General features: G+C 39.4%; 6 protein-coding genes and 1 long non-coding RNA gene across 14 annotated transcripts in view; 2 read left to right on the top strand and 5 right to left on the bottom strand.

The window, feature by feature from the left end:
* Positions 1 to 1,258, bottom strand: part of gadd45ga (growth arrest and DNA-damage-inducible, gamma a) — a 1,729-nt gene extending 471 nt beyond the window's left edge. The window contains exons 1-4 of the mRNA XM_063896919.1: positions 1,017 to 1,258; positions 801 to 902; positions 481 to 691; positions 1 to 329 (exon numbers count right to left, since the gene is read on the bottom strand). The exon at positions 1 to 329 is cut by the window's left edge and continues 471 nt beyond it. Coding sequence (XP_063752989.1) covers positions 216 to 329; positions 481 to 691; positions 801 to 902; positions 1,017 to 1,069 — 480 coding nt within the window. The 5' untranslated portion in view covers positions 1,070 to 1,258 and the 3' untranslated portion in view covers positions 1 to 215. The remainder of the gene's footprint in view (positions 330 to 480; positions 692 to 800; positions 903 to 1,016) is intronic.
* Positions 1,259 to 3,643: 2,385 nt separating this feature from the next.
* On the bottom strand, positions 3,644 to 10,149 carry creb3l3l (cAMP responsive element binding protein 3-like 3 like). Of its 2 annotated transcripts, none has more exons than XM_063896917.1 (10): positions 9,989 to 10,149; positions 8,805 to 8,948; positions 8,252 to 8,645; positions 7,915 to 8,042; positions 7,371 to 7,463; positions 6,947 to 7,053; positions 6,468 to 6,536; positions 6,273 to 6,357; positions 6,066 to 6,159; positions 3,644 to 5,517 (listed from the first exon to the last, which is right to left on the bottom strand). In XM_063896917.1, the coding sequence occupies exons 1-10, from the start codon at positions 10,133 to 10,135 to the stop codon at positions 5,153 to 5,155; spliced, it is 1,626 nt and encodes a 541-aa protein (XP_063752987.1). In that variant the 5' UTR covers positions 10,136 to 10,149; the 3' UTR covers positions 3,644 to 5,152. The 2 variants fall into 2 exon arrangements, with proteins under 2 accessions (XP_063752987.1, XP_063752988.1); XM_063896918.1 differs by having other exon boundaries at positions 10,014 to 10,117.
* Positions 10,150 to 10,580: 431 nt separating this feature from the next.
* Positions 10,581 to 21,830, bottom strand: nim1ka (NIM1 serine/threonine protein kinase a). The gene is made up of 6 exons (XM_063897604.1): positions 21,304 to 21,830; positions 15,243 to 16,424; positions 14,997 to 15,109; positions 12,999 to 13,120; positions 12,713 to 12,859; positions 10,581 to 12,494 (listed from the first exon to the last, which is right to left on the bottom strand). The coding sequence occupies exons 2-6, from the start codon at positions 15,551 to 15,553 to the stop codon at positions 11,736 to 11,738; spliced, it is 1,452 nt and encodes a 483-aa protein (XP_063753674.1). The 5' UTR covers positions 15,554 to 16,424; positions 21,304 to 21,830; the 3' UTR covers positions 10,581 to 11,735.
* Positions 21,831 to 22,387: 557 nt separating this feature from the next.
* znf131 (zinc finger protein 131) lies at positions 22,388 to 28,257 on the bottom strand. 4 transcript variants are annotated; one of them, XM_063897603.1, is made up of 9 exons: positions 28,111 to 28,257; positions 25,727 to 25,875; positions 25,535 to 25,636; positions 25,274 to 25,418; positions 24,980 to 25,088; positions 24,582 to 24,770; positions 24,099 to 24,474; positions 23,836 to 23,966; positions 22,388 to 23,404 (listed from the first exon to the last, which is right to left on the bottom strand). In XM_063897603.1, the coding sequence occupies exons 2-9, from the start codon at positions 25,851 to 25,853 to the stop codon at positions 22,880 to 22,882; spliced, it is 1,704 nt and encodes a 567-aa protein (XP_063753673.1). In that variant the 5' UTR covers positions 25,854 to 25,875; positions 28,111 to 28,257; the 3' UTR covers positions 22,388 to 22,879. The 4 variants fall into 4 exon arrangements, with proteins under 4 accessions (XP_063753673.1, XP_063753671.1, XP_063753672.1 ...); XM_063897601.1 differs by having other exon boundaries at positions 25,727 to 25,872; positions 28,111 to 28,243; XM_063897602.1 differs by lacking the exon at positions 28,111 to 28,257 and adding an exon at positions 27,842 to 28,073 and having other exon boundaries at positions 25,727 to 25,872.
* LOC134873767 (uncharacterized) lies at positions 27,412 to 30,345 on the top strand. The gene is made up of 3 exons (XR_010166982.1): positions 27,412 to 27,958; positions 28,204 to 28,290; positions 30,132 to 30,345. It is a non-coding gene; the product is annotated as an uncharacterized LOC134873767 (long non-coding RNA).
* An 818-nt stretch (positions 30,346 to 31,163) lies between these two features.
* Positions 31,164 to 34,765, top strand: selenop (selenoprotein P). Of its 3 annotated transcripts, none has more exons than XM_063896556.1 (5): positions 31,164 to 31,416; positions 31,933 to 32,166; positions 32,502 to 32,714; positions 32,822 to 32,939; positions 33,082 to 34,765. In XM_063896556.1, the coding sequence occupies exons 2-5, from the start codon at positions 31,964 to 31,966 to the stop codon at positions 33,721 to 33,723; spliced, it is 1,176 nt and encodes a 391-aa protein (XP_063752626.1). In that variant the 5' UTR covers positions 31,164 to 31,416; positions 31,933 to 31,963; the 3' UTR covers positions 33,724 to 34,765. The 3 variants fall into 3 exon arrangements, with proteins under 3 accessions (XP_063752626.1, XP_063752625.1, XP_063752627.1); XM_063896555.1 differs by having other exon boundaries at positions 31,166 to 31,416; positions 31,936 to 32,166; XM_063896557.1 differs by having other exon boundaries at positions 31,166 to 31,416; positions 31,936 to 32,166; positions 33,082 to 33,699.
* Positions 34,766 to 36,745: 1,980 nt separating this feature from the next.
* ghra (growth hormone receptor a) lies at positions 36,746 to 60,572 on the bottom strand. Of its 2 annotated transcripts, XM_063897472.1 has the most exons (10): positions 60,301 to 60,572; positions 54,564 to 54,685; positions 45,835 to 45,964; positions 45,501 to 45,676; positions 44,373 to 44,551; positions 43,624 to 43,777; positions 43,393 to 43,483; positions 43,140 to 43,209; positions 41,896 to 42,131; positions 36,746 to 41,797 (listed from the first exon to the last, which is right to left on the bottom strand). In XM_063897472.1, exons 2-10 carry the CDS (start codon positions 54,679 to 54,681, stop codon positions 41,029 to 41,031), a joined length of 1,923 nt encoding a protein of 640 aa, XP_063753542.1. In that variant the 5' UTR covers positions 54,682 to 54,685; positions 60,301 to 60,572; the 3' UTR covers positions 36,746 to 41,028. The 2 variants fall into 2 exon arrangements, with proteins under 2 accessions (XP_063753542.1, XP_063753543.1); XM_063897473.1 differs by lacking the exons at positions 54,564 to 54,685; positions 60,301 to 60,572 and adding an exon at positions 53,059 to 53,149.
* Between the last annotated feature and the right edge of the window lie 4,422 nt (positions 60,573 to 64,994).

The raw sequence follows: 64,994 nt of genomic DNA on the forward strand, positions 1-64,994 counted from the left end.
ACACTTGACCCCTGAACTTGACCCCCTTCCTCAGGGTAATCCAGAGTCATCATGCCGGCCCAGGATGCACTGGAAGGTTGTGCTCTTACAGCCACAGCCTCTTAATCCAGACATGTGAGGCAGAAAGGCTTGACACCCCCAACTGAGGCTCAACTCCTTCACTTTCTTTTCATCATCTTCATCATCATGTGAAGCATTGTTAGTGGAAAGTCACTTCAGCGCTCTGGGAGAGTGATGGTGGGCACCCAGTCGTACACACTGCGGCTCTCCTCACAGAACAGACTCAGCTTGTCCAGAGCAGGATCTTTCCATGGATTTGCACTGGGGCTCTGAAATATAAAAACATGATATTTAGAGTTAGACATGAGACAGACATGAGCATACATGCAGTAACTTGTTAGTATGTGCATAGTATTCAGACAGAGTGAATCATGCATGATTCACTGTCTGCAGGTTGAGTGGGTGCACCAGGGAACGTACCGTGACAAGAATGCAGTGTGCGTCCTTGGGCTCGCCGGTTTCGTCTGTGCTCACGAGGTCAGCCAGGCGCTCGATGTCATTGACGCGCACTACGTTGATGTCGTTGTCAAAGCAGAAAGCCTGAATGAGGGTGAAGTGGATCTGCAGAGCAATGTCACACTCGTACTCCTCATCGGTTGCAAGGACACAGAATGCCACGCTGTCTGGGTCACTGTGGAAAAGACAAGGGAGCTGGTTAGAAAACAGTCTTTCGTGAGTAAGCTTACATACATTTTAAAAAGACAATTGTAGTTAAACATTTCACGGATTGCAATACTTACACATTCATGACTTTAGCAGATTCATAAACTCCAACAGTCAGGTAGTCCTGCTTCTTCGCAGCGACCAGCAGCTCTTCCAGTGCTGCGCCTGCACTTTGCACCCTTGACAAAAAAAAACATACATCATCAGAACACCGGCCGAATTTTAGAAAACAGCTATTAAAAGCATTAACCCAGCAGCTTGAATAATGTCGTATCCATGTGTAAAATATTTACCTATCTGCGCTTTCCATTGTGTTCTCTTGTCCGCGGATCTCTTCCAGAGTCATAGTTATAATCCAAGTGCGTAAATGCTTTTGCAGTGAAAAGGTAGGTCGTGTGTTTCTCTGTGTATTCTCTTGCGTTATTCTGAGCTCGACACAGGCTGTGGGTGGCTTTATAGCAGAGCAGCGTTGTTTCTCGGCAAGGGGCGGTCTCTTCCGCTCATGCCTCCTACCATTGGCTCAGATCAGCAAGGGAGGAAAGCAAAAGTCCCCGGGTAGTTACGCTGAGTTTGTTGACAACCCCACGTGGGGCAAGATTACAACCTTTCTAGAAATGCCCCCCACCCACCACCGATTCCTGCTTGCCTTGTCAACATCCAACATCACCACAGTGAACAAAACTTAAAGTCCTGTTTACGATGGACTTTAAGAGACAGATAGTACTGACACAATAAAGCTTGAACCCACTGTGTCTTAAATTAGTCATCAAATCACATCACACATTATTTAATTATTCTGGCATGTCTATGATCAACATGTATAGGCCTACTGCATTCATATAAATCACGTATTTGAAGAATAAACTGATTTTTTTCTTGCATCCAATTATTTTTCCCTTTTATAAGTGGATTGTCCGTATTATGTTTATGGAGATCATAAGCGGATGAGTTTATTCCACGTGTTGTTTGCCACTTCATAACTCAAAAGCAGGAAGCTGTTTTGGGTTATATAATTGTTGTACCAAATGGTTGCAGTTAAAAAAAATCAGTGGGCAAATAAGACTAATATCAGACTACAGGTCACAGTGTAACTGAATAGAAAGTGGCATCGGATGTGAAATAATTCCATCCTATGATAAACTCAGGAACAATCTTTTAAGGACTGGACTTTCCCAGCGTGGGGAACCACTGCTGTGTTATAAATAGCCAGTCCAAACTTTCCCTGAAGCCTTTCCCTTAATAAAAGCGTGTTGATGCTGCTGCACCTGCACTCTATCAACCCGGGAATTACAGAACTGTCCTGACACAAATGGGGCATGATGTCTTAACGGGGTGTTTTTGTAGGAGTGACCAAACAGCTTGTGGCCGGCACACGCCACTTTGTTCGCCCATTGAAAAGATAGCTTTAATTGCCAGTCTGACTCGACGCGTGTCGTTTCTCCACGGAGAGAAAATGAGACTTTGTTTAACAACAATGCGCACTTCCTCCACCTGCCCCCGATCCTTTATGAGGTAGGGGGGATGTCATGTGTTATGTGCGTGCGTATTGCGTGCGACCCACACTCTTTATTACCCCACTCCATTCAGTGTCCTGAGGCAGATGCCCGACAGATGCACGTGGGCCCCTCCCGAAAAGCGCCACGTACCGTAGCCAGTAGTGTTTTCAGGCTAGTTTATCTTATCAGGGGCTGCATGTGTTGACATTCAACATCACTCGTTTTTTAGACAGATGCCATGCATGTTGACACACCGCGTGGCTGTCTTAACGTGAAAAGTATGCCTCCTATAGTGTGAACCTGATTTAAGTGTAGGCTACAGTAATTGAGTTAATAGACATCAATACCACAGGGATCAGGACTAGGTAAAATAAGCCCCTGTATCAGCATGTTGTACTCTGTTGAAAGTTGTTTACCTTACAAGTTTCTTCGTAAATCAATCAGCTTATTAAGCACATTGACATTTCTAAGAATGAAAATGAAGGCTAGATGATAACAGGGTGACCTTTAACCTAATCAACACCATCTAAGTTGCTGCTGACCTGCATGAAGCAGAGCCTCAGTGTCACACATCTGGACTTACATCGCCACCTGCTGGGCTTTCAGAAAGTGACCTTTCCCTTACATTGCAATACTTCACCACTAGTCTCAACATGTTTAATGAGCTCATGACTCATGATTGCAACCTCACACTTGTGAGTCACCAACCAGTCCCCTATTTGTTGTCATTCCCCGACAGCTGAGGTTGCTTCTAAAGTCAGACAAAAGCTGTTTCCCAGACATGGTGCATGTGAAAAGGAGAACACAAAAATAAATACAAATGTTTGAGTGAAATAAGAAACACAGCAACAGTGATATGATTTAATGAAAAGGTTAAGACTTGAAAATGCCCTTTGTTAAAAAAAAAAAAAAAAACATTTCAAGAATCCAGATGGAATTTTGTGGCTTTAAATGTTTTCAAAGCAGTTTGACTACGAAAATGGGGGAAATCCCAGGCTGTCTGTGAAAATCCCAATACAGAATATATTAGAAACAGCCTCCAAACAACACTTATTCCCAAACACTATAATGGTTAAAAACTATGGCAACAGTTCAAGACTGTAGTTACGCTAGTAGCCCCTGAACACAATTTTGTCTGTAAAAAGCTCATTTAAATGAGAATCTATGGCTGTTAAAAAACACTTTGAGATAAGAGTAAGATTATGGAAATTGAGATTCATTTTAATCAAATCTACATACCAAATCTACAGGTCAATACTGGAATAGTCAGTGTATTTACACGGTCTAGCCAAATGTCTCTTTTAATGTTTAATTTAATTACAAAGTAGATATTGTATGATCAGTTGCCTCCTGAAGTCGAAAGATGAATGTAGACAGGTATTCATCTTTTTGTTGGTCAATAACAAGTATTTAGACAAAATCAGTGTAATTCTGATATATAAAAAGTTTATTAATATTATAGATATCCAGACATGTCTTATACATAAAGAGTTCAAATGTACAGAAGAGCTACAATTATTCAAGCATATTTACATTTCATTCTTGGACTATGGCAAATGTCAGTGCATTTGTTCAACACGATCAACATTTAAAATCTCATTGACTGTCGATTATAACAAAAAGCAGTTCCAACACCAATTACATTTCCTGTATCACTCACAGAAACATAAGTACACAATTAAATGACAAAAATGCCTCACTGACAAAACAGGTCATTACATTTTCGAGTAAATTTTACTGCAACACGGTTTACCGAGCTATATCAAACCCCTTACTGTGTGTACACAGGGGATAAGGTGTTTCAGACATGTTAAGAAAAGTAAGAACTGTCCCATCAAGTTGAACAAGAGAAGGTTGGAGGAGTAGAGTGGGGTTGGCTAACAATGACCAACTAAAGGGTTCATTGTCTTGTTCTATATTTTGCAAACATTTTTTTTCTTAACTGTACAACATATAAACGAAGCATTCCAAACTTAAAATCAGCATGGATACCCTTGTTACAAGGGAAATACTAAAACTTTACAAGTCTACTAAATGGCCAAACGTTTTTTTTTTTAAATGGGATGTGCGCCCCCGGGTTCTGTTCTTTGTTTTGTCATAGTTGGAGTAATTTAAGTCCATAAAAGAAAACTCCAGAAGGGCAATATGAACAAAATCACTCATAATTTCTACATCCATCCTTTCCTATGTTCTTGACATACTAAAGTTGTAATTGATGTACGTGATGGAAATGTGCCTTTCTGAATAAAAAGTGGATTTCAAAAAATAAATGGCCAAACGTCCTGCAATGGCTTTAAGCGTTACGGTGGTCAAACAACCACTTTGATCAAGCTTTATGAGAATCAAGCAGCTTAAATTCTAATATGCAATGGATGTTTCTGCACAGTTTGTAGTACAAACTGCTTATTTTCACAATAATTTATTATGAGAGCGTAATTCATGTGCAGCAATATTCAGATTTTCTGTTGTCAAACAAAGCTCTCACTTAAAGTTGGTGATAAACAATAATGCCTTCAAGTACTTCTCTAGAAGTAATATACTGCAAGGTCATTCAAACATTTTCTACGGAGGTGCCAAGCCATTTTTAGCACCATTTTGTGCAATAAAACGAGCCCTCAGTGCTTCTAAAGTTGCATGTGGCCTTGATGCAGTGTAAGCATGTTGACTGCTGCAAGGTCCTTCTTTTTAGGTAGTTTACACTCCTGAAATATGGCGATCTCTACCCAGTTCTTTTTGCCCACTAGAACAAGAAAATCCCAACAAAGTGCTAAAAGTTAACAGTAGTACATGAGAAGGCTGTTAGAGGGGAAAAGTATGGACAGACAACCTGATCCTAAATCTTGATAATTACTTGTATGTTCCTTTTTTCATTTAGTAAATGTAAACTTCCCTCTGGTACATTAGGAATATGGCTCCCTCTGCTGGTTATATTTCTACATCTCATCTGAGCGGTGTTGCTGTAGTATGACAGACGGGGGGTTCCGCTCTATCCAGTTATCCTTGGAACCTGTGACTTCATATGCAACATTGGCGTCAATAGATCCTTCTTGTAAGGCCCCCACTCCGCCAGCCGGCCCCGGCTTCATCTCTGCAGCCTGAGCAGGGCTGGGGAAGTCTGCCGAGGAGTTGCTGTTAAATCCTGTTTCCGAGTCAGACTGCTCCACCCTTTGGTAATCGGGGGTGTGATTCTTTTGACCTCCGGCAAAGATGGCTTTAACGTTCTCCACCTCTGCTTGGGGCACTAAGAGGAGCTCCTCGTCTCTTTCTGCTGGCAGAGAGCGCAAGGTCCGGGAGATGACTGCAATAACAAAGAAATCATGGTTAGCAAAGCTGAGCCAACAAGGAAACTCAGGAAGTCACAGTCACACCACAGAAAAACAGACATAAAACAGCTGGCAAGTGATCATGGAAGACATTCACTTAAAATGCTATCTCTGTGATGCAGAGACACCTTACAGACTGTGGTTTCAACAAACCCACTCCCACATCCCGGGACGACTCTTATCTTTCTCTGCACCTGTCCATTCATTTTAATTCTTTGAGTATAGGTCTATTTTTTGTATTTTTACATAATTCATCGTGTATTTATTTAAATATAATGTGTATTTTGCATATAGTGTGCACAAAACTGCCTGTTCCCCCCCCCCTTTTTTACTAAGCTAAATGATAGATGCCGTTGATTTCAAATGTAAATCAGTATTCTGCTCTTCTGCAGTCTGCTAGTACACACTGAATAGACGTTACATCTTAATGAAAAATCCAATACATTCAGTGCCTCAAAAAACATAACAAGGAAAAGGTTGAAATATGATGAAAGACATAGTGTTTCATATTGATATTACTTACTGAGGGAAGGTGTGTAGAGTTCCTTCTGTTCTGTTTTTCCACCAAATGGATTGACTGATGGGAAGATGATGAGACAAAAGGACAGCAGGAACACCTGGAGGACAGACACAAGGAGAGTGAGAAAATAAAAACAGCAGCATGAAAAACAACTGGACACCTTATACAGGACAAGCAATCCGAAGAGGAACAAGTAATCAACTCATTTACCATAACACAAGTGCTGGTTGTGCTGGCTTTCATAGTGGACATCTTCACCATTGACTGCAGCTTCTTCAGTTGCTCTATCAAGGAGCTGTAAGAACCAAGAGGACACATTTACCAAGCACCTGACAGCAGATTTGAAATAACTTTATAGACACAGTATTACATATTAATGCAGAAGCAGCATCTTCCAGTTCTTACATGTTCTGTTTATGAAGCATTTGGACTTTCTTCTGTAGTTCCAGGTTGTGTGCAGTACAGATGGCAACCCTGTAGTAGAAATTGATTGAGTAGTTATTATATGTATCCAAGCACACAGGATTTGATGAACAATTAGTAAAGCACTTTAATAAATCACTGCCAGCATAACTATTATTCACAGGGAACAGTCCTTATTTAAGGTCTCCCTGCAGTGAAAAGTCTTTACCTATACTCTACATTTATGTTTACCTGTGTTATTAGAAAACAGTCTGTTAACTGCAGGAATGCCAAAATGAGTCCATTCATCAATTAGTAGATTGACATAAAATTAATAATCAACTATTTAGAATGAAAATTATATTTTTTGCTAAGCAGAAGTGCTGAACATGTCCTAGTATCAATATTCCTGTTTTTTATAATGAAGCAATTAATATAGATAATTCCTTTCCATTGAGAGTCCTTCAGGCCTGGCATCTCACCTGTTTTCCAGTCCGTCCACATACACCTTCTTCTTCTTTCGGCTCTCCTGAGCAGACTGCTTGTTGCGGATCTTTCTCCTGACCCTCTTTAAGGTCCTCTCCTCTGCCTGTTGCACGCAAAGAATGCTTTCACCACAATGTTGACATGACAGATTACGGGGTATAATTAAAACAGCCTTGAGCAGCTGTGTTGCAGCCAGACCAAACAGACGTTTACATATCCGATAAAAGTATCAAAACGTTTTTTTTTTTACTATAATTGCCAAAAAGATTAACAACAATAGTAAGTGTATCAGCAGACTGCTGTTTGATTAAGCTCCTAATTATAAAAACATTTACAACATGTTACAGATGTTCTTATCCAGAGCAGTTTATAATGCTTCCAATTAGCTCAAGTAGAAAAACATTTTTCTGAGTGAAATACCTTAGTGAGAGGCATGTGCGTGGGAATTGTTACTCCCTCTTTTCCCAGAAGCCTCTTCTCTTCCTCAGTAAGCACAATCTCTTTAAACTGGAACTAAAGGAAGAAAATAGAAACATTCAATCACTTGTATAAAACCACAGATAAGGAGGACTTTGATCCCAATACTTGACTCAAATCAGACTCAATTTGTTAATATAAAGACTTTAGACCTGCTTAACTAACATTGATAAAGGACTCGACTTTGTATTCATAATTTTTGTTTGCACATATTCAATATTTGAATATAGATTTATCTACATATTGAGAATAGCTTTGTTTTTTAAACACAACACTGGGTGATAAAATGTGTGCAAAGCTGGCAACCTACTAGAAAAAAGAATTTCATCAGAATGTCATTTGAGTTGACGCCTTATTCTCATCCCACTAACACAGTATGGACTTAAATGAGGCTTAAATGGTTATACATATTTCAGTTGCTGGTGACAGCAATCATTTCACAGATATAAATCATGCATTCCAAAATGAGGCAGTGGGGGAAACTGACCTTGTCCATTTCATTGTCTTGACTGGAATCCTGTGTGTAGTCCTCTATGGACAAAGTGCAGGGCAGCTCATCTGTGATGTCCTCCTCTTCCTCCTCTTCCTCCTCCATTGCCTCACTCACTAAGTCGTCTGACAAGAGAGATACATTTGAAATAAATATAATGTGCAAGTAAGTGCTACTTTGTATGCAGCTTCCATCACACTGAATGTGCACTAAATCCATGTTTTGTAGGAATTTATCAAGGGGTAAGGTGTATAAGTTACAAAGATTAATAATACTTAAGCTTATACAAATTATAAACAGGGCCAGAATCAGAGTGTGTCTGGACTTCACATACCCAGATCAATGAAGACATCTGTATCTGGCTGCTCTGCCCTCACACTCTGCAGGGCGTCCATGTCCCTGCCATCGCTCTGCAGCAAAGAGTAGCTGTGATCAGCCTGGAATGATAACACCTCTGGGTTCTCTGCCTGCAGCTCTTCAGGGGCCAGGGCAGGGTCTGAGTGCTCAGGGCTAGGCTGGGAATAGCTGGGACTGGGCACAACATCACTATCACTGCCCTGGGGACTGGAGCATCCGAGTGGGTTGTTGTTTCCAACCACAGTGCTGCTGTCATCGGAAATACCGCTATCGCTGCCCAAGGGAGAGTGAGAGGGACCTATAACACTCATGTTGTCTTCTCCCTCTAACAAGCTGGACAGAAAGTCTTCAGTATCAATTCCTGTCAGTATCTGGGGGAGAAAAACAACAAACAAGTGTTTAAAAGTACACAGTAGTAAGATTGTGAGTCATACAAAGAAGAACGATATGGTTCAATATTGTGTTGGATGGTAATCTAACCATTGAATCATTTCAACATTAATATATGTTTAATGTGAATGAAGTCTTACATTCTGCTCTGACAGCCAGGATTCAATGATGTCATTCCCATCCGGAAAGAGGGGCTCGGTAAATCCATTCACCTCATTGTGGAACAGCAGCCCAAACAGGTCTGCTCCATCCATGTCTGGAAGCTCCTCAGTGACCACTGACATCTGTAGCAACACAGTAGCATATGGACCACAGCATTAGTAAATGTAATATTTATTAAAAACAGCATCTATGTTCAGATACAATTATTATGATAATACACTGGACATTATCTGGGATAGAACAAAATTGTATACTGAAAAATCACAACATTTCAAAGCTTAATGCAAAGTGTTAAATCAAATCTTGTTATACTGGAAAATCCTCTAAATAATATCACTGTGCTATATTATGTGTGATATTATTACAATGATAATTGTTTGGCAGAACAACATAAAAAGTATAGTTATTGAAGTAACGGTCCACCAAGCTTTCACTCTAGTCAGTGTGTCTGGCTCCTTTGGTTTCTGTGTTTCTGCCCCCAGCTGATCTGCATGTGGATACTGTTTTCACTTTAAGGAGCTCATCAGCCTTAACAATTTTTAAGGGTGTGTCTAAAGTGTGACAGATTATGCGTCCACGTCCCTGAGTTAATAACACGTATACCAAAGTGCCATGTAAACAGTCTCATATTGCAGCATTGCCACGCTCCCATCATGATCTCGTCGTATTTTGAGCCCCGCCCCGCCCCACATGCCTTTGTCACGAGATCTCAGAATACAATATCAAATGTCAAAACAAATAACATGTAATAGCATTCATTTTGATTTCCCAGGAAAATATTTTTCAATGATGCGATGCTTGCCGAGATAAAGTTAAATTAAAAGGAAGGGGAATGCAGTCCGGATGTATGGTGTCTTTGTTGTCTTGCAAAATAAGAGCAACGTCCTGCAGCATAGCCATTTATACATACAATATGAGCTGGTTAACGTCACAGTTAACTCATCAGAGCAATACAATTCATAAACATTAAAAAAAGACTGCATTATTTAATCCAACTGCAGAAAAGGAGGAAATGTCTTTAGGCCAACATCCACGAGCTAGTGTTAGCTCAATAATCATGTCAATATCTTACAAAGAAGGCGTGGTCCTTCGTGACATTAAACACTCTGAAAAACATTAGACATTAGACACAGTAAATATACACATGTAATAATGTTCGTACCGTTCGATGACAGGAGACCAAATACCTTTCGAGTGATTGCGTCCGGGTGTTTTTAGGTTTCTCCACCCAGTGTTTCTTCACTGCCACGGTATTACAGTCGAGCGATTCCTCTAAAACTACCTTCCAACGAGGCAAAAATTGCGTCATCACGTAAAGGCGGATGTGAGTACGTGGGCTTCTTGGGTGATTCTGGGAAGTGTAGTACTGTAGTACATGTACTGTACTCACGCTAGTCTTGCTTTCTGCATTCACGACTACGGCATAGACTGCAGTATGGTATACACATACATGGCAGCAGGCAAAAATAAAACACAAGGTGAAGGTTGTCCTTGAATATTATATACATGTTTTATAATTATTATGGTGCAGCTTTCCCAACACTATCCAAAAAGGGTCTGTATTTTGCTGTAAACACGGAAAAAAAATCTAGATTGCTTGCACAATAACAGTGAAGGCACCTTTTGTGTTAAATTATAAAGGGTACACACAGAAGTAAAAAAAAAAATCATTAGCTTTGAAGAAATAATCATAAAAAAGACAAATGCATTTAAATGTTTTTTTTATGTATTCATTTTATTTGAAACATGGACATGAAATTGACATCAGATAACTTAAAAAATGAATAACTGGAACTATGACTCATTCAAATCTGAATATTGTTTTTTCTACATGAGCAAACAATAACTTTGGTGATGGTGTTATTAGTTTAGTGGTATCCCTTGTCCCTCTCAGGCCCAATGGAAATAGTCTGAAGTCATTCAGGTCAATCCGTTAAACAACATATCATACAGAAGTAGGTGAAATCTCTCTTCATATCTTCACAAACATTAAAGAGTATTATGAAGTCAGTCTGGCTGATTTCATAGCATGATAGAAAAAGTAAGGCATTGCAGAAAAAAGTGCAAATAAACATTAAAGACAATATATTTCATGTACTAGCTGCATGTTTCACCATTTCATCACCTCCGCATTATGTTGTGGATTTCTAACTTTTTTCCTTAAGATTTATGCTACATTAATGTCTCATAGGGTTTATTGGTGTTCCAGCACTAATTATTAAATGCATGTGGGCTATACAGTACATATCTGGCCTCCGTGTCTCAATGCAAAGTTCTGGTAATGCTTTATTTTAAAGGTCCTTGTAATAAGCATTAGTAGGTAAAAAGGTCTCTGTTGGGCCTTATAAAATGCCTATTGACATTATGATGTGTTAAATACCACTGTAAGTGTTAATAAAACACATTAGGTATACTTGATCTGCCCCCATTAGCAATTAGCAATCCACTTAATAACAAAAATACTTTCTGCAGCTACAGTACCAGAACTTGAATAAGAACAATGTCATTAAATGTGTTATTAATACTACAAACATTTATATATCCTTATTAGCAACTGTTAATATGCATTATATAAAGGACTTTTTATCTAATAATTAATACTTATTTCAAAGACCTCAATAAAAATCATTACCAAAGAAGTATGTGCTCTCTAATCATCATTATATGAACTTGTACATTTATTTTATAACATTTCCAGCTCTCATGAGTAGGTCCTTGTCAAAAAGGATACAATCATGATTCACCAACAGCAACATTCTCACAGAGACTAATATTACTTACTAGAAGAAAGAAACTTTAGGAAGAAATGCGGTTTTTTTTAGGAGCCAAGTAAGGGTGTAAGTTAAACTGCTGAACTGAAAAGCACCTTTTCTTGCAAAATCAAAATATTTCCAGAGCAGAACATTTTGTCACAGAATCACACAGAGCTTAGATGTGTGCCTTAGACTACGATACACTTTTAGCCGTTCCTTTTTACTCTGTGTTTTTGGTTTGACTACCTGTGTGACCACAGGCACGCTCACAACAGCCCGTTTCTTGTGAGCACGGTGTAGCAGGATCCTATAGATCCCTGTGATGGAGCTCCTGCAGTCTTTTCCTTGGTTGTTGAGGATATGCTCTGTGCTGATTCCCAGTGTTTCCAGTGCTGCTTTCACCTCTATCTCTTCCTCTTCTAGTTCGGATGGATCACTTTCTGCTAGGTAAGATGGGTCTAGTTTGAAGGGCTCCATGGCACGTGGGAAGTCAACTGGGAGCAGCCACTCACAGCCCATCATCTGCTCCACTGTACAGCGGTCAGACGGTATGGGCTGGAGAATTCCCCTGATCAGCCGCTGGCATGCCTCTGGCACCCATGAAGGCAGGATGTAGGCCCCCTCTAGGATGCACCGCTTCAGTTTGGGCACAGTGTCTGCCCTGAACGGCATGGTGCATGTCACCATAAAGAACAACATCACCCCCAAGGCCCAGATGTCTACAAAGATGCCGACATAGTGCTCATCCCGGAAGAGCTCAGGCGCAGCGTAAGGAGGAGAGCCGCAGAATGTGTTGAGTGTCTCACTGCGGTGGCTCAGCGTGCTAAAGCCAAAATCCCCAACCTTGACACAGGAGCTGCTGGTGTAGAAGACATTTTCTGCTTTCAGGTCCCTGTGGATGATGTTGTTTTCATGCTGAGAGAGAGCAGGGAGAAACTGCATTATGCGCCATGTACTGTCGCTTCAAGTGCGATGTCAAATTTGAAGTTACCAATGAACAAGCACCAAAAATGTAGAAGTAAAGGTGTCTACTCTCTTAATGGTCAACATCACATTTATTTTATTTAAAGATTGAGATTACATTTTTTATTATTTGACTTAAACCTGCTCAATATAAACCTATATGTACTGACCATGTGTTTGACAGCAGAGAGGATCTGAGAGAATACAATCTTGCTATCGGTGTCAGAGAGTTTCCCCTCTGTCGTAATCTTTGTGTAGAGCTCCCCTCCCCCTGCATACTCCATCACCAGGTGTAACCGTGACAACGTCTCCACCACCTACAGAAGAAAAAGGATGACAGGAAAGTCAGAGTGCATTAATTAAGTATATCAGATGTCTGGCTGGATGTAGTAATCATTGTGTAATCCCCTTTGGGACCAGTTTAAATTTGTATGTAAATCAATATGAGAGTCAAACCTCATAGAGGCGTATGATGTTGGGATGGTGTAGTTTCTCCATGCTAGAGATCTCTCTGGACAGAAGTCGCTGAGTCTTCTGATCCAGCTTGGTTTTATCTAGGATCTTTATGGCCACTTTGTCTAGTGATGCCATGTGAGAATAATGTTTAGAAAATAACTTCAACTATACAGCACTTTTCAAAAATGCAGTTTTGAATGTCATCAATTTTCACAGCATGTTTTATACAGTATATTGAACAGCAACGGATACCCAACAATAAAAGCAATAGAAACAAACAAAACAGCATAAAAAGACAGAAAAACATTAGTACAGACAAATAAGTGAAAGCCTAACAAAGTGTGTTTTTAAACATTTGGCGCATTTTGCTCTTTTTGTGTATTGAATGTCACAATCCTGGATATGAGGCTCAGAACCAATTAAATTTGGATCAATTGCAGACTCCCTAAAAAAGAAAATAAGAAGATTGTAATCGGACTGGAAGAGATCAAAGGAAAGATCATCCCATTTAAGTTATACATACAACCGGGTGTCATCTGCAAACAATTGTTTTGTTTTGTAATAATAAGACCAAGAGTGAGCATATAAAGATAGGACAAAGGATTTTACCACACAACATATGATAGGCAGCCTAAAAGATATCTCTGTAATCTTTAAGGAAAAAGTATCTGAAGAAAGTACCATTTATGCTAGACCAGTGCTTACAGATCATGTAAAAGCATGCAGAGAAATATAAGTGCTCCCAAGTGTCTATCATTGCTCAAATTATCCCTGTTTTCTGTGAAATCATACATTACACATGTGAGTAAAGAGACAGAGGATAGAAAATGTGAGCCTGGGTCAAGCAAACACAGAATTATCCGTCAAGAGACCAAGCCCTGATGCTCTCTAGATAATTTGATGGAGGATTAGCTGTACTCAGAAACCAATTTCAAAATGACGTTCTCCTAGTAATTTCACATTTTTAGTTTAGTTAAAAGTAAATTAGATTTTGCAATTAAAGCATACAGCTGGTCTGACTTCAGGAAGAGTGAAGATTAAATATGACGGCAACACTAAAGGCTGTTTTCAGCTACATTGTGCTCACACACAACTCGACTTATCACCTTTAAAATGTGAGGGGAGGAATATATAGTGCACATTTTATACACTTTTACAGCCAATAAAGATCAAATACGTAACATATATCAAATTCAAACCACTGATGTCTTCACTGTATTGTTAAATAATTCATAAAGAGAAGTTAAATAGACCTCAGGTAACTAAATACAGAAAAGGTTTTATGTGGTGTTGAGATATCTAATTGTGCATCAGTATGCATTATTCAGACTGTTATTAGGCTCCCTTTCAGCTGTGACATAGCTTTCAAAAGGAGCACTGAAATGCATCGCAGCTCATATTGTTTTTGAAAGACTAAATGATACCACTTATATCCACTTGCACACATAGCATGGCACAGACTGGACCACCGTGAATTACATACAGTATAACCCTAATAAAAAGATAGAAATCAAAAACAGACAGATCTACACACACATTTTCCTCCCTCTCTTTCGCCTTTGATGAGGCATGCAGCAATTTTAGCCGTCGCTAAGGAAACAGGAGATCTCTAATCAATCCATCTGTTCAAGGGCAGCAGGCAGCCTGTCTCTTTGTGGCTGAATCAGCCCCCTGGCCAGGCACACATCACCTTGTTAGTAAATTGCTACAAAAGGACACACTTGTTAGTGTTGCAGCCTACTAATGGAAATCGCTCATCAGCCAAATTATCACTTAAATGTAATAAAAATCCAGAGCAAATGGGAGCTTACGTAAGGTTTCCTTAATTATGGATGTGTTCCAAGCTTTAGCAATGGCTATTAAGTCAAACTGTATACCTTCCATCACTGAGCCTATCATTATACTCAGTATGATTGCTGCTCTTTAATAGATTCTTTCCTGTACACAAGCACAGCTCTTTTAGCAGTGACATTAGACTGATGTCTTGTACTTTCTCACCTTTAGTGAGGGCATGGATTCCTAACTTGACATGGGAGAAATTTCCACAGCCGATCTCTCCTCGAATTTTGTAGAAGCCGATTCTTCTTCCCACTGTTAGCTCACGGACCACCCTGTGACCAGATTAAATGACAGAAGATATTCTTTATAATATACTACAGTTGAGCCACCATAGGAAATATTTTCCACACCGGATAAAGTAAGGGATAAGCAATAGATAATATAGCATCATCCCTTGAACCCTACCTGTCATCCTGGCACATGTCCAGATTCAGCTTTTCCAGAGGAGTGAGGCGGCGGACAGTAGCTCCTTCGTCATCTGTGTTGATGTCGGAGCTGTCCTGGCGGCTCCAGCGGCTGTACTTTTGGCCACCAGTGACCACAGCTGTGCCTCCAACTGAACCTCCGACAGAGTCTCCATTAGACTCTGTAGTCTCTACCCTAGAAACTGAGATGCTCCCAGCAGTGCCTGCTGGCCCGCGTCCCCTAGAGCCTGCTGTCCCAGCCCCCGTTTCAGCCCCTTCTGGGCTGCTCTCCGAGGGGCAGACAGCAGTCATCCTGCAAGGGACACCCAGGGTGGCGTTGGCTTAGCTCATGGCTGGGGGTGGTGGGAGACTGGATGATCAATAAGAAAAAAGTAAAAAACATATCATATGCATGCACTGTGAACGATTGATTTTCCTAAATTATGCAATTGTCTTTTAAAAATCAACCCTTCTAAACTAACTACACTCTTGAACTTCCAAGATCAAACATTTTTATAAAGCAACTACAAAATGTTCTCACTTTCTTTTCTAATCATATTAGATTATTATTATTATTATTATTATTATAGATCTAATTTAAACATTGATAAAGAGCCAATTCTAATGGGACAAAAACTCTGACTTACCTTCAGATGTGAAAATAGAAAAACCTTTCAGTGTCCTTGTCCAAAGCTCATAACTTTTCATACAACTGAGTCAAATAACAAATGTTATGAATGCTGGTTTCCTGTATCTCAACAAAATAGTGCAGAACCTCCAGTCTGTGTACGCGAGTACATGCTGCCTCCAGGATTACCCAAATCTGATGCAGCTGCAAAACTGTCCTCTTCACAACCTAATGCCAGTCAGTCATCTGAAGCTTGATGGAGCGGCAGTTTTGTTGCATTTTAAGGAATTCCAACATTGCTAACTATTGTTCCTGATGTGTAGCTGTTGAAAAAACAATGCTGAGCCTGAACATCAGACGGAGATCGGATTCATGCTCTCAGTTTTGTCTTCCTGAAGAGGTCCACAGAGCTGTAATGGGCTCTTTCAGTCTCCAGGATATAAATAGGCCACAGGTTGAGGAGGAGGGAAGAGGAGCTTGATGGGGGGGATGGTGGAAAGAGGTTGAACAGATGATAGTGTCAGGGTGCAGCCATGGAGCATTAAGTGAGACAACCTGGAAGAAGCACAAGGGAGATGCTAAAATAAATGTAATTTATATTAGGTTTCCATGAAAGTCTATTCAAACAAATCCAAGATCTAATTGTAATGGAGAGCATGAGTGATCACAGTTACTCTCATGAGTGTGTGTGTGTGTGTGTGTGTGTGTGTGTGTGTGTGTGTGTGTGTGTGTGTGTGTGTGTGTGTGTGTGTGTGTGTGTGTGTGTGTGTGTGTGTGTGTGATAAAGTATGAGGTGTACTTGATTGTAACTAGGTGATAATTGCATCCTGCTCAAAACACAAAAGTCCCAAGAGAGGAAAAAGAAAAGGGAATCTGAGGTTAAGGTGAACCCTAATAGTGGATATATCTCTCCAATGACAACTCAAATCACGGAAATAGAATAAACAAATTGTCAGAATTTCGTAGTGTTTAACAGAATAATAGGCACAGTCAACGGATTAAATACCCACTGAATGGCATGTATACAAACAGCAACAGTAAGTACAATCTACAGTCTTCCTAGTATTTAATAAACCCAATGTTGCCACAGTCTCAGTTAAAACATGACAGATGAGCTTTGCATTATTGCATTAAATGGTAACACTGCCTGGGAAATTTCATTTATAACTATGAATTACCAAAAAAAGGCAAAAGTAGAAATGCTAGAAAACCTAGAGTAACATGGTTCTTTGGAGTTGTTTTGTCGTCTGTCTTTATATTAAGATGAATGAATCTATTTTAAAGCCTCACAAGGAAATCAAAGCAATTCTCTTTTGTGAGATGCAACAATCTCCCGGCCTTCAAACACCTTCCTACCATCGTACCATGAATATCGAAGCATTGATCTCAGGCCGACTAAAAGGACTTGCTAAGAGAAGAGAGGCATCCACTTTACAGCACAAAGCAACAAGCTCTGAATACCAGCCTTTTATATACATAAACAAAAAGACTAAAGGGGTAACCTTGCATGAGATAAACACATCAATTATGAGAGGAGAGCGAGAAGAGTCTATGGACAAAATCTCCATCAGAAAATGGTATTTTTATTTTTATTGTAGATGATTATTTACTTGAAAGTCTATTGAAAGAATAAGGATTGATAAATATTTCTAAGAATATCGCAAGCACAATTTCAAACGGCTGCAGACTCCTGTTTGCTTTCACATCCTGCAATTATTGTAATTTTTTCATTCTAATATACTTTATATAGAGTAATATTACAAGAAATATTCTTGAAATATTAATATAAATACAAATCGGTTTAGTCATTTTTTTATTGCCGAGCGAGGTAACACAGAAGTGATTCAGCCTATGTTTCATTATTTTGACAGCATATCAGTTTAAAATATAACAGTCATGGAACATGACTCAGCAGCCTCAGTGAGTTGGTCAGAGCTGCAGGGACCTGGTCGCACACATTCAACTCAGCAAGTTAACCGATGAAAGTCTGTGTTCACAGACTAGTGCCATGTGCAGCATCAATCAAACGAGAGTAGAATGGAAATTCTCATTCAAATCAACACAGCAGGGTAGTTAGAGCGACTGCCATCTTTATGTGTACCTGGAACCGTTGCAGTTGTAAATAACTGTGAGCGCTGTGGGGCACCTAAATTCTGAACTGAGTTTTAGCAAATTGCAGATTCGCAAGGTGAGGTTTAACGACCAAATATATCTTCTGTGTGCTATATCTGTTAGCATGATGGAAAAGAGGTATTGACGATCGCTAGATTTTATCGCTTCATATTTCTATCTGTAAATCCCCATAATTTATTGACAGGAAAAAGTAAAATAACAGCCTTAATTGGATGGCAGGCTAAGATAGTGAGTTAACAACTAACAACAATTGCAATTTTCTAAGTCAATTTAACACATATTCTATAGCTCTCGTTCTATTCTATGATTAAATCACATTTTCTCTTACCGCAAGTAAATGAAGTGTCTCTGGAACAACCAGAGGGGATTCTTAAGGACTGCCACAAAAACTGGATTTACTGATAATTACTTTTAGTGAGAGTATCTCCACAGAGGGTCTACAGACGAGAAATAGTTACCCAGATTGCTTTGTGCTTTGTTTCCACTGGATAACAGAACTACCTCGTTGCTTGGTGACACTGAGTGTTTGTTTGTCTTTTTTTCATGCTGAGCATTAGACATTACCTGGCACTGAGTGTCAAGAAAGAGAGCACATGTTCACAGTTATACAATGCTGCATTGAGCCCCAAAGTACCACTGTTAATTATGTATGCATGCAGAGTGATGTATTTATACATACACCCAGACACACACAAAGAAAAAGCACAAGAGAGCAACAATGACCTTATAATTATACACTTACTAACCTGTTGGGTTGATCTAGAGCTGAGATAGACAGGTAGTTCTGGTCATTTTCATCATACTGTATGTAAAGAAAATATTTCAAAGAGGAACTGGTTCATGACTCTTAGAGATAGGCCTATTTTTGAGGATTTCCAGGCAAGTCTAAGGAGACACAGGGATATTCCCATATCATGCTGCAGAAATGTCATATGTTATCTGGTTTGTTAGTGCCTCGGATCCCAAGAGGGGCTGGGAAACGTTGCTGTGGAGAGACCTTGCTTAGACTGCTGCTGGCTAGCCCTGGAGTTCGAAACCAAAAATTGATGGAAGGTGTCCTCCACACTTTGACAGACAGATGTACTATTCAAAAACTAACTCCATCAGTAGTGCTTATCAAAAACATATTTACGAGTCTGCAAACAGCTAGCCCTTTATCATCGATCGCTATCAGCTTTGTCAAGCATTGTTGCCTACTCACCAGAAAGTCAGTCATTTGTCTTGGGATTCCTCAAGAGAAGGAGGAGGATTTACTTGGTGCACTCGGCTGCTAAACACACATCTAGCATCAGCAGCCTCCTCACACTTAAACAATGGAAAACATAAGAGCCCATCCACAGCAGCTTTTGGAACAAGAACCTGACAACAGAAGAGCTGTTCATATCATCACAAGTGACCAAACATCCATCATTTAAAAGAGTTCCTCCTCTCCTTGTTGGCTGAAAAAAAAAAAAACGGCTGGAATCCATGGGGCAAACATTTCACATTTCCTATTAAACAGACTGACCCCTTAATCCCTTCGTCCTGACACACACAGACACAGACACACACACACACACACACGGAGACACCTCAATGGATGCACTAAAACTAAAGAGAGTGGCTTACTTGAATTGATTTCCCATCCATGAGCAGTGGTCAACTGAAATCATTCAAGTTGTACACGAACTTTCACTACCGTTTTCAGATATATTTTGATTGACATCTGTCTTTTTATTTTGCATGACTTTTGCTGAAGTTGGGGGAAAAACGTACGGTGCTATTTTTATCCTTACATTACAGAATCTGTACTAGACCATACCGTACAGCTCCTTGCCCATCTATGCTAAGAGAGAGAGAGAGAGAGAGAGAGAGAGAGAGAGAGAGAGAGAGAGAGAGAGAGAGAGAGAGAGAGAGAGGTCTCTGAGGCCTGAACAAAGTTTCCATGACACTGTATTTCAATAACATAACACATAATGTGGAACACAAAGTAAATCATGCATCTGGCGCTTCAATTCCAATATATTTGTTCAGTTGTTTCTTCCTTCTTTCAGAGACATCTGATTTTGCATTGTGTTCACCGCCAGCGCTTCAAAGAGTTTTGCTTCAAAGAAAAACACCTGAAGGACAATGTTTCATGTGCTCTGACTGATTGACCAACAAAATAAAAATCAAGAACAAGTTTTGTTAAGGTAGAAGTAAACATACCCCAAAAAAGGGGATATTTTTGTTTAAGAAATATAACAATATTATATTGGGTTTCTAATCCAGGTCTTCAATGAGTGGAAAACAGTACTTCTGTTATGCAACAATATATTAAGTAAGTCATAGTAGAGAGATTAATGTGTAGTCATCATTGTAATATATTGTGTAGTTAAGACACAATTTGGAGCTTTCTGATGTCTCTGTTTGATAAGACATGTTATGCAATTGTGACATCCAAATATGGAAGCTGAGTCATTCTAATGTCTACTCTCTTTCTAGTCCTTTGCAAACAGCATAGCATGAAAACAAATATGTCAGTGTGTGTGAATACTAGTAACAGTCTACCTATAGGCTGTTTAATTTAATTAAAGCCACAGGCAAGTATTGAAATAATTTAAAAAGTATTATTTTAATTTAATAAATCTTTTCATGTTTAAAAAAAAAAAAAATCAAAGTATTGTATTCCTCAAAGACAAGCATTCAATTCCAATCAGTCAAAATATCATTAGAGACCCAAACTAGAGTCATGATGAATAGTGGGTTATTATGCATCTGTCTTAATGCATACAGTATAGTGCAACAGGTGCACGAGACAACCTCCTCTATTTTTTGACTCGCTACATCAAATCTTGTGTTTGTCTTTCAGTTAGTCATAGAGGTTTCCCAAAGTTTGAAATCTCACAATGCACCTGGGATTGTGTCACGTGCTAGCGTAACTGCCAGGTGATGCATTTTGATTCGAAAGTGATATATGGAAATAAACGAAAACAATCATTGCACAATATTATTTCAATATATTTGAAAGTAAGACACACGATGGTGAATTATATTAAGGATACGAGCTCTACAACCTCCATCTGTTAAGCTACTGCTGACTCACCACATTTTGTGTTTGTGATGTGTTAGTTTAATTACATTTTGGTCATAACACTTCAAAACCTACACCTGTCGACTAAATAACACTTGCAGTGCATTAATAAAGTTATTTCTCTCGGTGTACAATGACAGTCAACAGTTAACACCTCCTCGCAGCAGGCCATCCCTGAGCCGGCGAATTGCTCTCTAATCCTATCAGCACAAATACACCAACGAGGTCAAATGTGTGAACCAGTCTTACTTTGGTGGATATCTTTACCGGGCCCGTGGCGACAAGCTGTATGGACCTCGCTGTAAAACCATCTTCCTCCGGTGCCCGGTGACACAGTGCACTGGTTCTGCAGCAGCTGCTCCCTGGTTCAGTCTGTTGTGGAGGAAATCCATTTGTGTGGCAGCTGAAACGTCCAATAAGCGGCGACTGTGCATCTCTTATCCAATCAGAGGCAAGACTTCCAGCTCGAGACTCAGGATCACTTCAGTTCAGTACCAGAGGAGCTGTCCAGAGCAGCACGCGACGGCAGGATTCAGGTAACCTAACCTGTGCGTCACCTGGCAGCATATTAGTACAGCAAAGGTTCAAGGTGCGGTCACGGGACCAGCAGGAGGTCTTAATAAGAGGTGTCCATGTCTCAACCTAACCATCACCGTACGTGTGTGTGACCTTGTTTTAGTTATAAAGGTGAGGATCCCTATACCGCGTCAAATCATCTTCTTTCCCCCCAGGTCTTTATCTGCATTTTTGCAAAGTTTGCTCGTGTTTTTTTCTTTTTTAAAGGTTAAACCATCTAGCCAGCTGTCAGGCCTGTTATCTTTAAGATACTTGTAGTTTGATAGAGTTCCTACGATTCTGTTTTGGCAGATTCATATTTTAAAAATTCAAGATTCCTCATTAATCGTTCAAGTTGGATAAGCCTTTAATAAAACTTCTTATTAAAATGTATGTTGTTACAGTACGGTTTATGGACTGGTCTGCATTACACCAACTTTCCCAAAACCACATTAACACCTCTCTCCACTTGGGGGCAGTGGAAACAAGCTCTGGACACAACATCGGCATTTAATCAGTCACCCTGTGAAATAAGGATAAAAGAAGGGGCTAAACAAAGCAGTTGTCCATCCACACATCCAGCACATACAGAGCTGCCTTAAGAGTTGGAAAAATACAATCTGAAGGTATAATAATAATAATAATAATAATAATAATAATATTTAATAAAGGGTATTTCTTTAGTACTTTTCCTGGGGTTAAAATACACTTAAATGTATCTTTTTCCTCTCTGAGCTGATTTAAGATGAACAAAATCACAGTCAATAGAGAACATGTATAGATGATGTGTAGCCCATTCTGGAAACAAATTTTATTCCATATGAATTTTCCTACAAAAACACAAAGTCAGTAAAAAATAAGCTTAAACAAACTTGTATCGTAGCACTGAGAAATATCAGTACCATATATGCAACAAAAACCTTTCATCCCGTGACAAATTGTCTTGGGAAGTGACCCAAATTAGATGAACATTATGGCAATTTCAGGTTAAAAAAACGACATGGAGGAAAAAGTCATCAGAATTCATTAATGAAGCACTGAAGAGTCAATAATATGTGAAATGATGGCACTCCGCTTTTAAATAAATAGAAGATCTTTAGCAACGAAAGGATACATCTTAATCACTCGTTTCATAAGTCTGTGTTAAAAGAGTGAGAGATGTTGTGGGGGTGACATGCTGTATCCCCAGCGTTCTTTATGGAGAACAAGTTAAGTTCAGCACTCAATGTGTGTCCTGCAGGTCTTTTAAAACACTGTCCTGTCCACATTCTCATGCCTCCCCTGCTTGTTCTGCTTTAATGCTAACCATTTCACCCTCTAGCTCTACTTCCACCTGAGAGTTCACAACCTGCTGCCCATCCACTTCAGTTGTGGTCACATGCACCACCTGGATTTGCACCCCAGCCTGCTTTAATCTTTCCACGTCCTCCTCGCACATCTCTGTCACCCCTCCGTCCTCCACTAACATTGTTGTAGTCTCCTCCATCTCCATCACATCCACAGGCTCCACTGTGACGTGTTCCACCTGGATCCCATCATCCAGGAGGACAGTTTCCGTTCCTTCTATGCTCTGGGTTGCAATGGCGAGTGCGGCAGATGCGACGGAGTCGGTAAAGACTACTTCTTCTATTGATTTGTCGTCCTCAATGGAGTGCACAAGTTTGAGGTGGGTCTTTAGTTCTTTGGGGTGGGTAAACCACATGTCACACATGGTACAGTGGTTTGGCTTGTCACCTGTGTGGCTCACAAGATGGTCCTTGAACTGGTCCCATCTGTTGAATACACTGCTACAGACCTGATGCAGGAGAAAAAAAGGTAAGTCACAGAGAAAATATGGGTTTTATAAAACTTGAGAAAACAGTAATGTTATCCATACAATATTATCGCCATCATGGTATTTGGTAAAATAAGGCTAATATTTGATTGTCTCCATATTGCGCAGCCCTACGCAGATATTGATTATTAAACACATTAGTTTTGTTAATTTTGTAAAAGAAACTAAGATGAAATATGTTTGTCAATGCCCTTTTTTCCAGTCCATGACAAACATCATTAAACACCATTTATGACTTTATCATAGCACAGCAAGTCTGGCTGTTATGTCTATGTGAAATAAATACATACAAATACTGAGTGATGTGAAAGAAGTGGGACATTGTTTTTCCTACAGTAGACAATGCACTGGCAGGTGAGCACTCGATGGCCTTGATACTGAACAAGCTGTACCTGGCATTCGTAGAGTTTCTTGCGTCCTTTCTTGGCTCCAGCCCCATCCTGACAGGCTGCCATATGGCACTTCAGTGTGCTGTTCCTTGCAAATCGCTCATGGCAAGCTGGACACTCGTAAGGTTTTTCACCTAAATATAGGATAAATAAAGTCAAACATGTATGTCAATGCTAGATGTGTAACAAGTTAACAATACATAAGTATAGATTGTACTCTTTAAATCATTTGAACTTAACATAACCAATTTATTTCACATTCTCACCAGTGTGTTTCCGCAAGTGCTCCTTGAAGTGGCCGAAGTGGTCAAAGTGCTTTTTACAGTATTCACAAACATGTACTTTCTTCTGGTGTTTCTGGTTTTGAGAAAGCTCTTCTGCATCAAAATGAAACGTGTTGATGTGCTGCTTCAAGGCGCCCTCCCGTGTGTAGGCTTTCCCGCAGTGGTCGCACACGTGGGGTTTTTCCAGCGAACCCAGGTGTGTTTTCAAGTGCTGTTTCAGGTGGTAGTATAACTTGAAGCTACGATCGCACTTGTTGCAGCGGAACATGTTGTCGACTTGGGAAATCTGGACTTCTACGACCTCAACATTCTCCAACACCTTGGAGGCAGTTACTGTTTCCTCCTGATACACAACCTCCTGCCAAGCATAAACATAGAGAGGCAGGGTTAAGCCTTTCAAATCTAATACCATCTTACTGTCTATACATAGTTTACCAGTTAATGTACCATGAAAAATCAACATACCTCCTCTATTCCTTCCTTCTTAATGACATGTAGCGCAGGTTCCCCTTGTTGATACTTGCTGGTTATGTCAGCCAGAAGAGCCAAAGCAGAGTCATCTGATGCCTGAGCATTCCTCGCTGCATCCACCACCTCCTCCAGTCCAGTCTCCTCCACTTCAATGGCCCCTTCCCCTATCACCTCAATCTCCACCTATAGAACACAGAAAGCATTCAGTCCTGACAATCAAATGCACGAACACAGCGAGGGCCACTTGTGTTAACTTCATACATTAAGTAGATGTAGCAGAAAGAACAAATCTTAGTGGTAGAAATATGCACTGATATTTTAGCTGATCCTATTGTCCACTGCTTTGCAAGGATTACCATCTCCATGAGTATGACCACCTCAAAGTTACTGACCTGTTCCCCTTCCACTGATGGTAGGGTTTCTGTAATCACATTGGATGTCTCAGCAATTTTTCTCTTTTTGCCTTTGCTCTTTGCCGTAAGCGATGGATTTTCATGTATCCTAAAAAAGCAGAGAAGCTCTTGTTGAGAGGTAACAATGTTTATACAAGGCCAGAGACCAATTATTTTCTAGACCCTAAAATCTTTCACTACTGAATTTGGGAATAAAATGTTTTGAATTCAAATAGTGACATAATTGAAGCCTTATCTGTAGTGATAGGTAACAGGTTAACATGTGGGACTCACTTATTGTTGAGCGCTTTGATGGCCTCCTGCATCTGGAGGTATTCTGCAGCCTTCCAGACGTCATAGGCATCCTCTTCTCCAACTACAACTAATGTTGCTGTGTAAGTGAACTCCATCAGTTGGCGAAAGGCTGTGTTACTCACTCCTGTCAGAGCAAGACAGAGCAGCACTGGTGAGTTAAAGCTGTTATTCATAACATACTAACAAACACAGGAACACCTTGCACTGCTTTTACTTGTTTTTTATTAAAACACATAATACCTTCTATCTCCACCAGTGGCTCCTGGGTAAAATCCTGAAAGAACTTGTGGAAAAACTGACTGCATGCTGCCAACACTGCTTTATGGGCTCTGAACTGATGTCCTGCAAGAGACAAGAGACATGCATATATAATACATTGCTCAGGATTTAATCATAAAGATTACCTATTATATACACTGTATGCCTACTTACCATCCACAATCAAGGAAATGTCTGTGAACTGGTCTAGCTGTCGTTGTTCATTAAGTTTGTCCATCATGACTTTGTAATGTGCTGGGTACTCATCGCCCTCCAGCTCCACCTCCATCTCAGCTGCCATTATTGACCTTATCCTTTTTCTACTTAGCATGGAGGAAGATGGACATACAATTATTAATGTAGTTTTAGAAAATGAACAGTTATTAGCCTACCTAAACTGATCTCACACACACACACACACACACATACAACTTTGATTGAGCCTGGCTTCCTAGACAGATCTTTATTTTTTTTAGGACAGCAGACAAGAGACTTAAACATGGTATACATACAAAATAAATAACACATTTTTTTTTTTTTTTTACACCTGCAGTCATTAAAATGATGATAAACAAACCCTAAAACAAATTGTATATAATATTTAGAGCTGTCTTTTTTGACTGCATAACTTAGTTTCCATGTGAGACCACCCTGACATGAGTTGCACTTCAATCAATTGAACCTCACACTGTTCAAATATAACAGTGAGAAAAGTGCAGCCACTTCATTCATATAACCACAATGCACTTGCACAACCCTACATCTCTTATCTTACTCAGTTTGGTTCTACCTTACTTTGCAGATAACAAGGAATCAACCTGACACGTCTCCTCAGATGTAATGTTGGAATAATAACACAAGTGTTGTACATCTGAATACTAGTAAACATACAAAAACACATTTGGATTTGAGAAGAAGTTTGTGAATATTGTGAGCAGTCAGTGACGCACATAGGTTAAGATGTCTGCAAGTCTGCCAACATTTTGAAAAAGTGTGTAAAAAACAGATAGTATAACATGCCAAATGAACGCATTTAATATTTAGATCACCAGTGATGGGCAAGTTACTTCCAAAAACGTAATACAGTACATATTACTTATTACTGTCTTTTTTTAAAGTAATAAGTAACATTACATTATAACTCTCTGAAATTTTGCGTTACTTCGAGTTACTTTGACCAAAAATAACCACAAAAGTAGGGCTTTAAATGCTAAAATGTAGATTATTGCAGCTCATTAATTAACGCTATCTATGGCAGTATGCTGGAATTAAACGTATGCTCCGTTTAAGTGGGCTGAATAATATTTGATACCGGTAACATTACGTCGCTGTGTGTTATTAATAACATGTTAGTGGAGCCTCTGCACGGCCCTGTAACCTGCTGTATATGATCGAGTCTCTATGGCAATGTTAGCTCCCCTTGTCATTGGTGTGTTAACGGGGATTTGGCTGACAAGCTTTCTAAAAGCCGGCGATTCCACAGAGGACGGAGGCTGCAGATCTTCAACACTCCGCTACGAGTCTCTGAAGTTCTCGGGGTTCAACCAGCACAGCAGACCGAGAGAGAAAGCGCACCCTGCAGCTCTCCATTGTGAGCCTGCAGCTCTCCATTGTGAGCAAGCAGCTCTCAATCGCGAATCTGTTTCTGCAGCCGTCTTAATCAATACTAAACAGGCTCACTGAGTTACTATTCTACCTGCACAAGTATTTCTCTGGTGTCGGAATGTCTCGCGATGTTTGTGATTTCTTAGAAAAAAAACACCACATCATTTCGGGTTAAAATGTGTTGTAACTGCGTTACTGAAAATTGTAACGGGTAATATATTACCCACATTTCAGAAGTAATGCGTTATATTACTACGTTACAGCAAAAAGTACTACATTACTGTAACTCCATTACTTTTGTAACGCGTTACACCCAACTCTGTAGATTACTGTAGAGGGAAAATCATCGGAAGTACAACGCTTAATAAGGCTCTACATGGCAACTACATGGTAACAACATTGCACAGAGGAAGTCAAAGTATGGGCCCATTAGAACCAAAATCTGGTATAACGTTACGCCAGCCGATAACTCTGATTATTAACTTGTACAAATAAAGTAACCCCTGCTACATTTTAAGAACTAAGCCTAACCCTTTCCTGTCACAGGAGACAAGCACATATTTCAACCACTGATCCCACACATGGGTGTTCATTTGGCTAACAACTTTGCTAGTTCAGCTCGACATTAGCTTAACTTGCTAACATATAATCCTGTCCCACTGAAGAACCAAACAAAGAATTTACCAAACTTGAGGCATAGACCACCAAAGTCCAACACTCCAGGCCTGGATAGACCCGTGTACTCGTTTAGATACCGGAACCTGAAGGATATAAACATGGTACAAGCCCAGAGTGTCGCAGGTAACGGGCCTCTTAGCATGCTCGCCATTTCGCGTTTGACAATCAACATTACGTCATCAACCCGCGCATTAAAATACACTTTTCCCGGGCAGCTTTCTTAATTATAACCACCGTGGATCAAAATGCACGCTACAAACCATCGCTATGCATACCTCCAGTTTGGTTACACTGCTTCAGAAAGTTGTATTGCGATAATATTTCCTTCGACTCATGTAGCGCTGTTCTTCTCTCGTTGCTCCAAAAAGGGCGGTCGTTCTTCAACCGTAGAGCCTCGGATTCCCAGAAGCCATTGCGAAGTCAAGGACGCGGAGAAGCGTTGCTTAGTGACGGCGGTGAGTGACGATTTTTCCCAGCTTTGTTATCAACTTATATGATTCAAGCAAACTACCAGACTGAATAAAAGGGTATTCAGATTTAATAAATTGCACATGTATCATCTAATGATTCAATAGTCCAAAGAATGACAATGATTCAAATTAAACACTCAATTGCCTTAAATGTCAGATCCTGTTATTACAGAAAGTTATATTATGCTGATGTTGTACTAGTATGTAGAATGCTGCAGTCAGACAAAAGCCAAGTTCTGATGCATTATTTCTGAAGCTTGTGCAAACATTTACTTGTCAACATTGAATATATGTGACAGCATGCCACAGATGGAAAGGGAGATGAATGTATTTGTTTAAAGTTAATTTGATTATACCATTCATCAGTCCTTGGGAAAAACACAGGTTTTAATTCAACAATATGACACAGGTTCCAATACTAAGGGAACAAGAGACATGTTTTCAATTATTAAAAATATAATAGTTTATTATGCACAATAATTCCAATGGTTGAAATGCAGTTTAAAACAGACGCACAGGGCTATATACAAAGGGAAAAACTAATTAGGGGCTGAGGCTTATCAGTAGGGTCGATCAGTGAGTGGAGGGATCCCACAAAAACAAACGTAAGGCATCCCCGTCACACGTGTTTCACACTCACACTGAGGAAATCAAAACCCGGGAGGAGCACAGCACATAAAAAGGGGCAAACAACCACCCACGACAACAGTATATACAGACAAGTTTGTGCCCCAGACAAGGGGGAAGAACACAAACACAAAAACACAGAATAAATCAATTAACAAACAAACACAAAATCCAAGAAACCAAAATTAGCTGCAGCCATTGGGGCACTCCTGCAGCTTAAAGAAAGTTATACAATAATCAAAGAATGAAATGACATAAACCAAAAACAGTTTTTATTAAACAAAATGAAATAATCAAACGTAATAACCAAGACTCAATGATGTCCCCACAGGGGCCTCACACTAGATAACACGTGTTATCTTAAGTTTGTGTGGATTATTACTATCCATTCAGATCCATTCAGGTTTTGTGACCATATTGATATGCATTCCGATATGCAGGTCATTTTGACCTGATAAAGAACACTGTAACACAGTATGCCAGACACTGTAAAGGAGGTTGGCTGATGCTAGACCTCCCTCCTGGCATCAGACGCTGATACCTTAATTTACTCTCGACACGGATGCATGTTTTCTGCTGCACCAAATTAAGCCTTCATGTTGAGGTATATCTTGTAGCGATGTTTGTGAAGATGATGAAGAAGTCTCCGGAGACACCAGCTTGTATATAAGGTTTATTACAACAGCATAGTATCCTACACCAACACGGGCAATACAAGAGCCAATTGCTGAAGTCTCCCCGAACTGTCTTTGTGCATACAATTTATAGAAGAAAATGTGTGTGCGTGTCCAAAGTGTGTGGGCTCACAGGAGGTAATCAATGACAATGTATGCCTTACTAAATTACATGTGTCCGTTCATAGGGGCCCCCTAACGTATTTCGGACGTTGTTTTGCGACATCCGATTGCCCAGCATATGGCCCCTGAACGACATCTTCCCTGCACTCTCTATGACCTCAGAGAGTAACTAACTGAACAGATTTAATACACCGCAATGTGTTTTCGTTCAAATCTGTTTTGTGACCTGTTTTGGGGATTTTTGTTGTGCGTTCCCCATGTTGTAATGCTTTTTGTGTATTCCAGCTGCAAGGCGCATTCCCAAATTTTAAAGGCATACTACCGGGTTGTGACGACCCTGCGTCCCTGTTGTCCCTGTAATGGTGTCTGTCCCTTTAATGATTGTTCCCTTTCTTTCATTAGCGCTGATTGAAGGCACCTGGCTGAGCAGTTAAAGGCCGGAGCCAGAGTCTTGTCCGGTCTCTCTTTTGGCTGAAGGACTCTGGGGAGAGCAGCCTCGTTTATGCTTAGGTTCCCTTTTGTTTTGGTTCGGCATGCAACACCCTGCATCATACCATGTTCACACATCCACATCTACGCTACTGATCTTACTGACCAACACACCTCATGATGGTAGGTCTTTGATTTGTTTGCTATAATAAATATATTTTCTTATAACTTTGTCCTTGCCACCGTTTGTTGTTGTGGCCAAGAGCCGGGCCATGACAGGGTCCACTAAGATTGCTTGAGACAGTGTTTGACTCACATAATTCTGGCAGAACTTCTGAAATCAGCACAAGTAACAGCAAATTAATTATTCCATTCATCTTTACTGCCGTCTCTTATATTTAAATGGTAGGAATTTGAGAATATTGTAGAGGGTGATGGAACTATGACCCATAACCCCAACAACAATTGCAAGATAAATCCCAAAAATCACCCTGAAGAAAAAAACGAAACTGTTCTACACCGTAACAACAAGCTGCAAATGTAGGATGTTTTGCATGGTTATTTTATTCACCTTACATTACATTTGCTGGCCTTGTTTAAAAACTGACCTTTGACCTCAGCAATCTTATAACAGCATGACCTTTATCTGCAAATAGACCATTTAACCTGCCAGATTGGACTTTAAGGCTGTTGACAGCTTTTTTATATGCAGAAACTGACACTGTCACATAAAAGCAGTGTTATTATGCAATGACTGCTTCCTAACCTATTACTTTTTAATACGTTTTAACAGGAATTGTCTCCAGAATATATTGTTAAAGCTCTACATTAGCAGTTGTGCATATTGTCTAGCTGTGTTTATTGTGGACCCTTCGTGCAACTGACTAGAGTCCCACCCACTGTCCTTTTTCACTTCCCCCTCTCTGTGTTGTATGTGAAAAACAGAATTGCACAATGTTCTTCTATGTTAATGAAGACTCATAACCTCTATAATATAATTAACACAATGTAAAGTATTCTACACTGCATGCATCTTTGTACACTGTCAACAAGGATTTGTATGCACTGGGACTTTCTTAACTCGAGAAAAGTGTTCGCATCAGCATACAGCTGGGGCTGAACTTTGTCCTACCTCCAGACAGAAAAACAACAGGCAGGGTATAAAAGGGGGGAGAAGTGGAGGAAGAGACTTGTTTTTGTTCGGAGACTTGCAGCAACGCAGGACTGAGCAGAGAGAAGGAAACTTTTTAAACAAAGGGTAAGTGACCAAATTCATTACATTTCATTTATAGCTGTGATAATTAAATGGATATATGAGACAGGACCTATTATTATTGCAAACATTTTGCAATATAATATATATCTTGTTATAAATTTTCTAATTTTGAATGCAGTGTATCGATGTATCCCACTTAAACCAGCCACGGAACCATACTCTATGTAATCTTCCATGTTTTGCATGTTGTATACATTGCAGAAATGTTAAGCTTTATACTTTCAACACTCAAACATGATTCCTGCTTATGTGCTGTTTCGTCCTATTTTACCATACACACTCTAATATTATTATTTAATCATGTACAGTCATTTTAGTAGGATCCCTTGGAGGATTTGGAGAACGTAAAATTGATGACCTTTTACTGAACTTTTGTACAATCCTATCACAAACAAAGTTTGACCAATCTCTGATGTTCCCCCCTCCCTTTTCCCTTACTGCCCTTACCCTAACTCCTCCCCCCACCCCCTCACCACTATCCCCTTTCTCTGTGCTCAGCAGATTTGGGCAGTGAGGAGGCACCATAGGGATGTGGGTGTGCCTCAGCCTGATCATCACTCTCTGCCTGCTCCATGGGGGCGGAGCAGAGAGTGATGGGGGTGGGCCTCGCTGTCAGCTGCCTCCAGCCTGGAAGATAGGGGAGGTGGAGCCAATGAAGGGGGCGATGGGCCATGTGACAGTGGTGGCTCTTTTACAAGCCAGCTGATTATTCTGCTTGGTGCAGGCTTCCAGGTATGCACCCATTGTGTGTTGGCCAATGTGCACCTTGACCTTTTGTTATGCACTTCTGTCTTTTGGCTGACATTCATACACTATGTGGTAAATCATTTAGTTTCTTCAATGTTATAACATATTTAACAGCCAAAGGTAAATGTTATGGCTCAATTTCAAAGGCATGCCAAGTTGGCCGCAAGGTATAGCAGGCCCAGACTAATCTTTCTTATGCAACTATTAAAAGTTAACTGTCAAAGAAGCGTATCATGTTCATGATTGTTTGTTAAGAAAACTATACAGGTGAGCTGGATTAACAAACTAATTTTTAACTATGATTTCTTTCATCTGAGCAGAATGGACGGCCTGCGCCAGAAGCTGGAGAGTCAGGGTCTGAAAGACGTTGTGTACATGGTGGTTAACCAACAGGGGGCGCAAGCACGGCGCTTGCACACCATGCTGGGGCAGAGACTGTCAGAGAACATCACACTCTACAAACAGGACGAGCAACAGCCTGACGTCTGGCAGGCACTGGGCGGGGAGAAGGATGACTTTCTCATTTATGACAGGTTTGTTACCTGTAGTGGATAGTTAATTCACATTTCACAAAGGAAATCAATAGCACTATTTTTTCCTGTACCTTACCATGTTCTTTTTTCTATCCCTTATCTATTAGGTGTGGCCGTCTCACCCACCACATTTCTCTTCCATATTCCATCATCGGACAAGGACATGTTGATAGTGCCATCAAAGATACCTACTGCACACGCATGTGTGGCGACTGCATATATGAGGTATTAACCAAACATAAGTGCAAGAATACAATAAATTAAATAAGTCCTTAATTAGCATGTTGGATTATAATGAATCAAAGATAAGAAAGTGAAACTGAAATCTCTTTTGAATCTATTTCCTTTTCTCTTTACTTCTCCACAGAGCACTGAGACAGCAGAGGAGTGCAGTGGGAAAGCAAACACACAGCCTGACACTGCCCCAGCCGTAGAGGGAGACACTGGGCATGCTCCCCATCATGGACATCACCATGGTCACCACCACCACGGGGATAATCAAGGTGTTCATCACCATGGCCATGGTCACAGCCATGGTCAACACCATGGAAATCATGATGAAGCTGATCAGCAAGGTGTTATACAACAGGGGCATGAGCACCATGGTGGGGTTTCACAAAGGCAAGATCGTTTAGATTTAGACCAGCAAGCAGTGAACGGGCATCAGATAGCACAGGAGGCCCTTGGGGCCTTAGTGAGGCCCTGAGTAGCAGAGAAAGCTAGGTGAAAGTCAAAGTACAGCTGACAGTGGACAGCAGGCTCTGACACTGAAGCCTCTCCTAAGGCCAGCTGATGCTGACACTGACGCAGGCTGTTTGGGGAAGCAGGAAGTGAGCAGCCAGTCAGTCTGTGACACTGTGACGAGGCGCTGCCAGCCTCCTGACAGTGACACGGACTGACAGGTGAGGCAGTCAATAATGTTAGGGAGACCTGACAGTGACGCCCGCCTCCTGCTGACTGACAGCAGCCTCAGCCAGCCCAATGAGCCTGACCCCCAGGTGTGAGCTGAGGATGAGAGCAGCTGTAAGCTGCCTGGAAATCAGCCTAATTTTAAAACCAGCCACAAACACCAGGGCCAAGCGCTCTCTTTACCAACAAGTATTACCCTGGGAGAGGCACGAGCAATCCCTCATAGCATGCATTTGGTATAGATAAACATGATTCCAACATCATTCGGATAAAGATAATATAAATTACAATAACAATTGGCAATAGATAATGCCTAAGAATATATGCCATGTTTCACCTGTCACTGCATGTCTGTAATGGGTTGCTCTCGTCCTTTTCCAGGAGGGTGTGTAGTTTTCATGTTTATAAATGGCTTTTTCCATTTTGCTCTCTCCTTCCGTTATGAAACCAGGCGCAGAAACTATGCTCTAGTGGTGTCTGTATGAAGTCAGGCAGGAGAGGGAGGAGAAGGTAGTTCAGGAACATGATGAACCCTTTAAACATTTTAAAGAATCAGAATCAGAAGATGTTTGACAGCCCAGAAAAGATTTATACAATCTGCAAATTCTGAAAAAAAAAACATTGACATCACATTCTATGAATCACCATCAGTAAGAAAGGTTGTAGTTTACGCCACATTTGTTGTTAAAAAACAAACAATCAAGTCTAAAAGGTAATTGTGTATGCATCACAAGCTATCTATCATTATTCCTGAGCACATACAACAGCCGCAATTAACATGAATGCTTTTCTTTTTGTTTTGAACCTAAAATATGCAAGCCTAACAATATGTCAGCTGTGGCTTTTACCACAAAAAGTAACATTTGTATATGTTTCTTTGCATTTTCTAGACTTGCTAAGTAGGTTGCAAAATAGCATACATTTAAAAAGAAAAAAAAAAAACCAAGACTCTTATTGTTTGGAAAAAGGGTGGAGGGAAAATGAAAGTGAAGCAATGACTGTTGGAATACACTCTGTACTTAATGATGGTTTTTGTGGGAAGATTACTGTAACCCTGAAAACTTGATGCTTGCACGGAGAACTGTATTGTGTTAAGGCATTCAAGCATGGAAACTGAGAGTTGAATAAAGATTGCTGAGTTACTTTTTGAGAGTGTATCTGTTTTTGTCAAAGTTAAACATAGTAACTAATTGGAGGTATACATTTAAACAGACTCATTTTAAAATTAGCCATGCAAGAAATTAGGTCTGGGGGGAGTGACTCTCGGTGGTATTTGACAACTATCCTGCACATGCCTGAGAAGCTGGATGCATGTGACTTCAACAAAGCAGAGGGATCACATTACCTGCAATACTTGTACAATCATGGTCTACATAAAAGCATGCCATTTATGACCAATAAACAGATCTTACTGTAAGTCTCTGTCCCCCTTACAGGTTTGAAGTAGATTGAATTATCTTCATAAATGCATACATTTGAAGATTTACATAAAAGGTTGCTATTAAACTCTCTTTTATAGTATTCATCAGCAGGTGGCGATGAAGGTCTATACAATAAACCAGCTGAGAGTTTACTGATGGATAGAGCAAAGGGGATCATATACTGTAGGTTTACCAACTTCTTGGAAAACTCCACCAAAAAGGGCTTTTACCACAAGTATATTTTGAGTTTAAAGCATTTACTAAAGTCATTGATATTAATTGACTCTCCTAGAATTGTAATATGAGCTGTATTTCTTTATTTTCCTCTGTAAACACATGCTATTTAATTTCTGGTGGTTCAAAGTATCCTGATTTTACACGTGCATGAACAATGCTTATGTCACATGTCCGGGGCAGTACAAGTAGTCCACAGGGGAAACGAGTGGGCTCTCATCATTTCAGAAAATGCTTTCAGTTAAGTGGAAGTCATTTCAAATGGAAAATGAAAAACAAATTCCAGTTTGCCAGATGTGGTTTTACATCTTTTGGTTCCTTACCTATTTAGCTACTATGTGACACATACGGTTATTGTAGATTGCCCTTACATTTTTGGGTTTGAGAATACCATCCAAAGTATGTTAATATGGAAAACACAATATGTTGTTCCTTTTCAAATTAAAGGGTCCTATTGGTTCGTTGTGGGGGTATTATTTGTTTGTGTTTTTTCCACCAACCAGAGAAGCATCTTAACCTCATTTTGCAACACTTATGTTGTAAACATACATCTTGCAGCCTGTGAAAATGTCTTCAGGACTTAAGGTGCAACACCATCTCCTCTGTGTAATGTATCTGAATTGCCTGTCTGACTGTGTGTCTGAAAAGGTCAACAAGCATCCGGAGGTAATAAATGAAGCCAAGGTGGACTGCTTGTGTGGGCGTAATTGGGCTGGAGATCCAATACAAGGGAACAGTGAGTTATGGGTAATTACCTGCAATGTCCTGAGACGAAGAGCTGTGAGTGTCTGTCTCTCTGATTCAATCAGCCCCACACAGAGCAGGGCAATACTCAGCCTCTGTCTTAATTGTCCAATATGCTTTCCTCCGATGCACAACGGTTTCTACAGCCATTTCCTCCCCACTTACTCCAGCAGCGAGACAGAGAGAGAGAGTGAGAGAGAGAGAATCACACACGTATGGACTCATTCACACACACACAAGTGGCCCTGTGTTGCTCACAAACAACAACACATTCTCCACCCTACCACCACCGCACATACTGCATAAAAGGTTTATTCTTCTCTCTCAGACACACAAATATAATTTGCTGTCCACATTGGTCTGTACATTTTCTTCATTAACAACCTCTTCCTTCACTCAGTGCTTATCTGATCTGACCTTTGCTGTGCAGTATGCTACTTGTGTACTTCTAATGACACAGTTGGCATTGAGTTAAGGAGGTCTTTTAAATAGAGTTTTGAGCGTAACATTTTAAATTGAATCCTTAATAGAATTATGTTGTAAATTAGAACCAGTAGCATGATTTTGATAAGCTGAATCTAAGAGACTATCTAATTTGTTTCATTTACTTTTGCTTTACCAACAATGATATTGAATGATTGGCCAATTCTGGTTCATTTTAAGGGGTGTTTTAAACAAAACATTTTCACATTTTTTAGAAAGCATAATTAGAAATGTAAAACATAACTTTGAAATGTTTTATTTTTATTTTTGTGGACAACTTATTACAAACAAAAAAAAATGCACAAGATGATTTAGAGGCTGTCTATACATTTATTGTGTAACTTTTTGAAGGCTCATGGATCACAGATACAACACTAAAAAGGCTCATCTTGTAAGAGAAGAGAACAATATCAAATCATCTAAGATCAACACATTTTGGCCTCGAGTAAAGCAGTAGCTTACAGTTAAAGACAGTGGCTCCAAAGTCGGGGGTTGGATGGACGGGGGGCAAAGTCATATCAACTATGAAGCTAAAGTAAAGTGATTAATTATGTTGTTCAGTTTTCCACATACGCAATGAAATGCATCTGCAATGCAGCTGTTTCTGATTCTGACAAGTAGAATAGTTGGAATATCTTCAGTTTGACAAACCGTGACACATGTCAGAGAATAACAGTGCTTGTGCTGCCCCTCTACCGTGGTCAATTTAGGTGGTGGGAGGATCTAAGGGCTCTAAGCAGACAGATAAATAACACATAGAAATATAGAGTGGAGCCACTTAAGAAAGTCTTCTAAAAGCCTGATGATTTACTTAGGTCAAGAATTAAACTATTTTCCCAACTATCTGAAAAATGTCTGGCTAGACGCTCTGTGATAATAATAAAAAAAAGATACAACCAGCACAAATTCCAGCTCAAGATTACTTACAGAGTGACAAAAGCCAACCTTGATCCTGCGCCAAGCAAAAAAGATGGATATCCAAACACATCATTATAAAACACTTTAGCCCCTTCAAATGGACTTTTTAATGATGAAATGCTCAAATCACATTGCCTATATTTTCATATGACTTCCTAAAAGACTACATCTATCTGCTTTATGTATCCATAATAGGAAACATTAAATACTCCATTACAGTACATCATTCTATGAATCTGGTAGTGTAAAATATGTCCCATAAACATCAAATTTGTAGGACAAAACTGAAGCTTATCAATACTAAAAGTCCCTCAGTGTCTGATTATTGTGCCAAATAAAAAGAATAATGCTATTTTAAAATAAAAGGCTATTTATATATTTGATTTAGTCTAAAATACAAAATCTGAATACTATTTTAAACATGATATATATATATATATTTTTTTTAAAACATGATATACATGATATATATGTATATATCTTTGTATATCTTTATATATGTGTGTGTAAAAAGTGCTTGCTGTAAAGTGTCTTTAACATTTATGAGCTTGAAATGAGAGTTGCAAATCTTTACATTAGAATAAGCTTATTGGTGAATTGGCAACAAAAAAAAAAAAATTGTAGACACAATGTAGTAAACACCAGTACAGTAAGCCTGAACAGAAAAAGCACCTGCAGATTAATCTTCCTCACTGTAACCTTTAAAAAACAGTCAGTGATCAAACCTTGCATTTTTACACATTGTCCTCGATATCGTAATTGCATTGCATATTCCAATTTGCACACATTCACAATCACCACGGTAAAACTGAAGCAGTGCTTTTCCCTTTAACTGTTCTTCCTTCATATACTGTACACAGAGGGGATTAAGGGGATCTTTGGATGGCTGTGAACACTGTGAAAGTGTGATGAGCATCATCAGATGACTGTATAACATATTTACTTTGGGGGAAAATACATGTACCGAGCAGCAATATATTATGATTAGTAACATAAATGACATAAAAAATATATACTTGTAATTTTACAGAACTAGTAAATATATTAAGACATTTTTGCAACAGCAATGACCTGCTGGTATCATCAGCACCAAAGGCAGCAACAGCAGAACACCGAGCTCTGAGTCCGACAATGGGAAAGAAAGAGAAATTGCGCATATTGATAATATTCACAGTTGAGACAAAAAATGTCATTGTATGGCTCTTGCTTTTTTCTCTCTTTGTTATGGGATTGTCTGATACAAAAGACCTATTCAAACTGCTTTGCCTGCTTATCTCAAGGATGATTCCAAAAATATGTCATTCAAAAGACAGGATGTGTTTCCTTTGCACGGTGAAGTATGTTTTGTTGTGATGTGCTCATTTGTAGGCTGCCCTGATGTTATACAATAAAACAGACTCGCTGTAATGAAAATTCATTGTGTTGCATTACAGAACCTCTATTAGAAAGCTTGTTGTAAACATTATGCTATGCTGCTGTGTTCGTCATAGGCATATTGTCAAAATCTTTTTGAAAGAAGTTATAGGATGAAAATATATCAGGAGCATACAACTTTGACCAGAGTTTTCCTCTACTAGGCTCTCACACACAAACACCATTGTCAAAGTTCACATTTTCAATAAACTAAAGGCCAGTTTGCTCTACAAGCTAATGTTACTAAATAAATGATTTAGCAATAGATGCCCCTGATTATGATCTACAATTCTTTTTTCTAACAAAGAAGTTGTGGGGCAACGTAAGTAGGAATCACATAGACATATATGTATGATTCAGGTTCATCCCAAAATATTTACATCTATAATTCTCACTTTTTCCAACCAGAAATTGGAACTCTTTCAGAAATATAGCCCTGATCAACATTTTTGGTTTGGATATTGAGCATAATTGGACATGTGCAAATAACGGTTTAGTGGCCTCAGAAAACAATTTTATCCAACCATTTTCAGCTCATCATTTTTATGACTGTAAAGGAGGCAAAATGACACAACAATTAAGGCAAAAGTATTGATATAGTGTGTATGCATGCATGTTGCGGTGTTCATGCATGTGTAGTTTCTTTTATTGGTGAAGCTGGGCACAAAGTGGATTTATACCAAATCACCTATACATACCAGCACTTGCCATGCAACACATGAATGCACAAATCTTAAGTACTTATGCACAGCTAAGCACTGAAATGGCAAGCCAATAACACCATCATAGGCACAGCTTGGCAGATAATGTGTTTATAATATTCGCTGATTACGGCTATTACATACTTCCACAGCCTTTCAACTTGTCCCAGTTGCTGTCCCTGCAATAGCAATGCAACATGAGAAGAATACAACTCCCAAGTAAGAAGCTTACTCATTAAGGTTTTAGTTTAGGTAATTATGAGTGAGTGCTGGTGGAAAAGGTGAGACTTTGCTGCTGCAGAATGAAATGCAATATCATGTTTCTCAGAACGGCTGTCTGAGTGTGTCCCCTCCCCTGTACTTCAAGGTGCCATTGAGCAAGGCACTTGGTGGTGCTCAATTTACTACAGCATTGTTTCCTCGGAAAGGTTTAAAGTGTTGAATTATTTTGAATAAATCCTTTCTCCTGCTTAAAAACAATTAGGTTCAGCGCTGTTGTTTTCATGAGTATGCATATCTGAATAAAATGGTATATGCTGGGACTTTGACATTCAGTCTGTAATATGCAATAGGAATGAAATGTTGTATATTCCCTTTATTTGTCACCACTACTTCTAAATCAACTAGGGATTTCCTTCATTGCCAGATTGCCTTTCATTATCGCCTGGAAAATAGTGATAAAATAGTTTTTCACAAATACCTGTAATTTGTGACTGTGTGGGCACATATGTACTGTATATATATATATATATATATATATATATATATATATATATATATATTTTTTTACCATTTCCTTTTCAAACTCTACTGTGACTCTAGAAAAATAGAGAAACATACCTGACAGCATTTAATCTATGTTTGGCCACATATTATTTGAAATATATGAAAAGCATACTCTAAATAAATGTCAGGAATGCAAAGTAACTGCATAGTAGTGTTTTGGACTGCTTTTAGGGATGATTCTCCTCATAATAAGATGATATGATGAGATAAGAACATAAGTATTTATGAATACAAAAAAAGCCACAATTTAGCAGAAGATATCTCTGCTTCTTCTTGGTGTAGTGTGAAAATACATGCCTAGAATGTGCTTGTCTTCTTCTGATAAATCATACAGGGACAGCATTGCTCTGAACACATTTAGACAGATGTGATGCGATCCCAGGTAGTTTAGCAGTAAGGTAATGCTTTTTGACTCATGACATCTCAACAAATAGAGCGACTTGTCAAATCGTTTTTTCGCGTTGACCTTTCTCTGCCTTTGCATCAAATTAAATGATGTAGCAGATTTATAAGAGTCAAGATTACAGCTTGGTAGCTTTCCATGTCTCCCTTTAAGCACCCTTTGAAAAACAAAAACCTGTACACTCATCCAGAATGTGTGCAGTGAAATGTTTGGTTTCCATCCAGAATTAGGTAGAAACCAGCTTTTTTGACTGCAGGGGGCTTTCTGCTCAATCAACCTTATTCTTTAAAGGCATTGACATATCATGGTGCCAGGTTTCCAAGAAGGTCTGGGGTGATGTACCCCATGGGCATGGCAGGTAGGGCCTTGAGGGCGTGCTGTGGCAGACAGGGAGGGGGAGACTGGCGGGCAGGGGGGTTGAGGAGGAGACTGTGTTGACTGTCCACCTCCTGTACCACTGTGTAGTCTGCAACAGGGGCAAAAAACTGGGATTGGGAAGAGTCAGGAAGAATGTAAGGTGATTGATTATCCTCTCCCATGGCTGCAGGTTTGATCTCCACTGGCTGAGGCTGTATGGTTTGATAACCCTCGCCAGGCATGGGGGGGGCAGGAGGAGTGCTTATCTGTTGAGCGATGCTCTCTGTGGTGTAACCACTGCCTTCCGGATCCACCATCAGCATCTGAAACTGCAGCTCCTTCTGCCTATTGTCCTCAGTGTCCGCGCTGCCTTTGAACACTTTTCCCTTCTTCTGTGTTTCCTCCTCTGTGGTTGATGTGCTCTCCTGGATTCTCAGCTGCTGGCCAGGAGACAGTACCACACCCCCGGATGGCATCACATTGCTAACTTGCGCATAAAAGTCTGTGTTGACCCAAGTCTGGGGCCCTCCAGTTTGGGTTTGGACAAGGGGCCTCTCGCCTCTCTCCGGGGCTGGGGCTCTTTCTACAACATTTAATGAGGCTTCTATGTCCTGGGCTTGGCCTGGCAAAAGGGTGGCCATCAACATTAGGGTTTCTTGTACAGGTAAATCTGGGTCATAACAGCTGGCCCGGCCTGAGTCATCATCAGGGAAGCTAGAGGAGAGAGGGAAAAATGGAAACAGAGGTAAAATGTGAATTTGTAGAGCCATCTGGCAGCCTGAACACACTTTACAGCAGAGTCTGTGCAATACCTGACGGCATTGGAGCACCCTGTGTTCATGTGGTGGCTGGCAGGTTGAGACAGGCTCAGGAGCCTCTGGGTGTCTGAGCCCTGGTTGTCCTCCTTCTCTCCAGTAGGTGCATCCTCAGCATCCACCTCAATGAACTCCACCCATGGCTCATCTTGGTAGAAATCTTGTGCATAAGTGGGCAGGCCACCCATACCTCCACTATTCAGGATGAAATTCAACTCGTCCAGCTTCCCTTTCTGCATGTGCACAAATTTGCATGTAAGTGTTTGGATACAGAAAGTCATGTGGTGATACAAGTCCTACCTATTAATGTTCTCTGCACAGCACTGTGATATTGTGACATGTGCGATTGTGTTAAATTATCAGCTGCAAACACAACATCCAAGCATGAAATAGCAGCATTATAACTGTGTTTATTCCTACAAGGACTTTTTTTTTCTGAGGTCCGGAGGTAAGGTTGTTTTGTAAAGAGCACACAGGCTGCCTGTTAAATGCATCCCACATCATCCGTCAATAATACACCCACAACACAATGCTGAACCAAAACCCTCTTCACATTGTATTATCCCTCGGTGGTGCCTGTGTTTACGTACACAAAACAAGGGTGCCTGTTTGCTTATGGAAATGTCTACTTTCATTTAAACAGGGAATGATTGGGGGAGGGAAAGTGGGTGGTGTGATGGTTACGAAGCTTAACATGCCTTCGCCAAATGAACGCCCAAGAGTTTCTGTTTTTAATCAAAATAACAATTGAAATCTAATTTATATATTTTTCATAAAATCCTTTAACATCTTGGCTGCTGGGAATTATTGATGGTAAAAACCTTTTTAGCACTTCATTTTGTGTACAATACAGTAGTACAATAGCAAACAGAATATACTGTATGTATTAGAGTCTGACAGGTATTGGATTTAAGAAAAATATATAGTGTATAAAGGTTGATTTTTGGTTTGTATAATAAATACAAAACATGAATCTGATACAAGATCTGTAAAAATAGGGATTCATGCTCTCTGCTGGATAAACTAGGAAATGGTGACACTGTTTTGAATTACCACAAACATACAGCATCTTTGGCATCTTAAGTTCAGTAATTTTACGTACATATCAGGGTTAATTTTTGTCAATAACAACACACCTGTGACAAGCTTGAACCAGGTATGCCAATGTATACGTCAGTATGTATGTTTACATGTACATGATCAGAGGCATGGCAGATTAACAACAAGGGACATAAATCTACCTTTAACAGCTCTGGATCGATGCCTTTAATTTTGGGTGCAGGAACAGGTGGCAACAGAATTATCATAAATCTGTAAAGGCAGGCAGGGAAGGAGAACATGATGAGATAATCTGTTCTCACGTCAGTCTAGTGTGTGTATGTTTGTGTGTCAAACAATGTCAGCTGTTGTACCTGCTATTGCTAATGCAGTTGGGGATGTATATATTTTGGACACTATTGTTGTGCATGAAAGAGTGAGAGAATATATTCCTACCTGTGCTGCTGAGAGACGACAATTAGCATGAAGAGGATGAGGACACCCACAATGGCGAAAACAAGAACCAGTGTGAGCGGGAAAGTAGAATCTACAAGACAATATTAACAGAAGCCCTTTTTATCGTCATCATCATCATCATCATCATGCAACTTTTCTGTCTAACCTGAACAAAGTCCCTGTTCATATTTATTTATCACAATAAACCAAATGATTGATAGCTAATCTTACCATCGATGGGAATCTCAGTCACTTGAACGAAGATGGAGTCGCTGAAATCCCCAAACCTAGTAAAGGCAGGCATCTTGCCGCGGATGTGCACTTGGTACTCTTTTCCTATGTGCAGACCGTAGATTGTCTGCTGGGTGTGCGGCTGCATCTCCAACTGGAATATGGGGAAATTACACAGAGAGAATATACATACACAGAATGAATTATAAACCAAAAATAAAGTAAGATTTAATTCATTATAAAAATGTTTTAACTCTCTTTCATGGACAAAAGGTCAATGTTTATTTTTGGTCAATGTAACAGTGCCCTCTCCAAGGGTGCGATTGTAAAAGCATTTCTGACAGAGGATATTAGACAGAGGACATACTGTTATGATAAGGCTTTAAAACTGTTTCCAAGGCTGCATTTGCTAGACTGGCAGGGCATTAATGAATATGAGCCTGTACAAGGTCCCATGGCCTCTGACCTACAGATCCCTCCCTTCCCTTCCTACAGAGAGGCTGTGTTTTCCCAGAGGGCCTTGCTCTTGCTTCCACTGCCTTGCAGACAAAGCTACACTACATTTTAGCTCCAAGTGTTCATGGGGGGAGGGGAGAGGAAACAGGACACTAAGCCTACCTACAATTTAGTTTAAAGAGGGTGCATGACTGTTTGCATTAGTTTCAGCTTATGCATGTGCACGCAGGTCTTTTTAAAATGTTGAATGTGTATTTACATGTGTGAGGTTAAGAAGTAAAGACAAGACTTACTGCTTCCCATACTGTGGTATTTTTCTCTCTGTACTGAATCTCGTATTCAATTCGCATCCAGCCCACCTTGACGCCTGCAGAGGGTGGGGGCTCCCAGTGGACCATGACATCATAACTTAGCAGTGAGGGACTTAAATTCAGCAGGGTCCAGTTTAGAGAAACTGGTGGGTCAGGGCGTACTGTAAGGAAAGAGCAAAAGTTCAGAATTAAAAAAACGGATTTATGGAAATTGATGTAAAATATACAGTTAATGGTGGAGGTCACCTATACTGTCAGTATATACACTTTTCTGTGCTAGCATGTGGTGCAGTAACTTGAAGAGTAAATGCAAGTTAAAATGGCTCTCAAATATGGAACTGAGGTAAAAGTCACACAGTCATTCAAATTAGAAGGATCAATCTAAATTTCATGACAATTAGATCAAAAGATAAGATATTTTAAAATATTCTTAGTAAATGTAATGGAAAGTTGCCTAATACAAAGGGATAGTTAGGTAAAACAAAACTTTTTGCTTGAGGGTTAACCTAAAAGATTCAAATTGATCATCTTCTGTATATTTGCAGCAAATTGCTTGGAAATTCAAATTCACACAGCGCTGTGTGAAATGACAGACCAACCATCAATTGCAGCTTTACGCTTCACTCTGCTTTGGGTTCAGTGGAAGACAACATCCAAATATTACCGATAGAAACATGCTGATCATTTTCGCACAAGGGGAAAGGTAATAAACAACGTTTCTCGATGTGACATTGCCATGTGATGGTCCATCATCTGGCAGCATCTGTCACAGTCCCGGTTAGATAAAGACGGCCAGACATCAAAACGTTTACTGTGTAAATACTGTTTATCTGACACTTGCTATGATATGGACAAGCATGCTGGTTTAGTTGATATGATATGCACGTTGCATTTCTTTGAAGCAGCGTGTAAAGTCTTTCATCTTAGAAAAAACACATTTCGGCTGTCCAACAGCATAGCAATTTATACAATTTTCAGAACAGCATCCTCTACATGTCGAGGAAAGAAATTGAGCTAAACCATATTTCACAATGATTGCAATTTAAATTCCTCTAATTCATTTGATAAATTGCAAAAATCTTAAAGAATGCACAAATATCTGTTACTAACCAATTTGCTCCACGCTGAAACAGTCAAGATTGTTGAAATAGGTGATGTTGTTTTGGCTGCGCAGCTGCACACAGTAGGTGGTCCAAATGGATGTGTGGTGTGTATCGAAGAAGCACTCCCTGTTTGGATAAATGTACTCTGGACACTCTTTCCAATCATTGTCAGGGAATCTGAGGCTAAAAAACAGAAAAGGCAAAGAAAGAAATAATTTTTTTCTGATTTTATTTTTAATATGACTCGCATATGCATACACAGATACTTTACATAAAGTTATCCACATGAAAAGTAATTATTTTCTGCTGTTAATTAAAGGTACTCCGGCTATCAAACTCACTCTCTCTTAAAGTAGAAGACTTTAAGTGCTCCAGGGGAGGAGAGGTTGTGGAAGTCGCCTTGACTCCACCAACATCTGAATGTCTCCTGGTTACTCGATATGCAATCTGTGATATGAGGTTCAACGATAGCTGAAAGACAAGGGCAAATACAAGTTTAAATAAGCAAGAGAACACACAGAAAGCATGAGGCTGGTAAATCACCTTGACATCACTCAAACTTATTGGGTTCTAGAATGAATAATGCAACAAAACTGATCAAACAAAACATCCTTTATCCCCTAGCTACAATTCAATCCCAACCTTAACGTAAGAGTGAGGAAACAGGAAACACTCAAATGAAAAATGAAAACACTGAAATAACACCTCAAGTTTACCTCCCATCCTTGAAGGACTGACAGATGGTCAATACAATGTTCATGTTGAGTTCTACAGAGGTGTGTGTAACATTGTTCTGAGTGTTTGTCAGTGACAATGCATTACCATAACATATTTCATTGACAGAGGTTTTGTCCCATCTGTAGCAGCAAGTCACCAATGAGAAAAAAAAATACACACCCCTGATCAAATCTATGCAATGGGCAGAGGGAATGACACTTTCTGCTGGTTGGGTTTGAGACTTACTTGTAGTCTGCATCCTATATCCTCTAAAAAAATATTTCTGCTATCTGCAAGTATGGTAAAACAATGTGTTGAAAGAGAATACACAGTACATTTAATTAAATGTACTGTGCCTTCACAACCCAATAGATCTATTCATGCACAATTTATATAATTTCCCCTCTGCCGCACCCCGAGGCCCTGACTCAGCCTTTTCCACCTTTCACTCGGCACCATGTCACTCCTCATCACTGAGCCCCAGCTACCTCCCTCTCCCACCAGAGGCCAGTTTCTCATTCAGCTGAGAGTCCCAGGGTTTGGTGCAACCATAAATAAGCAACTGAAGGTATCATTGATTTCTGCTCTACTCCCTCTCTTCCAGCACTGACTGCAGCATAAATCACAGACCAGGCTCAGACCATAAACATGCTTCACAACACAAGGCAAAGAATTAAAGACAGACTGGAGCAAATGCAGAGGGGCAGCCATAGGATAGTTTTTGGAGTTAATAAAAGTACAGAAACAAACTCACTGAATCTTAAAAAAAGATGAAATACTACACTACTAGCATGTGCATTTATCATGTCCACACAGCTGCTCTGTTGTGTTATTACCCGCAGACACCACAACACAACAGCCTAACAAGCACAACCCCAGGCAAGCCAGACTGTAAATACTCATACTTTATTAACACAAAATATGCGCCATCACTTTGATCACTTTATTTCCTTTCTCATTGATGCCAGTGTCACATCATAATTCACAAAATGACTAACCGTTATACCTTGAGCTCTCAACCCTCCCTCCGCCTTGCTTCCCTCCCTTCATCTCCTGCACACTGTCATGGTTACTAGAGCTTTGCTATTTCAACTCGGCCACCCTCCCCCATCCAACAAATTCCAACAGCTAGCATCAAAGAGCTTTCTGGATGCAAGGAGAGCTTAGATTGACAGCAGGACAGATAACATAAAAAGAACAATCAAACAGAAGAAATACATATTTCTGGCTTCAACAACGTCTCAAGGTCAGGCATAATGTCAGACAACTCAATCTGACATTAGTACCTTAATTAGTCATATACAGTGTTATTCATCAATGTTGATGCTTTCAACATCTGCTAATTTAAACTAACAATTTCCAATTGCAATTTTAACAAATTAAATTATTTTAAACAATAAGAAACTTTTGGTTGTCACCTCCCAGCTGCTGTTCTAATCTGGGTGGAAAAGACCTGAAAAGAAGTTAAACTCTAGATAAAAAATGGGGCTCTGCTGGAAAAGGTCAGGAGGTAAAGCCATTTTTTAAAAAGGTTGTTTGCATTTTTCAACTTGGCTGTGGATCGTAGACTAATCTGAAGAGTGTTAGAGGTGAAAGGTTGTGTAGCAACACCAGTAGAGACTCAAATTCCCAATCACAGTGTCTCTCTCTCACACTTATTAGCTAATTCAACCTCCTTTTTTACTTTTATCCTCTGTTAAATTGAGCCTTATAAAAGACATTTCTCTAAAATAAGTCAGACTGTTCAAGTTGTAACTAGCTCACAAGCCACAGGACAAGCTCTCGGAAGCTTTATGTTAATTACCTGCCATGTCTAGGCTGGTCATTTGGTTTCAGGACCTAACTTCCTTTATAACCAGTTTCAATAACTGGAAGCTAAATCTTGCCTTTACCTGCCAAATGCCATTAAATGATCTGCAGTTAAAAGCCTTTGGCTAGAAGAAACCTAATTTTGTGTGTGCTCATCCTGGCTTGTCCCTATGTGTTTGTCGATCCTTGCAGGCTGTGTACAGCTGAGACTGATAAACAGCTCTTAGCTTCATGTCCGGTCTTTCTTAGTCCATACAGAGGAGCTAGGAAACCACTTATCTAGCTCAGTGCAAGCTTTAGCCATCAAGGTTTAAAATCCACTAAAAGCCTATATAAAGCACTCTTTCCCAGTCCTTGGGCCAGAAGGCAAGCAGCACTAAAAGGGCTTTGTGGAAGGTGCGTCCAAGCTTTATCAGTTTCGGCATTGTCAAATTCCCAACTTTCATGAGGAGTGGTTGGGAAATGAGGCTGTGATGCTTTGAATTTAAAACCTTTCCAGCTCCTTTGCTGATTTAAACCAGTGTTAGGGTTAGTAATGCTTCAGAAGGCTGCTGAAAGGAAACATGATGTAAGGAGGAGGAACAGAGAAAAAGATGACAATTATACATTTCCTTTGATGAAAACATAATGTATTTACGGTCTGAGCATAAAGTCAATTAAAGATTAAACAGCTTTAGACACAAACATGCACATCCTTTTTTTTGGTTTTGGTTGGTTGGTTAAACTGGTTCTGCTAGTGAAATGATACAGTCTCTGTCGGTGATTTATTATCTGTCCCCCATCTAATTGTGTTCGGGTCCCTTATAATTCTATTGATACATGCCACAGACAGGTCCAAAATCATTGAAAACAGCTATTGAAATGAGACTTAAAATACATATTCTTGATCAATATTTACCTAAATGTTTTTACATTGCAGCTCAACATTTGACTACAATGGGAACCTTGGTGTGATTATTTAATGGTACATTAAATTATAAAAAGACATAACATGTTTTTAAAACATATTATAGAATCTACAATAAGGCCAGTCCAACCTTTCTTGGTAGGAAATAGTTCTTGATCTGACAACAGCAACTCGATCCATTGTGTCATTGTTGCAGCCACCTTCCCTACAATGCAGCTGTCAATGTCTTTTATGGTTGGTATGCCTTTTTGTAAAGCACTTTGGCAGAAATAGATTTTTAAATCATTAAATAAATAACCTTTATGATCTATTAATTTGGGACTTTATGTACAGTTAGGAAGTCACTTAAGGATTGTTTTTATCTGCTTTATGACATATTTAAAAAAGCACAGAAAACTAAAAATGGAACACAAAACCACTCCACATACATCATGGACCTTGAGTGCCTCTTAATGGTGGGATTACCATATAATTGTTTAAATTCACCTATGCTTGGAGAGAACACACACACACGGCTGCTGAACAACAGAACCTGGTTGTCCTTGTTCACTTTACAGACAGCTTGTACTCTGCTCTTGACTGACAGCGTAAACACAATTACAAGACACTCAAAGCAGAATTACTGTCTCAAAGTTTAAATTCAACCCTAACAGGAAGTGCTTTTTGATAGGGTAAAGGACATGAAGTGCAAATGTTTTGGTTTTTTGGCACAAATATAATGTTTTCAGAGATGTTATTTTTTAAGTCATTATTAGGCAAGAACGTTTAACAGTTAAGTAAACTGTTTTGGTACAGCAGCGTCTTTTGCCTATTCAGCCAGATGAACCACATTACTGACTTTCTGTCTGTCTGTCTATTCTGCAACACACACTTGAAGATACGTATATGAATTGGTCCGCAGAAGACAGTGATGATTGTCTATTGTATGGAACATGTCTTGGATGATAAATCAAAGAAAGCATATGAGAAGGAAAGATTGGTGAACGGGGTGGGGGATATAATCATGAATTTCCTGTATTTTGAACCAATACTTATAATTAAAAGACAAATTTAACCTTCCAATTGAACTTAAGAGTAGAGGTTAAATGTTGAGTCAAGGCCATGTGGCACTCGAGAGAGCAGGGTAAGAAGTGGGCCAGAAGAGAGGGGGAGAAAGGTGAGAGGCTGCAACAGGATACAAACAAGGGAATGTAAACAGGCTGTATAAATAACTGCTAACATGCACATGCAGTTCAACACATTATTGCACAAACGCCCACACTGAACCTACAACTTCAAAACAAAAACCGACAAAGAATATCAAAGTACCATTGTCCCATTCCTTGAATATGCTTGGCTTTTCCTCCCAGTTGCAAAACAGGACCTATGGCTTTTTTCTACCCTCTTAATGATTGGGACAATAGAGTGAGGACTTCTTGCTTTAGCTGATCCTCATGATTCCCAGAAGTGTTCATGGCTTAGAAGTTTAACAGAAAAAAAATATGATGGGTTTGACCACTCAGTGACCCAGCCAGTTTTTTCTTGTCTCAGCGATTTATCAGCCTGAACTGATGATGTTAATCTCCTGTAATGCCATTACAGCCCACAGTATTGGCTTGATTAAGTCATATTACATCCAAGTGACAGTACATTTAAATCAGTTGGGGTGTCTAGATTTCAGCATGGACACCTGCATATACTGAGCACACACATTTTCTTTCCCCACTTTGTCTCTTTTTCAGACTTTTTTCTGGCTCATTGCACTCTGCTAGCCTCTGTGCTTTAGCCAGGTGTCAGAAGTTTTCACAGCGGACAAAGCAACATGTTAAATTTGACCATGTGACTGTGTGGCATCACACATGTTGTAGAGACATGTTTCACACATGATTCAAAATGGCCCATTAACCATGTTTTATAAGTTGGAGTTAAGAAACTGACATCGAAAGTGAAGCTGCACGATAAGATCATAAGGTAGCCTCTGCTCCACTCGCTTCCATCACTCATTGTGATCAACCTTTTCAAGTTTATTTAACTTCTTCAGCTTTGTCTATTTTTAAAAAGTGTCTAACTTCAGACACCATATCCCAAACTAGGCCCTCAGTTTGCTGCTTGGAGTAAAAACACACCCACTGCTTTTCTTTGAAGCAGATGAAACTGTAGGTTGTGTGTACAAGCCAGGCAGACCAAACCTCTGCACTTTAACCACTGGTTAGTTACAGCCTCTGGGGCCAAGAACAAGGCCTCGCCTAACAGGATCAAGCTATGGGCCTGAGAAGCAGGTCATTGTGAGACACACGGACAGATGCTAGGGAAAGGTTGTGGGCAAGAGAAGAAAATGAGTGAATGAGGACAGAGAGATGAACAACTTCCACTGCCTTTAATCACTTTGGTAAGCCTTTAAATATAGGGATGTCTACTCTTGGCTTGTTATGTGGCTGGCTCTACAACACAGACATAAAAATGCTGAAGAAACAATATAACCCTCAGAATATTAAGAAGGCTCGATGACTACAAGTGACCAAGAGAGAGAGCAGTGAGTTGAAGGTCAAATATAGACCGTTTTCAAGTGTAGAACGTAGGTGTCAGGAATGGAGTTAATGCAGCGGTAAGCTTGAGAAAGGAACATGCTGTGTATGTTTGCTCATGCTATCAGGGGCTGCTTTGTGTTTACAGATGTTTTAACGGTTGTTGAGGAAGACATCGTTTTAATGATCAAAAGGAGGGGGACCAGACAAAACGTCACCTATCAGCTGTCTGAAAGCATATTATAAAAGGTAATGTTAACACACAGAGATAGACATTTGCTATAGACTGAACAAATACAAAGTCAAAATGCCCAGGGGCAAATAGGAAGAGCTCACAACTCTGTGAGACATTACTCTTGACAGTACAGTTCAGACAAACCCATCTGTTTTTCATTAGTGCATTAAATGTAATGGAGTAGCTGTTCAAATCTGCCTTTTGTGTGTAAATATTATCAAAAAGTGGTTGCCTCTTTTTTTACACACATCATGTTCCTGATGCTCTAGTTTAACATGTCATTACATGTTGATGGGAGTATCTTATCAGGTAACTCTGGTTCCGAGGGTTTAAGCTCACACAGCTACTCCAAAAAAACCCACTTTCCTTACTCCTCTGCCTCTTTTTCAAAACCAAGCCCAAAAGAAATAACACAGAATGTAAAATACACGTCCAAAAAACAATTACAGTCATTACTCTGCATTCAGAATACCAACATGGTCTTAATTTATGACTATAAATCCAAATGGAAATACATGCAGACATAATGTAGGTCATGGTTTAACTGTCTATCTATTAGTAAATAAGTTGATTTATAACGAACATCTGGGAAACTAATTTGTTGGCTGCTTTGATACCAGTACTGGCACTTAAATTATTTGTTCTTTGGAAAATCACTATAAAGCAGCAGAGCAGAAAGAACAATATGTTCACAGCAAATGATAATCGAATCACCAGCTTAAAAAAAGGTGGTAAAGCTTAGTCCTAGATCAATGCATTTACAAAACTGTGGATAGCATCTAACCATGCTACAACACATAGCTGACAATAATTTCAGCATTTTCTCAAAACCAAAAACCAGAGAAGAAGTGTGTGGACTTATTCTTAACTTGGCAGGAGGAGAGATGATGATGACTTGGCATTCTCCGGTGGATGCCGGTGGTAATATTTACAGCTGGATTTCACTAAATCCACATTGAAAAAAACCTATTGAAGGGCCAAACTGACATAGATAGGGGTTTATTGTCCTGCAGAGAAAATGTGAAAAGAAATCAGCACAAATAGCTTTAATTTGCTTCGCTCTCATACTGGTCTGTTATCGGTAATGATGTGTCTCCTTTCACATTATGATATCAACAGTCAATTTTGAAAATCATGAGTATATATATTCACACACCCCCAAACCTGAAATGCTACATTTAAAAAGGTCAGCTCTATTAACAAAAAAATGTTATGCAGCAAACTAAAAAAGGGAAATAAATTGTCTAATCATTAAATGTTATTACCTTAAAACTAAATATACAAACAACATGCTCTCTTAAGGACCTTCAGTGCATAAAAGGCATAAAGCACAAACAAATGGAGGGTACGAGAATAAATTTACATGTGCTGAGTACATGAACAGGTACTGTACCTAGTAAATCCAAGTGGATATAGGGCCTCCATCCGAGCCAGAACTCCCCCAGTGTTTCTCCAGGTAACATGCAAGCTTTATATTCTGTCAACAGGTGCTGCAACAGCCAGACAGGCAGAGATGGTTTGGACATTTCTCAGGTCACCGTCTAATGTTTTCTGGCTCACTTCTTAATGGCAATGAGCAGATGCACCAGCGACTTGCCAAACTCTACAGTCAAGGACTGCTTTTATTGTGTTGCCAACATTTTGCACCATGAAACTTGTATAATTCTTTTTAGCAATAATATTAAAGTCATGACAATAGAATGAAAAAAAGCATTGATTGTTTTATTTTGCCAATCAAATAATAAATTAATCGTTTTAGCTCGATTGTATGTTTGATTCTGAATCAAGGTCATAAGGGCATTTGAGTAACCCTTTTTGCATTATAATCATTACCATATTGAACAATGTCTCAACTTCACAGAAAGAGAAAACAATCCAAAGCCACATTTTTTAGCATTTGAATTCAAAAGAGAAAAAAAAGATGTACTTTTATTAACCCCGTGGAGAAAATAGAGAATTCTGCATTTGACCCATCCTAGTATTAGGAGCAGTGGGCTGCCATATGTACGGCGCCCGGGTAGCAGTGTAGGGAACAGTGTCTTGCTCAGGGACACCACAGTAGCACTTGGTCTTTCGGGGAATTGAACTTCCAGTTCCCAGGCCAAGCCCCTAACCACTTTGCAACCACCGCCCCTATAGAACTGTAGAAGGATTTAGAAAACATTGTTGCTTTTCAACTCAAAGTGTTGTCACTCATAAAATAAACCAAGGGCTGCAGAAGCAAGCAAAATGTTGAGGGACATGTTTTGACAAAGTCAACAGCAGGATTGATCCATTCTTGGGAGTTGTTGTATCTTTGTAATGATTTCTGTAAACATGTGATGTTCTAGCATAGGTAGACTTAAAATAAACAAAGGACTTTTCTTGGCTTGCAGGTCTGCAAACTTCTTCCCAAGCTGCATTCACAACCATCAGAGGCTATTTTGTGATCATCAATTGCAGTAATATTTTTGGTGATTTTAAGTGGTGAATTGAAGTTTGGCCTGTTTGTCAGCCACAACATTCTTTCAACTTATTATTTCAGATGGTTGAGTGACAGCCAGATTAGCTGGCTGAACATCCTGCGTCGTCCTGTCCCTGGACTTTGACAGAAAAGCTCCGACCTTATATTTACCCTTGCTCTATTGATCACAAGCCTGTTTGACAAGCAAAACCAGGAAAGTGCGGCGTTTGCTCAACACTGAACCTTTCCACCGAGCAAACACAGCATTCAGCATCTGATGTCTGACATAAGACATGATAACAAGTGTCAACAGCATGTTGCTTGCAAAACCTGAATTACATTTGTTAATGTTTAACAAGCTGGTTAATAAACGGAAAAGTGATATGTCTCACATCAATATCTTTTTTTGGGCTATTTAGTCTTTACAGAAAGCAGTGAAAACACTAGCAACCTACCTGATGATGTCACATGTTCCCGGTCCATGAGAAATGCAGATCCTGGACTGAACAGCCAATCCAGGGAGGACATTAGGAGAAGAAGCAGGAGATTGGAGGATGAGGCAGAGACAGCCATGATGCTGGAGAGGGAGAGACAGAGGAGAAAGAGATACAGAAAGAGACACAGTTATTATAATTATCAGTTGAACTCCATTATGACATGCCCATGTGAAGAACCGTCCTTCCCTCAATTACTCTACCTCCCTTTCTTTCTCCCTGCCATGTGAGCACAAATTGTGGATGCCATTTATTTTCAGCTGGTGTATGTGAAACCTTACACGGGACAGGGCATAATTAATTATTATGCCAGGTTGCCACTGCACAGCGTTTTTAAGTTGAAAGCATTGAGCATGTTTCTGTTTGTGTTGCTTGTCTGTTTTAGTAATCTCATTGATACAATGTCACTGCTTATTTGACATTTTTATAAAACATTCCTCCTCTCTGTTAAACACATTGGAAATTATTTCAAAATTTGCCATGATTTTATACAGACATACAGTAAATCTAACGCAGAGTTAAAAACAACTGCAGCACGCATTATTTAAAAGTTGAGAAGAAGTTATGTAACCACTCAAGACGCCCACTAATACCAAAACATAGCAAGGTAATTAAACCATTAATCACTGTGACTGCTACTCCGGAAGCTTTTGCTAGAATGTTCTTTTACAACATTACAATTACATAACTTTACGAACAGGGATTAATAAAACTGCATGAGTTTACATTCAAATGTTCAAATTCATATTAAACCTGCATTGTTTTTTTATGGCAAAGTGGGGGCAGCAGAAACAACTGACACATTACCCAATGATTTGATATGGGGAAATTGTTAGCAAACAGTGGGTTGTGTACACATCAAGTAGATATGGAGCAACATTAACATTCATTTGGAGTCATGTTCCCCAACACCCGATAAGCCCAATATTCAATCTCTTTTCTTTGGTCTTCACTGCTTCCTGAGGGAAATATTGGACTCTTTAGCTGCTAAGTGATCCCTGAAGAAAACTACAGAGTCATATTATAATCAACTGTGCCATCACCACAAGCAACAACTTTGCACAGATTCATTTGAACCATTGTTTATTTATTTTTTAGATCATAGCAGCTTTAATCTTTTGAAATCCGTAGCAACATCAATTCTGTATGGAACAAGCAGTCATAGGTGTGACTTTTGGTTTCCAACCATCAGACTTCTTGTTTGTAACACATCAACACAGAAACGTTTACCTTGAGCTTGATTCCCACTCTACAAACCTGACTTGAACTTCCCAACAAAACCTTTAACATAGAAATGTTGAAACTGCAAATATCATCCAAGTTGTCAGACTTCAATTAAATAAGATTTCAAGTGTTCTTTTGTGAAAAACGTGTCCTTGTCAATAGTTGGTGTTGGTGGACAAGTTCTACCAGTCATGTCCAACCCCCTAAAAATAGGCCAAACTTTCTGTCCGCACCCTTGGCTATTTAGAGCTGTGTCTCCACAACTCTGCTGGGCAGACAGCAACCCCAAAAGTGGAGGCTATATTTCTCAGAGCAACTCTGCCAGAATTTCCCCCAGTTCTGGTGTAGTCTGTTGACAGAGAATCGTAAAGCCATACAACTACAGCATATCAAATTCTTCTAGGTTTTACTTACGGGAAAAATGTTTTTGACAGGCCTAGAAATAATCAAACATACGATTACACACACACAGACTCACAGACACAGACACACACACACACATACACACCTTTCATCAACTGGGATAGGGTGCACACACTGGCACTTATTTACAGTATGACCAGCATCATTGAATTTACTCTGGATTAGATCTGAATTAAATGCAACTACAAAAGAAACATAAAAACGACATGAATCTCTAAATATAAGCAACACTCATTTAACATCGTGTGTGTGTGTGTGTGTGTGTGTGTGTGTGTGTGTGTGTGTGTGTGTGTGTGTGTGTGTGTGTGTGTGTGTGTGTGTGTTTTGGTTGTGTCAGAGGCTGTACAAAGCCAAGTTATACAATGCAAGAATTCATGGTGGAGAGCTATCAACCAGCGGGCTCGTCTGGTCTGAATAAAATGCTCAATTTAAAAAACAATTATGTCTCATTTTCCGCATTTGACATATTGCCTAAGCTCGCCTTCATATCATCTCAAACCCTCCCTCTCCATTCTAAAACCATGATAAAGTAACATTCAAAGAGCAACATTCTTTAATCAGTCGAGTAACCAAAGTAATTTAAAAGTCCCTCTTCTGCAACATGTGGCCTCATGTTAATCCTAACATTAGTCCCCCCCCTCTCATGTGAAAGCGTCTGTGAAAGACCTGGCTGGTGCTTCATCTCCATCTTGTGCACGTTTTCCCCCCATTCCTCTCTTCCTTTCAGCCAATTACAGGCTCTTAGACTTGTGGGAAGGCAGCCTAAGCCAATCAGAAAAGAGGGAGGCTCAGCCGGCCTCCTGGGGTCCCTTGGTAAACATTTAAGGCCGTTGTGGTCAACCTTACTCCCACTACCTCTGCACACACACAACACACAACACACAACACACAACACACAACACACAACACACACACACACACACACACACACACACACACACACACACACACACACACACACACACACACACAGATAATAGGGTCTTCTTAAGTCTTTGTGTGCATCATTGTGACTGTAACAAGTCCTATCATGATCTTTCGCTCTCTCACTGTCAAGTCTTGGTTTTTCGCTCGTCCTGATTTCTCATGGGAAGCCAGACAAAAATGCAACCAAAGCAAATTTTAAGTCAAATGCAATCATGGAGTAGAGTCCATAAATAAAGTGCGATACACCGGGCATCTTTAATAGCTTGAAAAATGCAGAGGGTAACAAGTCTTTTGGGTAAAAGTGCAAAACATAAAAGACAGTCCATAAGGTATACTTCAGGGCTGTATTATAACCACTATACATTTTTTTTTGACTTATATTGTGAACCAAGTAATATACTACAACATCAGCATCATGATTCCAAAATAATCATGTATATGAGTACACGTACACACAGTTCAAGGTCCACTGCTCCATAAGTACAAAACAATCATGAGGAAGAGTGCACACAGAAAAGAGGCAGGACAAGAAACTGCAGCTCTTCTGATACGCATTCAAATGTGAGATATATTTACATAAATCCGGTACAGTCTGTTTATATGTGTTTGTAGAGAGGGTATGCAGGTACAGCAACAGGAGGCTGCATTTTTAACCTGTGTGCATGTGTGCATGTGTGTATGTGTGCGCTCTCAGGCATTCAGATCTGGCAACTCGATGGCTCTAATGTCTCCTACTCTTATTTCATAAGAGAGTGGAAAACTCAGAGTCAGCACACTGGCATGAAGAGAGTCTCTGCTACTACACTGTTGGTGTGTGAGCGCGCATGTGTGTGTGTGTGTGTGTGTGTGTGTGTGTGTGTGTGTGTGTGTGTGTGTGTGTGTGTGTGTGTGTGTGTGTGTGTGTGTATGTATCAGGGCGATGAAGTGAAAAGATGTGCATGCACAGAGTTTCAGTCCAGCAGAAACAGAAAAAAACGTGTGCTGCACGGATTCAAAAATAGTTGGGTGGAAAATGTCTCCTTTGTAGCATTCCACGCTGCATGTGCATGCATGGGCATGCTTTGGTTTGTCTTGGACATTAAAAGTAATAACTGTCAAGTACAATTTTGCCCCCTAATCTAGCTTTTCCATCTGTTGCTGCTGCTTGATATTAGTAAAAAACTGGTTACCATTGTTGCTCATTTTGTAGATAACGAATTCAAACTAATCCGAAGTTTCAGCCAGGTGTGAACTTATCTTGCTTTTGTTTTAATAAAAGGTTTGGAGCTTTCATTCATTTCAGAATTTGAAGTTCAATCCTATGCGAAATAATAAAGTAAAGTCTCCATCAACCTGCTTGTTGCTTTGGAGGAGGACTAAGTATAAATGTGCAGCATGTACCTCTCTAATAATCACCAAATCTGGTTGTTTTTCCTTCTATGTCAGATACACACACACATCCTGACAACCATACACTTTATTGAAGACATATGGATGTGTGTAAAATCTAATGGTTTCCAGAGTGCTGTTGAGCTGTCAAAGGATAAAAAACATAAACAGCAGTGCTTAATGTTGTATGTGGGAGTGTAGCAATGACTGAGACAGAAACTGATGGAAATAACGTGTCTTAAAACTCCTCGTCTCATCTATTACACATCTCGTACCTCAGCTACCTGGTGGACACTTTAATGGCTTCCATTATGCATGTCTCTCATCGTGCGGTTTCTCTGCATAATGACATACTTAGCAACAGTTGCAATAAAGGATCGCATTATTAATGGCTCAGCTTTATCCGTGTGAAAATTATCAAACTTTGTGATCTTAAAGAAAAAGGCTGAAAGTGACAGTGTCAGAGGTTGTTCATTCTTTTTTCAAATTAGCCTCCAAACTCACGTCGTACAGACGAGACGTACTAAGGATATAGCATTTTCTACAGCTAAGATAAATGATTTAGTGCAAAGGTTTTAAATACCTTACCGGAAAATTAATCTAGGATGTAACTAGAAAAAAACCCAACATTTTCAACAAAATTTGAATTGTTTTAATTGCAGAGAGCCTTAATGGATGAAGATAAAACTGTATTTTCCTCACAGTGAGGAGTGCTTTCTCATTATAAGAGCAGAGGAGTCATGTGTAGTCAGTTCAACAGTCAGCCAATCATAGAAAAGAAAAAGCAAACACAATGAGAGAAGAAGCTGGAATGAAAAGCTTTAAACATTGAAAAATGATGATGATGTGACAAGAAACTAACGCTGAATGAGTATTCTGAATTTAGTCATGTTCTTTGGCTTCATATTTTTATAGATTATATTTTTTTTAATGTCCAAGTCATTAAACCTTTAAGTATGTAACCATTGGCTGGCTCCAATTCCTTCAAAATAGAAAAAAAAAAAAATGATAAAGGAAATCTGATATGTTTGTTTGGATAGAATTGTAAATGAATTTCCATATGGTTCAAGCAACTTGATACAAAAACATACAACAATTGAAAGGCATCATGAACTCTGACAACTTCCCTTTAATATATCATAATTTAAGGATTTATAGCCAAATGTAAAAAAAAATACAGTTGCTCTACTTTTGCATGCATATAAATACATTCATATCATAGTCACAGAAGCGAGTATGTACCAGACTGATTTCGACGCTGTGATAGATCAATACATCAGGCTGTGTAAACAATGAGGAAACACCTGGCTACACAATATTGTACGGTTCAGTTTAACACTTCATAATATCTTGTATTGATCACATTTCCCATGAACCAGCATTTCATATTTAAATGTTAACCAATCAGATATTCCTATTTCTCCATTAGAATTGTATACATTTCTCAATAGTCCATGCTGTTTACACCCGTGTCTATTACTTCATGAAAAGTTGCAGCGGAATTGTATACAAGCTTTAGTACGTTCTGTCACTAATTAACAGTTACATCAAGCAATATACCTAACACGCTAAATGTTTATGATTGTTTGGAAAAAGATTCTGAAATTCGCAACTGTGCAATGTTAAAACAATTTAATGCAATTTCAGCAAAGTTTTCCCGAGTCGTCGTAGAAGCAGCCACACATGGAGTTTTGGATACATGGATAAACGCTAAGAAAGATGCACTACACGCTTTAAAAAACACAAACGCACTTACTTATTTCGAAGTCTCGAGCTGAAGAACTGCAAAGACAGCGCAGATCGACTTTTCACAACTTGGTCATTTGATGGCCAGCGTGAACACCAACAGGCACGGAAAGTCCTGCTTCTTCACTGCAGCCTGCTCGACCGAGAAAGATCCCACCGATCGAGATTTTCACATCACCCAATCATTAAATAAGCGGATCTGTGTCCTTTTTCGGTTTCAGAATATGTCTTATCTTCCGCTCAGTTCATCATCTGGTCTACTTTCGGGGCCACACGCGCTACGTAGCTCAGACAGAGCCAGTGTGTGTGTGTGTGTGTGTGTGTGTGTGTGTGTGTGTGTGTGTGTGTGTGTGTGTGTGTGTGTGTGTGTGTGTGTGTGTGTGTGTGTGTGTGTGTGTGTGTGTGTGTGTGTGTGTGTTTCAAATGGCGGTGAAGCGCCCTCATCTGCCAGCAATCCAATCTGCTCCATTATGAGCACAGAAAACAGCCGGAGAAAGACTGCCGGGACGATTTTCCAAAATAAAACCCTCCAGTGAGAAGCTGCCTGCTGCACGCTTTATGCTGGTAAGATGCAACGTCTAAATAAATAATACAATTAGACTGATTGTGTACGAGTAACCTTATCTGAAACATCTTAATCAATGTCGTAGGCCCTACAACACATTTCATTGTAACAGTTTATTGGTGTTTTTGGCTCAAAAATAACATGCAGAAAACCAGCATTGGCTGTCTCTGCTTTGAATTATGTGGGGCTATTATCTCTAATTAGAGCCTATTAACTTTGGAGATTTTTAAAATACAAGTTGTTTCTGTGGATTAGAGTAGGCTATTAAGATAATACTATTTCAAAGACGGATTGGTTAACTGCATTTCGGGCCCATGTTAGATTATTACATTTTTCTTCAGTAGCTTGGGGTATATTTTCCACACCACAGCAGACTATTGCCCTAAAAGTTTAACCTGTGAATGTGACATTAACATTGTCTATATGAATGCTTGTATTAAAAGTGATCTATTTATAAAGTCTTGATTTATTTTAATACCTTACTTGTCATTTGACCAAGGGACTGTCAATCAGCACAGCATCTTATCACTACACAAGTGTATTTCTTTATTATCCCATTGTTTTAATGAAAATGCAGCTTTTTTTTTTAACAAAAAGTCTTGATTTTCTTTCAATTACTTACATAAAATGTTACTCAAGACTGCAAATCAGTGCATAATTGTATTTTTTTTATTTTTATGAAAGGTTTGTATACACAACAGTATTAATTTCAAATAAAAAGTGGACTCAAATCTTACTAAAAGGGGTGTGTCCTACTCGGCCAAAGTAGTCATAAAATGCTGTAATGATTTGGAGTCAACTGATTGCAATGCTATTGAAAGGAAATTACATTATTAAACAAAATAATACTGAATTTCCACCAATAAATATTTATGTCAAATGAAAGGTGGACTAAAATCCAATAAAAAGAGCTCTGTCCAGTGTAGTTTTACAATTCTGCATTGATATCTATCATGAGGTAACCTTACGAAGCTATTAAAAACAACCAGGAGATTTCCAAAAGAGCATTAAAAGCATAAATGAAAATACAAGTTGGGCAAATTTCCAATAAACAGAGGTTGGTCGTATTTGTCTAGTGCCGTAATAACATCTGAATTGAATGCAAATGATTTCATGATACATCAGTATTAAAATGTGTGCCTCAAGATATCCAATCCTATATCAACTTCAATGTTATTTATTACTGCTAATAATAAACAACTTACATGGGTATAATATAAGAGCATGATAAACAGTTGGATGTTCATTAAAGATAGGTTATGTTTCAGATACTGTAGAGATGTCCTGTCTGTTCTCAGTATCAGCACCCGAGAGTAGTGTCTTTGCGCAGAGCCTTTGTTCATAGTCTTTCCTCCACAGTATATAGTTATTGTTGCAGCTATGTAGCCACCACTTTAAAATTGAACCTGAACACTCTATCACATCATGTTGTTCATCACAGCAACATGTCTACCTGTATTGTATTTAAAGCTGCAGATCTCCAGGCGGAACTTTTGTAGGACGTTTAAAAAGGATGACGAGTTCAGCCGTTGCCGTGGTTACCTGGTGCTTTGGATGCATGGATGGTATAAGACACTGGGGAAGGTTGGTGTGAGCGGATGGCCCTAATGGTAGCCTACAAGTGTTATTTGACCCACAACTTTAAAGGGACTGTGTGAGCTGCACGCTTATTGATTTCCTATAGAACCTTTTAATTATACTTATTTCTCAACAATATATATTATAGATCTCAGATACATACAAAGCATGTCTCTGAAGTGTTTGGCTCAAAATAACAAACAGATCGTGCATTGTAGCATACCATAAACCCCTCGGTTTCAGCCCTGTTCTAAAATTGCTGATTCTGTTGCTGTAGCTATAAATGCAAATGAACTGCTGTTCCCCACACCCCTCCTTGGAAGTGTTTGGTTAAAATAAAACACAATGGTGCTCTAGGAGGAGATTCAGGTGACAAGGTGGCTAATGGTTGCACAACCCAAAAACATTGTGACATAACAAAGTGGCCAAAATCTGATCAGCTTATTTTCAGACAGGTTTTTATATAAATGGATCAGGATAAAAAAAGGCAATCTTTTCCTGAAACTTTCCGAATCCCTTAACACAGAGAGGACACATATTTATGTATAAAAGACATAAAAAGTGGATTTTGCATAATAGGTGACCTTTAAAGAAATGGGTTACTCTGGTTATTTTAGCAGCAAACTGGAGCTTGTAGCATAAAATTCAACCATTGGATCTATGTCGTTCATAATTGTGGCTATATGCATATACTACATCACTCCCATAAGAAACTGCAGATTGAACAAATACCTACTTCATTCTGATGGCTTTAAACAAAATCACTAGAGAAATAGTTTTTATAATTATTATTTTACTCTTTAACTTTCATTAATACCATTATATATATATATATTGTAAAATGAAAGTGGAAGAACAAACAAAAAGCAAAAATTCAGTTTGATTTTAGAGAGGCTTGTATATGTGTCGCTTTACCAAAAATGACCAAAATATTCCTGTTTGTTCAGAATGGCTGCGATGGGGTGAAAATTGTTGTCTGTGTAGGCTCATGTAGACGGCCACTAGAGAAGTGACGTCATGAGAGACTTGACCATAATTCAGCTGCCAATGCACTCTTGACCAAAAGCCATCAATTCATATGGAGGGCCCGCCCCAAACACTTCAGAATAAAACACACCCCTGGACCCAGCTGTTGCTGCTGCTGCTGCTTACTGTATATTTGTCTTGCTTTAACTAAGCTCAATGTACATGTGTAGGTCTACACATTATGTAGTTAAATTATCTGTCAAGCAATAAAGGTGAGTTAATTGTTTTTTTCTTAACTAATAATCACAAGTTTAGTAGCTTCAAGCCTCACCCTACATCATATAGGGTACACCTTAGTATTCAACTTGGTCATCTATACATAGAAACAACGACAGAATGACAAACATACTGAAGGAGAGGCAGATGAGGCCTGCATGGGTTGATTGCCCTCTCTACCATTGCATTGATGCAGTGCTGACATAATATGTGATGCGAGGGGAAAGAAATGGAACTGGCTTGCCTGTATTGAGTGCAGCCATCCTTTTTTTTTTATATCCCTGTCTCCTTCTCTACAAGGTCCACAAGTTATGGCTTAGCTTTTCCAAGTCCTAGGGCTGCAGTATGCATTAAAACATTTAATAAGCCAACCAAAGCTTCTCTAAAGTATCACAGAAACGATAAAAAACTGATAACTGAAACATTTTTTTAATGAGGTTAACAAGACTGTAATGGGCTGACCTTGGGGCACTTTGTGACATGAATTACCAAACCAAAAAAACAAAACACTAGGAAACCATTTGTACGCACTAAAGGACCCTTGAACATGGACATATATTGGTCAGTGGTGGGACAGAGAGACCTGATTGGAGCAGAGTGGGGGCGTCCATTGAATTAGTTCCTTTGTTATGGAATATTCATTCCTGTGATTGTCTGCTCTGAATGATCATGTGGACTTTTGCTGTATTGAATGTGACAACAGAACAATGCATCTGGCCCACAGACTGATGCCACTGTGACGGCACTGGTGGGCTGGAATCCCATTTTCGTCACCAGCTATCACAGTGCTTTTTAAAATGACCTCTGTAATCTGGTATTTTCATTCAGGCTTGCGATTAGTAATTTATCAAACATTCAAATCACAATCTTTGTCTTGCAAAGAGCTTTTCTTTGACAAGTTCAGTGGTTTCATTTTGAAGGATGAAGATGACTTATCAGTCCACTGTAATCCAATTTATCCATATGGAATCGTCCATATAAAGGTACAAGGCAGGTTTCCTAAAACATCTTTAAACAATCATTAGTGAAACTAAAAGGTATAGGATTACAATAGAGGTCTTTAGTACGAATGAATACGCTATGAAAGCTTTTGTTAGACAGGCAATATGTGTTGAAAACAATATCACCACACTTTGTTTTTGTGTTTGCAGAGAACTTATTTATATAACATGAATATTAGGGACAAACTACAAGTGACATTGATGACATTTCTGCTTCACAAGATTGCTTGATTTTCAGACTCTGTGCTGCCCAACTGAGCATTGTTGCTTTAGGCAACATAAGTCACAGTAGCATTCCCATAATTGGTTTTCTGTATA

Source organism: Eleginops maclovinus, chromosome 12 (genome assembly GCF_036324505.1).
Source record: "Eleginops maclovinus isolate JMC-PN-2008 ecotype Puerto Natales chromosome 12, JC_Emac_rtc_rv5, whole genome shotgun sequence".
In the NCBI taxonomy this organism is placed as follows: Eukaryota; Metazoa; Chordata; class Actinopteri; order Perciformes; family Eleginopidae; genus Eleginops; species Eleginops maclovinus.

Bases quoted from the DNA above. Each gene is read 5' to 3' on its own strand.
- creb3l3l (XM_063896917.1), bottom strand. From the start codon at position 10,135: ATGACGCAATTTTTGCCTCGTTGGAAGGTAGTTTTAGAGGAATCGCTC. The intron at 8,949-9,988 runs GTACGAACATTA...GTGTTGCTACAG, and splicing joins TGGTCTCCTGTCATCGAACG to ATGTCAGTGGTCACTGAGGA. The intron at 5,518-6,065 runs GTAAGTAATATC...TTGTTATTGCAG, and splicing joins ACTCTACACACCTTCCCTCA to TCATCTCCCGGACCTTGCGC.
- nim1ka (XM_063897604.1), bottom strand. From the start codon at position 15,553: ATGACTGCTGTCTGCCCCTCGGAGAGCAGCCCAGAAGGGGCTGAAACG. The intron at 15,110-15,242 runs GTAGGGTTCAAG...ATCTGGTCACAG, and splicing joins GACATGTGCCAGGATGACAG to GGTGGTCCGTGAGCTAACAG. The intron at 13,121-14,996 runs GTGAGAAAGTAC...TGGCATCACTAG, and splicing joins AATCCATGCCCTCACTAAAG to ACAAAGTGGCCATAAAGATC.
- znf131 (XM_063897600.1), bottom strand. The intron at 24,475-24,581 runs GTATGTTGATTT...TATGCTTGGCAG, and splicing joins AGAAGGAAGGAATAGAGGAG to GAGGTTGTGTATCAGGAGGA. The intron at 23,405-23,835 runs GTACAGCTTGTT...CTCCTGCATCAG, and splicing joins AGAAACTCTACGAATGCCAG to GTCTGTAGCAGTGTATTCAA.
- ghra (XM_063897472.1), bottom strand. From the start codon at position 54,681: ATGGCTGTCTCTGCCTCATCCTCCAATCTCCTGCTTCTTCTCCTAATG. The intron at 45,965-54,563 runs GTAGGTTGCTAG...CTTGTCTTTCAG, and splicing joins GGAACATGTGACATCATCAG to CTATCGTTGAACCTCATATC. The intron at 43,778-44,372 runs GTAAGTCTTGTC...CCCATATTCCAG, and splicing joins ATACCACAGTATGGGAAGCA to TTGGAGATGCAGCCGCACAC.